General features: G+C 34.4%; 1 protein-coding gene and 3 pseudogenes across 3 annotated transcripts; 2 read left to right on the plus strand and 2 right to left on the minus strand.

Moving 5' to 3' along the window:
* Positions 1-5: 5 nt before the first annotated feature.
* Positions 6-1,111, minus strand: LOC143632869 (patatin-like protein 6 pseudogene; annotated as a pseudogene).
* Positions 1,112-15,387: 14,276 nt separating this feature from the next.
* LOC143632744 (uncharacterized) lies at positions 15,388-18,841 on the plus strand (annotated as a pseudogene). The gene is made up of 7 exons (XR_013153568.1): positions 15,388-15,717; positions 16,666-17,058; positions 17,574-17,711; positions 17,880-18,039; positions 18,112-18,262; positions 18,340-18,471; positions 18,540-18,841. The product of XR_013153568.1 is annotated as an uncharacterized LOC143632744 (transcript).
* Positions 18,842-27,086: 8,245 nt separating this feature from the next.
* On the minus strand, positions 27,087-32,590 carry LOC143632815 (protein disulfide isomerase-like 1-4). The gene is made up of 13 exons (XM_077101236.1): positions 32,215-32,590; positions 30,989-31,213; positions 29,914-30,043; positions 29,562-29,727; positions 29,362-29,480; positions 29,180-29,260; positions 29,010-29,096; positions 28,852-28,926; positions 28,686-28,754; positions 28,320-28,400; positions 28,087-28,221; positions 27,955-28,011; positions 27,087-27,872 (listed from the first exon to the last, which is right to left on the minus strand). Exons 1-13 carry the CDS (start codon positions 32,529-32,531, stop codon positions 27,702-27,704), a joined length of 1,713 nt encoding a protein of 570 aa, XP_076957351.1. The 5' UTR covers positions 32,532-32,590; the 3' UTR covers positions 27,087-27,701.
* A 2,964-nt stretch (positions 32,591-35,554) lies between these two features.
* On the plus strand, positions 35,555-40,804 carry LOC143632816 (DNA-directed RNA polymerases IV and V subunit 2-like; annotated as a pseudogene). Its single transcript, XR_013153578.1, has 7 exons — positions 35,555-35,696; positions 36,928-37,320; positions 37,402-38,456; positions 38,536-38,827; positions 38,906-39,850; positions 39,945-40,216; positions 40,304-40,804. The product of XR_013153578.1 is annotated as a DNA-directed RNA polymerases IV and V subunit 2-like (transcript).
* The last annotated feature ends 11,214 nt before the right edge of the window (positions 40,805-52,018 follow it).

Here is a 52,018-nt window from a genome sequence, read left to right on the forward strand (position 1 = left end):
GACTTCATTGAAACCGGCTCGAATAACCCGGGAGAAGCTGACGTGGCGCGGCAAACCTCCCAGAGGTTAAAATCGAAGCTGTCGGTTTCCAAAGCGTCGGCTCGGGAAAATAAAAACGGAGCCGAGCTGGTTAAGTCATAACACGGGATTAATATCGGCTTTAGTGTGTTTTTTAAAGTCAAACTTCGCCCGTTGGCTGAGAACACTTCTTTCATTGCGTTTTCAAAACCGGCGGTAGTCTGACTCACGCCGCCGCCGCCAGAGAATATTCTTTTCAAAAAACCGCCGCCGGTTTTTGATTTTTGATTATAAAGCCGATGACCGTGTTCGGCTAAAAACCGCCAAGTGTCATCTGCTTTAAAAATAGGACGCTTTTGGTTGCTGCTACTACTACTGCTACCAAACAGCATGGCGGTGAAAACACCGCCTATGCCTGTACCAGCGGCTACATCAAAATAATCGGCAATCCGAGCGTTTGGATTACCGGATTTTACTCGTAAGGCTTTTTCGAGATACGCTAAAGCTTTACCAGCTAAAATGTTTCTCATGCCTCCACCGTCTATTGAGAGGACGCATATTTTGCCTCTCTGGTTCTTTATGGACTGAAACCCGTCGTTGTCCACAACCACGTTGTTGGGGTGGGTATTGGGATTAGCAACGTGGTTGTGGACAACGGCGTCGGGCGAGACACAAACTTCTGGGCAAACCTGTTTAGGTTTAAGAAGTTTGTGATCGTCGTAACCGAATAAAAAGTTGGTTTCGAGGATTGAGAAGATCTCGTAGCTGAGTTTATCGGTGTCGATGCTTGGCTCTTCCATTAGATAATAAGATTAAGAACTAGTCGTTTTTGTTTAAGAAATGTTTAGATAATTATTAAAATAAAGTCTTCTTCGAGTGCAAGAAAAGTGGGAGGTAAATGGAAGACGTGAGAAGGCAAAATAAGACGTTGATTGCAGAGGAGTTCTGCTTTTATAACCTTTTTAAATTAAATTCATCTAAAGGCCGTTTATTCCTTACTTTGATTATTATTTTCTTTAATATTTATTATTATTATTATTATTGTTAGGCTTCGGGCTAAAAGATTTTATTATTGTTGTTATTATTATTAATAGAATATATATTGTTAGCTCATATAGCCGTTTGAGACTCGATTACGACAACCTTAAAGCATTCGGCTAATTTGTTTTTCCACTTGTGTTAATTTACGAGTATTTATGTGTTGTTCGATTGTTTCCAATACCGCTTAACTGTTCAACAAAAAGCTATAATTCTCAACCGCATACATGTCAATGTTGGTCTTGGGATGATTAAGTTAAACAAAATAATTGTACACCTTCTTGAATGTTTTGTGTAAAGGCTTTGGGTGCACGATGCTCTAATTTTTTGATTTGTCAAAAATAAAAATCTCTGGTATCACCCGAGGTTCTTGTAAGAATGAGGAAGAGCGGTCAAACATCAACCGGAAATGAATGTTTGTTGTTGTATAAAGAACATTTAATGCTATCATAAATTCATAATGAGAGGAGATTTTTTTTTCTTTTTACCGAACTCCAACATAAAAGCAAATAATACAATTTTTGAAGAAAGTGTTCGCAAGTGATCCTCTTTGTAACAATTTTGCCCACACGAGTCGTGTTCAAATTAATCACTTTCCAACATAATCCGTATTAAATATCATTAAAACATAATAACATATATCAAGTATATGCGCATCACCATTTCACTTAATTCTAAATTGACATAAAAAGTATATACTTTCTATAATCTTATCACACGTCTTAACCCAAAAATTTGCAAAAGTATGGAATAAATAAACAAATTGAAACATTTAATGTAGCAAGGGATGGAATAAAATCCTACAAAATTGGTAGCGGAGTGGGGGCCACGGGTGTAAATTGCAAAGGTGTACGTGTGGAGCTAAATTAACCTATAGGGACAAAATGAGTGACCGTCCGCCGGCCGTCGGTGGACAAACGGAGGGCCGCTAAGTTAGATGGATTGATCATGGGGCCCCTTTAATATGTTTTATTCTATTTAGTAGTTACGTGCCTACCTTTATTACATTATCAAATGTCTACTCGTGTACCACTAAACAGTAAACGCCCTAAGACCTTTAGCCATGTTATTTGTATGTGATATATAGTATAATGGACAGGTTAACGCAACAGAGGCTTAAATCTTAATGTGCAAAGCTTAGGTACGAAGGTCTTTCACGTAATAATAATAATTTACACATGTCGTAAATTCGTTACAAACTAAGTAACTACGCACACAAAAATAACTAGTTACGCACAGGGTTGGCTCCACGAATGTAGAGGCCTAAACAGAAACAAGATTTTGTGGCCTTTTCATGGCAATTGTTAAGGGAAAAAAAATTAACTTATTACAAAATTTAAACTGATAACCTATATAAATTAACAACCAAGCCCACCCCACACCAATACATTATTTTAAATTTACTTTTCCCATTTATAATATATCTATATATAATGTTTTTTTTGGACTTGAAAGCCTTAATTAGTTAATTAGGTGTGAGCCTAAAACCCTAACTTATTTTCGTTGTTTCACGAGCACCCCTGGTTTACACATAAAATTAAATAAATATGCATAACGATTACACAATCTGTATTTAGTCCTTTGAACATTTTGCAATACAATTATTTTTATTTAAACCTTCACCATAATATATATATATATATATATATATATATATATATATATAAGGGTTCAAATAAGAATAAGGATTTTCCTAGGAATGGTAAGAACCAACAACTTTTGACATTTGGCATTACAAATGATGATGAAAGAGTAATTCTAGGAAACTATGTCGGTTATTGGTGATTTTAAATCTCAACCATTGATTAACAAGATCCAATGGCAATGATTTATTCTTAGTCTTCCTAGGAAACTATCTCTTTTTATTTTAACCTACCCCTATATATATATGTATGTATATATATATATACTAGTTTGATCATCCCGTGTTACGGGAGTTTATTTAAAGTTTTGTTTTTAATCGGTATCGGAAGTTAACCGATGATGGAAATGATAGACCATCAACGGAGAACATGTAAAGTAGATAAATTAAATTAAGGTTTGATGATAAAAGTGTTTATCAATAAGTGAGATCTTATAACCCATTTGATAGCTATTAGAGTTTGGTAAGACCCACAACCCATGAAAATTATTCTTTGATGATTAAAGAGTTATTTTACAAATAAATGAGATGTTATAAGTTATAACCCGTTTAAGGGTTATCCGGGTTTGGTGAGACCCATGACCTGTGAAAATTATTGTTTGATTATGAAATAGTTTTACAAATAAATGAGATGTTATAACTCATTTAAAGATTATTCGGGTTTGGTGAGACCCATACCCACGAATTCGGGTCAAATACATGAGAAGCCTCCATTTATAAATCAAGCAATCTGGTAGCTCTAGAGAATGGTGGGAACAATCTGAGAGCGACACCTAGGATTTTATGGTAGACAATTATATAGATAGTTAGATATATATAAGGACAAGATTTGATACAACTGAATTTTAATGCGTAAAGTATGAGAAACTTGAGTTAGAAAATTATTATTATTATTACTATTACTACTATTATTATTATTAAGCAGGATATTTAACTTTAGTTCATTATGTTATTGAGCGATAATTGTTTATATTTATATGAATGGGAAACTATAACGAATGATTATTTATATTTATAGTTATGCAGTGCATGCATGACACACCCCATCAATTCTCAAAAAAAAGTTCTCTCTTACTATTCACTTTAAATTGTGCATGAAACCTTATACATTATAGTCATTATATTGTACTTTATTTTATGCATGAATCCTTATACATTATACTCATTATGTTGAACTTTAGTTTGCGTACTATAAGTTATACATGGTGCAATCCTTTTTTTTCTTTGTTAACACTTTGTTTTTTCTCTATACATGTATTAAAAAATATTAGCTTGGGTGATTGGACCGAGTGCCACTCAAATTACATAAACTATTTCATTACTTTAGTTACCACTTACCAATACTTTTACAAGTACAAATATTTTGAAGTTCACTAGAGTTATTGATCGATCGAGCAACCTTCTTTATAAACAAATCCATTGTCTTTTTCTTCATGTAAAAAATAAATACTTTTCATTAGTTTATTAACCAAACCAACCGGATAAAAGTTTTGTTTTTCTTTAAGAAAAAACAAAGTAATTAACAATCTAATGGAGAATTTTTTATATTTCATACGAGAGATACTTTGCTTAACACGTATAAGTGGTTTAACGTTTCAAAGGTTACTTTTGGTGCAGTTTAATGTCTACGGTAAAACTTTTCTTACCGATAGCCAACCTTTAGTAATGTTAAAAAAAACTGCATATATAAGAACGTAACACGTAAGGCTTGTGTCAAAATATATTTGAATGTTGATTAATCTAACGAATGGGGCGTTACGTCGCTAAAACTAGATTGCTTTTTCTTTATCTATCAAAATGATTTATTTTTCATAATTTACCCCGCCGCAACACGGGGGCCACGTTACTAGTGCTAGTAGTGCATAAACAATACATAACTTAAGAAATTATATTTAGTAATAAGCCCATCTACTGAATTTGAATGAATTCGTTTCGGTTAAAGAAATTTGAATTCGGATATGTTCGGTTTTTTGTATTCGTGAAAAAACATTTCAAATCCGAACAAGCCGATCCAAACAACCCGAATAACTGATATCCGATCCGATGAACACTCCTAGCCTTGTACAATCAAAATTATTATAAAAAAACACCCTAAAATGAAACTCACATTAGGTGGGACACAACTATGAATGAGTAAATGGTACCATGTATTGGTACCGAACTGGCATTGTATTGAGTATTTCGGTATCGTTACTCATTTTTGAAGATTTTCGGCATCTGTGTTTTCGATACCATTACCTTTTAGCTCTTGTCAAGAATTTTTTAAGACGATGCTATATTAACAACACGAACTAGCAACTAACTAATCCGCAAACTTACAAGGATACTTGTTACATCGAATTTACGCCAATTTTAACAATCGCCCCCCCCCCCCCCCCCTATTTTTTTCGATCTTGATTCCACCCACAAATGGCTTAAGATTTTAATTATGTGCTCCACAATTTGAGTCACGTGTGTTAATTTTGTTAAAAATCTTGTCATTCCTTGATATGAACTGACTTGTGACCCAAAAGATTGCTTGGATTATCTTTGACCTTTTTTATCATGTTCCTACACCGCTTTGATAGCTAGCTCCACACATCATTTATCTAAAAGACAAAGAACGGTGGTGAAAAGATTACCCTCGTAATGGGCCAGCACAGAAACTAGAGAGGCAGATCCAATAACATGGGGTGGCCCAAAGGGTCTGTAATTGGGCCTCCGGGACAAGAAAAGGGGGTTAGGCCCGACAATAGCCCAGTCAAAGGTGGCCCACAAGCAAGCATATGATAAATAAGATTAAAATAGACCCGACAAAGGCCCAAAGAAGCCCAAGTGAGTAACGAAGATAAGAATGAGGAAAACAGGTTAACAAGGAGGAGTGAAGGAGGGGAAAAAAATTCATGGGTACTCCTCCTTTGAGCTAGGTGAAAGGCTCAAGGTGGGTGTGTTCCCTAGCACAAGCTGATACCTGGAGGATAAAAGACTGAATGACGAATGAGCTAGAGGATGATAACTAGTATGTGAATCTTTCATGTAATAACAAGCCCCTAACTCCCTATATATATGGGAAATGGATTACTTGGATTCTCATGTTCACTACGGCAAGACCCAAACTTAATAATATTCATTATGATTCTCCTTGAAGCGTGTTCTTGAGTCCCCCAAATCACAACACACACTTCGCTTATATTAACTTCATAGTTCATACTACTCTTTGTAACACTTGAACTTCGGTCATTCAATAGAGCAAACCTCGAACTCATATCGATATTATTGTCGATTCAACTAGGATTCCAACAGGTGGTAATCTGCACCATCGCGCTATGTGTTGCCAAACTTTGTCCGTCTTCAAATAATACAACAACACATGCTCTACTATTTCGCCACTCTTCAAACAAAACAAACGCGACACGGTATTGATATTCATTTCCTCCTCATCAGAGTGGTTCTTATGACAATTCTTCTCAGTTGAGCTTACTATTTCCGGCCCATTTATTCCTATCGTGTGAATAAATTTTATTTACTGAAGACAGGTTTTCTAACATTTTCCTCACCGATTTGACCGAAAGCATCTCGTCGGTAATCTATCAAGGAAAAGCCTTAGACATATGGTTGAAGCGGGCTCGACTTTCTATCCCATGTAAAAGCGCTCAAATTTCAATGATAAAGTTACTATTTATAGGGTGCAAATGGTCATATATATATATATATTTATATATATATATAAGATGAGTATCATTACAGAACTGTTAAATTATTTAAGAACTTGAAAGAACCCTTGAAAACTAACGTTTTTTATAAAAAATTTTGTATGTTAATGTTAGTTGAGTGTAGCTTTATCATTGTTTATATCTATATTTACGATTACAATTTTGAAAATTAGTTTTTATACATACCTATGTTTTGTTTTACACCTATGTAAATTTGTTAGTACATAAATTTTACACATATGTAAACTTGTTATTTATATATGTAATAAAAAAGTTTTTATATAAAATATGATAAAACTACTCTTAAATAATGTTAATATATAAAAAAATTAAAAAAAATATTTGGTTGTGTAGAGTTCCTAAGAGTTCTTAACTTTTTTAGAGTCCTTAGATGATACTAACCCTATATAAATATATATATATATATATATATAAAATTTTTGGTGTTTGAATTGTTATTATGCTATATGTGAAATATTAAGATAAAAAAATTAAAAAGTGTAAACTAAATAGTTTAATGAAATTCGATGGGGGCGGTAGGTAAATAACAATAACAAAACTTGAATTAGACTTGAGATAGGAAACCTACCCCTAGGATCCCCTACCCCTATATATATATTGAAGAAAAAAATAAGAAGCAGTCGTTTATATATTATTGATAGAAAAATATCGAAGTAGGGTTCGGCCTTTGAGGTATGAAATATATCTTAAATTGTATAATCCTTTGGGTAAATTAGTAAGGATTTGAGTTTTATATTTTTATACAGTTAATCTTTCTTTGTGCTCTTGAAACAAAATTGAAGATTTTAGATGAATCCAAAGTATCCTTGGTTGGTTGTTCAGAACCTGGACGTCGATGACGATGACAAAGGAGACCAGATTTTCTACCCCATACATGACCCGTTGTCTCGATATCAGCTTCAAATCCCTGAGTTGTCGGGGAGACGTATCCGGGGGTGTTTTCATGGCTGGGTCATTCTTTCAAATCACACTCAACCACATGTTGTCTATTTGGAACCCGATGACAACTAAGGTCATGCATCTCCCTCCCTTGATTGGAGATTTTGAAACGATCTTAGAATGTTGTTTGTCGTTTCCTCCCGAAGATCCCAGATCACTTCTCCTGTTAATTGGATATGAAAAATCTACCATTGTTTTGTGTAGACTCGATAGATTACAATGGACTGAAACGTCATATGCTAAACAGTTAAGGTGTGTAATGGGCAACATACCCGGTGATAATTTCTTGTGTTACCTAACTTGTTGCAATGGTAAAGTATATGCCATGAGTTCCTGGACACTCGTACATGTTAGTATTGTGGTTAAGGATGAAGAAGTTGTGATAAATATATTGCCATTTCCGGTGGAACCACCGTTTCCTAATTACCATCGTTATAATTCCTCCCTTACTCCATTTCTAAAAGGAAGTTGTGCAGAACTGTTTTACATTCTATTAGCTTTTGATGAGGTAGCAAAGAAACAAGTTGGTGGTGTGTGTATATATAAGCTGGACATGACTAGTATGATATGGGAAGAATTAGAAGACCTTAAAGATGCTATATTTTTCATGGATCTTGCTCATGACTACTCGGTATTTTACCTCCCTGAAGTTTCCCCGGAGTTAGGGGGTTATATACACGTGCTTGACGAAAATGGCCAAGCTATGCACTCCCTACACGTTAAAGATAAGAGCGTCTCGCTCTATTCTATGCCTTGTCTAGCGTCATCAAGCAGCTTGTCATTATGGGAATGCAGGTATTGTTTTTTTTCTTTGAATGATAATTATGATATATGCTCAGTGGCAGACCGCAAAAATTTTGTTCAATGGGGTCCCACTTTTTCATTGTTCAATTTTTTGGTCGGGTCGAGGCGAGGAACATAATAAGAAAACAATATCATAATAAAGTCGGGTTTGTGATGTTTTGGGAATGGCTAAAGCACACGTTGCTCACAATGAAGTTTCGATTTTAATCTATTAGTCTATCTTGATTGAATTTCAATGTGTTTGTTTCAATTTTGATTTCTGATATGACGAGTTTCGATTCTCATTGAGATTTTTGGAGTAGGATGCATGGGTTTTCAAAAAAGTTGGTTTTTATTTTATGGATTTATTGAATGGAATCAATCATGTGAGTTCTTATTTCTGGTTTATTTTAGTTCATGTTCTATGCATATTCATCTTCTTTCTAGTAATAGTAGAATTTCATTATGGTCTACTAAACAATTGAATGTTTAATTTCACTTGCGATAGTTTATGAAACCATATTTGTGTTTGATTTGCTTTCTGGAATAAAAGGAGACCTATGGTAGTTTGGTCTTTTTGATAGAATTCCATTGAATTTAAACATTCCTTGATCAATCAGTGGAAGGATTGTTCCCCTACGTGTTATTGAGTTGAATAATACTTAAAAAAACGGGAAAACATGGCTTAGTGAGGCTTGAAAACACGACCTCTTAATAGTAATACAAAGAAGTTACCACCACATCAAAGTTTACATTGTTAGTACAGGTTCCATGATCTATTAAATATTACGGGGTCCATGAAATATTTAATATATCGCCTCTAAAAACCTTTTAAAAAATATTGGGGTCCCGGGACACCCCGATCCTCAATGTGTATGTGCTTATAATTGTGAAAATTCATGGCAATAGTGCGCGCTGTGTAGGTTACCAGGTGATCTTGGAGAAGTCATGTTTAGAGTTGATTCTAAACCAGCAGAGGGTAATGATGATATCATGATGGTTGATATTAATAGCATGGAGAATGAAGATAATAATGAGTCACGTCTTCTCAATATTCCGTTTAATGTTTTAGAGATGATTATGGAGTTTTGTGTTGGTGTTGAATACCTTAACTTCCGTGCTACATGCAAGACGAGTCAATTAGGAGCGCCTATTATTCGATGGAGTAAAGGAACAATGCTAAACACATTGCAGACACCATGGCTGGTGGTGGTAGACGATCATCAAGGCCTAATCACTTTTGTAGACCCGGTGTTTGGTGACAAGTACTTTATAAAAACACCACAAGAACTGAATGGTGCTGATATGCGGATATAAAGTTCTAGGTATGGTTGGTTGTTGATGTTGATCCGACTTAGAAATCCCGTGGACAAGAATGAAATTGGAAACCCCCGGCTGGTGTTCTTTAATCCCTTCACACGTGATATCCATGAGCTTCCAAGACCTCCTTGTAACTAGTAACATGTTTTGTTTCTCGGCGCCTCCTACTTCCCCCGATTGCATGGTTGTTGGATTTGGTAAATCACCAAAATATTGGCCTGTTTACGTCCACTTTGTAGGTCGGGGACCACAGTGGCATCTGATTTTTGGGGATATGTTTAGTGCGCATCTACATTATCATCGTTTTCCAACATTTCATGGCTCAGATCTTTAAGCCTTGTGTAACGATGATGAACTTGCTATTAAAAAAGATATACATGATGTGGATGATAACTCTTGGTGGGAAGTTGTAGCCAAAGCCCCGAGAAGTGGTTGCGGGTCTACAGCACAGTATTTTCTAGTGAAAGGTGATAAATTTCTTTTACTGGTCAAGTTAGGCGAGTTTGGAGACTCCATTGAAGTATTCAAGTTGAATACTTTTACAAAAGAATGGGAGAAAATAGATGGTTTAGGAAGGAGCGTGATTTATATTTGTGACATGGAAGCTAAAACACAAGATATGGAGAACAAGATTTTTTTCCCATGGCTGCATTCGAAGAATGGAAAGATAGTGTTCTATTCATTTAAAACGGGCACATATCAAATGTCTAACGGCGAAAACAATGAAGAAAATTTCTTCGGAACTAAACACTATACATGTACTCATACTTGGATTGAACCAAGTTGGTCCTGGCTAGCGAACTTCATTGATCGATCACTCTTATTGCGTGTTACAAAGCACCTAAAACCTCTTATTTTTTATTTACTTAGTCTTGCAATTCATCACTAATTTATCGCTAAGCAACGCCTATTAGATGTAGCTTTTGTTCTTTCTTAACATCCTCATCAATTAAGACCTTGGTGATAGACGTACACTACACTTAGTTACTAAAAAAGATTTTTTTTTTTAATTCTAAAATGAGCTAAATATGACAAGAGGTAATAAGAAGTTAAATGTTTGATTGTTAATGTAAATAAAACCTCACGCTTTTATCCATGTTGTCAACTGCCTGGAAGGGTTGATGTCTGCGGTGATCCTATCTATTATACGGAGTAATAATTAAATATTTAATATATATTTATTTTAATTTTATTTTTGTAAATAAGTTAATAATATACTTAAGGTTTTATGGTGAAAGGATTTCATAAACAAATGAGAAATTATAACCTGTTTAAAAGTTATATGATGAGACCCATGACCAGTGGCGGATCCGGCAAAATTTTTCCAGTGGGTTCACCGTTCGAGTCGGTTCAACAGTTCAATGTTTGAGTCGGTTCGACAGTTCAGATCGGTTAAGGTTTCACATTATAAAAATACGATGCAATAACAAAAACAAACATCTTCCTTAGAAACTAAAAAACATATAATATAAATACGATAGTCTTCTCGAATTAAAAGAAAATACTTTATACAGGTTTTCAACTTTTGAATAGGCATTACATCTTTGACCGAAACATATCGAATGCACTTGCTTTCAATGTCACAAATGATAAAAACATTCAAAGTATACATCACTCATGGTAGGAAGGCGGTGCCCTCTGTTACAACTAAAGCAATCATAACTTTTTCAAGTTACGCAATCGAAATTCAAAATGTTTTTTAACTATATTATAAGTGTACTAATTTAGTAATTTGGTTACTTTTATATCTCCTTACACAAACTTATTTTTGTTAGTATTCAAATTTTATTTTAGCTTAGTTATAAGTGTACTAATTTTAGCAAGTTGGTTACTCTCAGTATCTCCTTGCATAAACTTACTTAACATTCAGATTTTATGTTAGTTTAGTTTTGTATGATATACGATAGTTATATTGGATTTTTAATCGACTTATTTTAATAATAATAAAGTAAAAATGTTGGGAGACACGTGCCAATAGGAAAGCCATTTGGAGGATTATTTTGGCGCTCAAACATTTTTCCCTTAATAATAGGCGGATCTATTTGATCCAAATACGACCCATAAAATTCATTCTCACAAACCCCACTGATGCAAAAAACCCTATCTGCATGTCTGCCAATTTAAAACGAGATGGTCAAGGTGTGTACATCGATCTCATCTTTTCAAACATCGTTCTTGTTTAACATCTATTTCAATACAATTTACTAAAATTTTATTTTTAACAATTATGGGCCTCTCAAAAGAGTGGGCTTGGGTCTGTCGCCCTCCTCACCCTCCCCTTGGGCCAGGTCTGGATATAGTAGGTAACAGGTCATTAACACCCTTATGGCCTTATACAACATCGTCGCAAAACGCGGGTTGGATGTATACAATGACTTCCGGGTGATGTTATGTTTTCCTATTTTCTCGTATGTTTCTAGACATGTTAAAGTAACATTTTTCAATCATTTTTGATATGTTGGTGCTAATCACAATTATCTGCTTAATTGACCATTGTAAATTACTGTCAATTGTATTAGCAAAATTATATTATACTAGCAATTCTCATTCTCACTATACACGTGAAACCCGCCGCATAACGTGGGGGGTATTTACCTAGTTTTGTTTTTGTTTCTCACTATTTTCCTATTTGATTTTTGATATCATTATTTTGTATTTGTTTTTTATGCATTTTTATTATTCTATTAGTTATAAATATTTTAATTTGAAGAATTTATTATTTGGGTTTATATCCGAAACTATAATAAACAAATCCTATACCAGCTCAAATTCATATCGACTCATCGTTATAATGACCGGATTTTAACGATCGAGTAACCACTATTTTAAATATTTATCTATATCATAAGCTACATCGTAACCAAGTTCGTATCATTTTGGTAATAAATCGTACATGTGCCGATACAATTTTGGACAACTATTATTTTTTTCGATTTAGTGACGGTGCCGTAATGAATTTAACCAATAACAACTGAATTCGTGTTACTGCAGAGCCGCATCACGACAGCATGGTTCCCAAGTTTTAATTAATATGATAAGTGAAACTATTACACATCATGGTAGATAATTAGATAAAGCTCACATGCCAACATGGCAAAGACGTGGCAGACTGACAAAGGTATTTTTACTTTTAAGAGAAATGATTATGGATGTCCTAAAGTAAAAATAAAAATAATTTTTTAATTATGGATATTAACCGAATCCAAATTTTCAATTCGGTCTTCAGATCAATTTTCAAATCTTGAAAGTTTTGAATTTGGATAATCGAATAAACCAAAACTAGGTTATGTGGTTTTTTTCTTATTTATATAAGTTTTATATTATGAGTCAAGTAGTCAACTTCATCAAGCCCGGACTATTCAGATCATAAAGTACCTCTTTCAAAAACTCTAAATCTAAAGTGTAGAGAAATCAAATTACCCATTCAAAATTCCAAATTTATCTCCACGATTCCACTTCAAGCCTTTAGGGCACACACACATCCACCTTCACGGCTCGATTCCACTTTTCATCGGGTATGCTTCTCAATAACTCAATCCCAAATAATCCTTATGAGTTGTACAATACATATTCAGAGTCTTATTGATTAGACAAGACTTACAAGAAAACACCATAAAAAGTGCGATGCTTGTCACTTTTATCTTTTAGTCCTTAAAAAACATGCTAAATTAATACATTGTCATACGAATGGGTTATTTAGCCTCCTATAAAAGGTAATTTAGATTTTGAGCAACCCTCTAATTTTTATTTTTTATACTGAGATCTAGATGGATCATTTAGCCTCCTCAAGTTAGGAAAGCATGTTATTATTAATGTTTTAAAACCATACCCAACCATATGTTCTACCATCTTACTAGTAAGATCGTTTGTAATTTTGGCACACCTGTCAAAATTAGAAATTCCTTTATAATTGGGGCCTAATATCTTGTAAGGTTGGAGGCCCATTGACAATGACAAAACTTTAAAACACTAATGGTATGTTTGGTTAAAAGGAATGGAATGAATGTGGAATGGAATGGGAGAATGAATGGAATAGACAAAGAAATGAAACGAATCATTACCATTCATTTGTCTTGTTTGGTTAACATATGGGAATGAAATGAATAATTAATTTATGTTGTTTGGTATCCGAAATTTTTTTTAGGAATGAAATAAACATAATAAAAATATTCCTATCCCAAAATATATATTTTTACAAAAAAAAAACTGAAATGGTGACGGTGGTGGTAGCTCTGGAGATGAAAATGGTGGTGGCGGTGGCGACGGTGGTGGTGGTGACGGTCAGGCCACGGGGGTGGTGGTTGTGGTGGTGGTGGTCAAGCGATGGTAGCAATAGTAGTGATGTCGGTGGTAGGGTGGTGATGACAGTGGTGGTGGCCAGGCAGTGATAGTGATGGTGGCGGTTATGGTCGGGTGGCGACGATGACAATGGTTGCTGTGGTTATGGCGACGATGGTGGTGGTGGTAGCTTTGGTGGTAAGGTGGCAGTGGTGGAGGTGGTGATGGCGACGGTGGCGGTCAGGTGGTGGTGGCGGCGACGGTGGTGGCGACGGAGGTGGTAGTGGTGACGGTGGCGGTGGTGGTCAGATGATGGTGGTGGCTATGGTGGTGGTGGCGGTGGTTGTTAGATGATGGTGTTGTTGAGAAAGTAGGTTGAAGGAGGAATGAAATGAAAAGAAAGAAGGGGGGTGGGAAGGAATGGTTTTGATGGAATGGGATTCCATGTGTAATGGATGATTCCATTCCATTGTGCAACCAAACACCTCGTATTTCATTCCCACGTAATAAATCATTTCATTCCGCCTGTCATTACTGCATAACAAACGCTACCTAAGGGGACGGGAGGTGAATTCAAGTATCTCAAATTTTAATATAAACTAGGTAACAACCGCCGCGTTGTGGCGGTGCAGCGACACGAATTTGGTCTGTATCGATAGGTTGTAACGGATTATGTCACAAAAACTATATTCCAACGCGTCATGGAGGCATGAACCGGCACGAATTTGATCAATGTCGATGGTGTTGACACAAAATGGTACACATAAATTAGCAAGCTCACAAAAACTATCTCCAACGCGTCACGAAGGCACGAACCGACACGAATTTGATCAATGTCGATGGTGTTGACACAAATGGTACATATAAATTAGTAAACACAAAAAAATCAACATGAAAGAAATATGTAAAAAAAGAAAGAAAGAAAAAAGAAACTCATAAAAATTGGCTGAAAGAAATATGTAAAAAAAGAAAAAAAGAAAAAAGAAAAAAGAAAAAAGAAAACTGACTTGGCACTTAAGCAACTCATAAAAATTACAGAGTAAATTTAACCAAAAAAATAGGTTGCAAAGGAGGGTTGACCTTGCACAATGCATACCTACAAAGTTTTTAGCAAACCATCCCACCACATGGGAACATTGTTAAATCTATGAAATAGTTTACCTAAATGCTTAAAATATATTTCATAAAAAGACCTTGTGACACCAAAATTTGATATTAATCTATAGTTATAGTTCGTTGTTTGCAAAAATATAAAGGGGTCTAATGTAATGCTTTATTAATTCAAAAGTTTTTAAGAAAAATAATTACTCTTGAGAATACGTTCTTTGTGTTCATTTAATCCGTCTTGCGTCACATCCTTCACCTTGCTTGAGCCGCCATAAAAACACCTATAGCGGATGGACCAGATCTGAAACGAAAAACTGTTAGCCTTAACAATTGGAGCGCTATATTTAACCAAAATGAAGAATCAATGGGAGTGATTAAAATGATAAAGCGACAATATTGTTATAAGCTACAAAACTATAAAAATCAAGCTACATGTTAGTGTTTCGAAATATCTATCATGGACCCACCCACCGTGTTACTATACTAACGTCACGTGTTTCACAGTAAACGCATAAAAATATCATCATCGTATGAAATTCAACTCTGTGTATTATGAAGATTCTGTATATTCCTTCCTCTTCCTCGTTCCATCAAATTAAACCTATAATCAATGGATTTCATCAAACACGAAACTCAACACCAGTTTACCGCCACAGATCCGACAGTTACTGTTGTTATGCATATACTACTACTACATGTCAATTGCAAGGGGAAAATTCTATATTGAGAAAAACTTTAAAGAAACAGAGTAAAGTGGCTGCTGATGACATTGTAAATTCCGGTAGCAAAAAGGGTACCGTCGCCGGTGCGGTGGCTCTTATTGTCGGCACAAGTATTGGGACCGGGATACTTGCTCTACCACAGAAAACTTCTCCTGCGGTAATGGGTGTGTTACTTTATTATTATTATTATTATTATTATTATTATTATTATTATCCTGAGCTCACCCGGGTTTTCGTTACACTGTGTGTTACTCCAAGGGTTCTGCTATTGTGGTGACACAACGACTGTCAAGTGACAGACGATGGTGTAGTTTCCCGGGGAATGCCCAAGCCAAACTCTAAAGCCATCGTAGTCTAGCCGGAGTGGGGCAACGGGAATCTCCAAATTGGAGAGTGTGGTGACCTAAATACAAAAAAATGAAGCTGCCGTTTTAAAAGAAAGGCCATAGCCAATTTAACCATTGTTGTAAAGTTCTCTAGGAGCTAGGCAAACGGTAAATAATGTGGTATTGACTAGCTATTGATCGGGATTAGTCAGACTGGAATTCTATATACGATTTTTCAAAATTTTATATATAACTTTTCAAACTTATTAATCGAATTGGATTACTAAAAATAGTTTTTTATATACTTCTAAGATTTTGACTAATTATGACTGCCTTTGACCAAATACCATTTTAGGGGCAAATTAGTTGAAATCACACCGGCAGCCTAGCAACTAGCGATTAACAAGTTTGAAAAGTTATATATAAAATTTTAAACTTTCGCTTTTACGCTCAAATACAAATGAAATTTGTACTCAAATACTAGGATGCATCTCTTATGCTAGGTTTATTGATGAAGGTTACCTATTATTTAAATCTCTATTTTTGATATAAAGTAAAAAAGATACTCTTGTGCAATCTAAACAAGACAAACTTTGGAACTGATATTTACCTGAACATTTAATCAATGGTTCGGTTAAGTCATAACCGATTAATCGAAATATGTGGTTCGGTTTTGGTTATGATGTTTGACATAACCGATATAACCGAACCAATTAGCATTCAAAAGTTCTAAGAATATTAATCAAACCTTTTGCATGGTTTTAATTTTTTTTGAACAGGGGCTGCTTCCAAGTTCAATATCATTGACTTTATGTTGGGGGTTCTTGTTAATAGAAGCATTGCTATTGGTTGAAATAAATGTGGGATTTCTTGAAAAGAAGAAAAATAAAGTGGACAATGGTGATGAGCTGGAAGTGTTTCCATTAGAACCATGGCTCAAGAGACATTAGGTGAAGTTGGTGGAACCTTAGCCACTTTGACCTATGTGTTCTTGGGGTACACATCAATAATTGCTTATGCTGCAAAATCTGGTGAACTTCTTTGCCATTTAGTTAATATTCCGGAGTCGGTTTCGGGGGTTTTCTTCACCATGGTCTTTGCGGTTCTTATATCCATTGGAGGAACACGCACCACGGATCAAGTGAATCAAGTTCTTACAGTCTCCATGATAGGTATTGATAGCGCAAATAAACAAACAAGCGTGCTCAGTAAGATCCCACTTTTAGCAGGGTCTTGGGAGGGTGAGAATTCAAGGCTGCACCCATGAGACCACCGGTTAAAAGAAGGGAAAATTACCAAAATGAACGTCTTGACTAATGAGCTTGATAAAATAGTTTTTTTTTTTAAATAAATCGATCAACCGGTGTTTGACAAGTGTCCATGCAACAGATTTTAATATTGACGCAGTAGATCCATTCTATTGCACCAGATAGAATCTGTTGCGCCAACGCAACATGGTGTGCCATGTGAAAGCTTTTGGTTTGGCTAAAACAACTTTTTAGCTAAAAGCAAGAAAAATCATATGACATTTCGGTAAAAAAAAAAAGTTAAGATTATTTGTCAAACTCACCGGTCAAAATGGTCATTTTGGTGATTTTCCCTTTACAAAAAAGAAAAAAAAAATTGATGAATTTTTACTTCCAAAAGGTCAATTTTTTGAAGCTAGTCCTCATATGATCTGCAACAGGGTTGTTAGTAGGAATTGAGGTTCTGGCAATAGTACTTGGAGGGTGGTCAGGGTTTGAAGGCAATGGCGATTGGACAAAAGTTCCGGCGAGTATACCGGTGATGATATTTTCTTTGGTTTATCATGATCTAGCTCCAGGTAAATATCTAAAGTCAACTCTACATGCTTTGACCTTAAATTCAGTCATTATAATGCAATTTTCATGAATACTTAAATTTTCTTAAATGTCAACTCTACAAGTATCAAAGTAGTCAACCAACGTAATTTTTTTCACTTCAAACTTGGTCAAACTATGAATATTTTCAGTTCTTTGCGCGTATTTGGGAGGTGATATTCGACGTATAAGGACTTCGGTTATTGTTGGCAGTGTTGTACCTTTGATAGGACTCTTGGTATGGAACTCTATAGCTCTTGGTCTCTCGAGTCAAGCCGAATCACTCATTGACCCTGTCGAGTTGCTTATGAGGTAATGATAAAACATTTGACTTTATTTGACTTTACTTCGTTTATATGATCTCGAGACTGTAAAATCAATCAGGCAAAGATGGGATGGAGTTGAAATTATGGTAGAAGCATTTTCGCTACTAGCAGTCGGAACATCACTAATAGGGACTCTCTTAGGCTTCTATCAATTCTTTAAAGAGCAAATGGTCAACAATTTGACTTGGGATTCTTCTGTTTCGTCACAGGCAAATTTAACTCTTTCCGATTAACCGAAAGTATTCATTTTTTACTATCAAGTTGAAATCTTGATTTCTCTATGCAGAAATCAAGAATGGTGGAAAATTGGTGGATGAGAAATAGAACAAGTTTTACTGCCATTGCTATGGTCATTGTTCCTTCGCTTTTCGTGTCTACTACTGTTCAAGACGCGTTCTCTGCTGCTACCGACATCGCCGTAAGCTCGTGTGTGTGCGCTTTTGGATATGTACTAGTGTGTTTTTTTTATTGGATGTTTTGAAACAGGGAGGGTATTGCATGACAATGTTGTATGGAGTACTACCACCTGCAATGGCATGGGCTATGCATATTGGAAAGGAAAACGGTGATATAAACGGGATATCAAGAGCGAAACCAGTTTTAATCGGGATCGGATTATTCGCTTGTGGGATTATTATGGATCAGTTGTTTCTTGATATCTCAATCTTTCACTCTTAAACAAGAATTTGGTAATTACTAATTAGCATAGTATTGGCTTTGTATATAGTCATTATTATTTACACTTCATGATACATTTATATGTTATTAACTTATTATGCTAGTATTTGTTGGCCATTTGACTGGCCTCTGGTAACCTGAATGATATTATGAAATACAACAATTGCAAATCAAAGACCGATCTTCGAATCAAATGAGACATCCCGACCCTTATAACACCCTTGAAAAAAAAATTTCATAGATCCGCTACTGTTCTAGAATAAGAAGCAAAATTTATTGAACTGTCTTAAATGTATTTCATAAATGCAGTATATATTTCTCAACCACAAATAATCAGAAAATGAATTTATAATTATGTTACAAAACTTTTTCATGATATCCACCATTACATTTTTATTCTTCCTCATGAAGACAAAAACTTGAACTTAAAAGACAAATAAATTTGGCAAATAATAGTATTAAATCAGAGTTAAGATCTTCTAGCTAATTCAATAAAGCGTGATCTTCGAATATTGCTTCGACGTTTCATGTACACCATTGTAGCAAATCCAATCAAACCCGCACCAGCCAGTACTCCAATCACTATCCCCGCCTTCTGTCCCCCGCTCAGTCTAGATGACCCACCACCGCCTTTCTGTGACGCCACATTCCCACCATCACCACCACTTCCACCAGTTGGAGGTGGCTGCGATGGTGGGAATGGGAAAGGCGCTGGCGCTGGCGGTGGTGCAGGTGCCGGTGCGGGTGGCAGATGTGGTGGGAATGGGAATGGGTAAGGCGTTGGTGCTGGAGTTGGTGCGGGTGGGAATGGGAATGGGTAAGGCGTTGGTGCTGGAGCTGGAGGTGGGACACTCGGGCCTGGTGAAGGTGCGGGGGCTATAGCCTGGAGCGCTCTTCGGTAACCATGTAAGGCGGGGAGTAATGCCGCAACCAAAACCACAAGGAAAAATGGTTGGAAGTGTTTTTTCATGATTGCAGTGCTGCAAAATTAGTTGAAAACATGGTTTTTATATATAAAAAAGGTGATGGAAACAATGATTTCAATGATAAAAAGATAAAAGAAGAGTCTTTTTAACATATGTAACTCCGGAAATATGCAAACTTTGTGTGAAATATTGGAGAATTAGTCAGGATAAAAACATGAGAACAAAACAGATTAGCTGGAAGGAAAGATTAATAAATGAAGTTATAAAATAAAATAAATATCCCTACATGTCTTCTCTTATTGCTTTGCTATTAGGTTTGTTTAACAACTGTTGCAAAATTTTCCTAAATATTTTTAACTCAAGAATCAAGTGACAAGTAATAATCTATGTAAAAAACCAACACTCAATTCAATTCAAAAAACAATATAAGTATTCAAACAAGGAGCTAACAATAACAAAGCATCAAATAATAATCAATTCACTTCAAAAAACAATTGGTTTATTCAAAGTTTCAAACTATGCGTGGAGCAGCAAAGATTTTATAAATAATAATCAATACTCAGTCAGGCTTGTTGTTAGGTTTATAGGTTATGCCGGTTACAATGTATTTGTGGAAATTGGTCTTCTTTTATATGAAGTACTAGTTTGAGGCCTGAGTTATTGATGAAAATTTTGTAGTTTAACCATTAAGTGATATATAGTTAACAAAATAATCATATGTTTTATACGGTTACAATTCACATTAAAATTACAGAAATCACATAACTAAGATTACACAAATATGTTACAAATAAGTAAAACAATCATTGTATACTACATTTGTGATTGTATTGGTTAGTATACATTGTTTATCACAAATCAAAATATTTAATTCATGTCTGCTTGTAACTCTTGATAAGATAACATATATGTATGCTTATAACTCTTGATATAGCCACGTATAATTGTCCGTGTGATAAATAAGATTCTTCAAGTACATACCAACCATAGATAAATGATAATATATCTATGAAACTAACAAAAAAATATTCACACACATAAAATATCGTACATTAATCAATTAATATATATAATGTCATTTGAGATCATGTCCTCATGTTTATCCTAAAAACATGATTATCCAAAAAACCAAATTAGCTTAACTTTATGATATAGTTATTCTTATAATTTTTAGAAATTAAATTGATTAATCATGATAAATTTGGTGTCATTAATATTCTGTGGATGACATATTTTTACTTGTTTTTATATTTTACAATTAACAATTGTATAATCAAACAACATATAAAACCGGTAATTAAAATATAACAAAATAACTTTTTCTTTTCATATTAATGGAAAATGACAAAGACATACTAATTATTCTGAGTTAGCAGAATAATATAAGATTAAAAGTTGTAGAAAGTGAAGTTAGTGATTCTTATTTATAATAGTTGAAAGTATTGGATAAGGAATGTTTAAATTTTGAATACTAATTCCGTATTATTGGTTAATATTATGGGAGTTATTGAAATATCTAATTTATTGATATATATATTTTAAAAACTTATAGAAAAAAAAGCCAAGGTTTCGGATTTGTTGGAAGCACGGTAAATGATTTTAACCGGATTAACTATTTTTTTAAATTAATGTGAAAATATATGTTCTGAAGCATTTTGGTCTGAATTTTAAAATAAAATATTGAAAACTAAATATTGATTTTCTTATTGTTAAAACTGTTTATACTACACAAAAAAAATCATATAATAAATGACATATATTTTATATAGTAAATCGGTATACATATAGATTATAATTACAATATTCAACTTCAATAATTTAATGCTAAACACCATGATATATATATATATATAATATGTATTCTCTATGCAAAACGTTTGGAGAAAATTAAGAAAATACATATTTTTCCGAGTTCAAATGCATATGAGAAGATTTTAAATTCAAATTTGAAACCAATCTTATATAAAAAATTATGCGGTGTTGCTCGAATCCCAGTTTTAAAATAAATTTGTAGTTTACCATACAAATCCAAATTCTTCGACAATGATAAACATTTATTTACTTTAATTTGTAATTACCTGTGACTTTAAAATTATATTCTAATAAATCTGCAACGTCAACTTTAATATTTCATTATTTTCTTATTTCACCATTAATGTTAATGAATGAATCGATTAGGATTTACATATAATAAAAACAAACTTGAATTCATATATTGACATGACTTAAAATATAAGGATCTTATATTGAAATAAGTGAAAAAGTGTGAGGAAGGCTATGAGATTGACAAGTGACAAAAATATGTAATCTTTTATTAGAATAAATAGATTTGGGCTATTGGCCTATCGGGTCCTATCCTTTTAATTCTTAAACCCAAACTAGTAAATGATCATGTGTGACGGAAACATTGATACATATTAGTCTACGTGTCGCAATGAGGAAGTTGATAAAACATAAAGTTAATAATGTTTGCCCACACTTACAGTGACTCAATTTAAATAAACTTTTTTACATCGAAACACATGAAGAAATAAGGTTGTCTTTGTAAAAACTAAACTTTACTGGGGAGAACAAAAGTATATTATATTTGACACATGTTTTGGTCATGCATTGGATGAGTTCGGTATTAAATCAAATTTATATTGAAGCGCATGTAGAAACATTATCGTTTGTATTCAAATTTAGAGTAACATTAAGTTACGAAAAAAAATTAAAAGATATATAATAATGAATTATATCGGTTATGAACAAAACTTGTGTTGTAATGTAAGTAAAAATAAGCTTTCACGAAATGTTGGTATATCGCGTATTGAAGTTATCATTAGGTTTACTAGCCATAACGGCAACTGTTAAGAGGTGTTTTTTTGTAATGGTGATGAATATTTGAACAATAGTTGTATTTTTTATATCGAAAAAGAATTTATTAGAAATATGTCATGGATATGCAATAAATTGTATTTAGAAGATGAAACCCACACAAAATAATTGTACGACATTGTATTTCTATTATATTTCTATATCATGCATCTTCTTCTATTTGTTAGATTTAGTATCAAAGTTTTATTATGCAATTCGACCTAAAATTGAATAAAAAAAATCCATAATCGAGTGATAGACATCCAAACGCCTAATAAATACACATTCGAACAAAGAAATAAAAAAAAATTCTTGTCCCGCAACTGTTCCAGACAATGAAACAAGACTTGTTGAACCGACAAAAATATATTTCTCAGCCATAAGGAAACATTAAATCAATTCAAAAATGTTAAAATCTAATGGAAATTAGTAACTTTGATTTACTTACAATTTTTTTCAGAACAACACATACACCCAACTAATTTACTTTTTAGTTCACAACACAACTCGAACCCTCACCTCAAACCACTAAGATATAGTCATCATTTAATACACCAAGATATTATTGGGCAAAATGCCCTATGATACTTATATACATATAGAAACTACAAGATGGCGCAAACCAATAGCTTTATGTAAAATCCTGATTTTCTTTGGGAAAACATAATGGAATTATGTTTCATATAAAAGCCATAACTTTCTATTTCTCATCACGTACATAAACAAATGTCTCCACCATGCATTTATTTTTCCTCATGCAGACAAACACTTGAACTCAAATGATATATAGTTGCCCATCAGAATTGAGAACTTCTAGCTAATTCAATAAAGCGTGATCGTCGAATATTGCTTCGACGTTTCATGCTGGTGGGAACGGGAATGGGAAAGGGAATGGCGATGGTGCTGGTGTTGGTGTTGGTGTTGGTGGGAACGGGAACGGGAATGGGAAAGGGAATGGCGATGGTGCTGGAGTTGCGTTCGTGTATAGCGAAGGGGCATGGGGTATAGTCCGGAGTGCCCTCCGGTAACCGTGTAATGCGGTGAGTGATGTCACAACCAAAACCACAAGGAAAAATAGTTGGCATTGTTTTTTCATTATTGCAACTTGCAAGTGTTACAAAAAAATAATTGGTAGAAAACATGGTTTTTATATCAAAGAAGAGGTGATGAAAACAATGATTTTAATGACAAAAAGATAATAGTTGGTCTTTTAGGCTTTTAGCATATGTAACTCCGGCAATAACCACAATTAGATAGGCGGAAAGATTTATATATATAGATTAGATATAAGATAAATATCATACATAATAAAAATAACACTTCAACCTCTTAGTTTTGACTGCCCATTTTTTAAACTAAAACGGAAGATATGAATAAAAGAAATACAATATACCCATGGTTGCTCTAATGCTCTTTGTGGGTTTTCATTTTTCTAAATATTTTTAACTCAAGAGTAGACTAACAAGTAATAAAATGTGTAAAAATCAATACTCGATATAATTCAAAAAGCAACATTAAACAATGTTTAATGATTTACAGTTTAGTACTAATCAAACAAGAAAACTATTGTATTTGGATTCATTCGATATCAATTCAAATATTGAAATAAAAAAATAACTATTCAAACAAGAAGCAAACGATAACAAAGCATCAAAGAATATTCAATTCAAAAAACCACTATTTTATGCATTCGATGTTTGAAGCAGTGAAGAATTTATAAATAATAATCAATAGGCGATTTCAGAATTCAAAATAATAATCAATACTCTGAGTAGAACTAAAAACTGGCAGGCAACTACCGAGAAGGGAAGAATGGTGTTGTCAGAATGTTCATGCCGCAGTTGAAAAAAAAATCCACATAAAATCATCATAACCTTAAACTTGCAAGCATTTAAATTCATCACCTCACATTTAAAATGACAAGCATCGTACCACTAGACCATTAAGTTATGAGTTATGGGTGGTTGCAATTCTTTTTGTTTTGTGTATTTGTTAAATTTTGTGAATTGGGCTTCTTTTTGTTTGGATTATTTGGGCCATATCTTGTTTAACTTTTTAAACCTGAGTAAACTAAAGTAAACTAATTTTCGTTTTAGCGTTTGTGTATTGACAGTGGTGATTAACTTGAGTATAAATAGCCGCTATTTATAATCCTCTTTAACACTTAACCTATACAATAATACAAATTCTTTTGATACTCAAACTAAGAGAAAGCAACTAAAAAAATCCTTAGGTTTATAAGTATGGGAATAACCCCGTACTTACACAAGATTACACTAACAATATATTTTTTTAAAATTTTAAATACTAAATCGATTTTATTTAGGTCAGTGACTTGATGTAAAATTTCTTTGGGGTCGTTGTCAAAATTTAACACAGTCAGAATTTCTTATGATGCGATCAGAAATCTAATATAAATGTACTAAAAGAATATTAATGGGGTGCGGGCCGGGCGACCCCATGCCCCTAGGGATATGGCAACCAAAATGGCATGAACTCAGCTACATTAAACAAATAAAAAATTATTAAGTTGATGATGGATGCAAAGAAACATCTAGGGTTAATGTTTTTATGTTGGTGTGCTGCTTATTGAAGTTACCTTTACTTTACGGGTCACAACGACAAGTTTCTACAACGGAAACAAAGAAATATATTTGCTTCATGTGATTTATATGTTGTTTGAGTTGTTAGGTATAATCCAGTTTTTTTAGTGTTTTCATGTAATTTGATGTTTGTAATGGATTATCATTTGAAAGCTCTTATAGCAGCACATTTCGAACCGGTTATCTCACATTAAGGGTCTGTCTGGTATGGATTAATGGAATTGACGAAGAAATTGAATGAACAAGGTTAGTTCTTACATGAAATGGTTTGGTTATTATAGGTTAGTTTGGTTCTTGAGCAACACAAACCCGAACCAATATTTTGGTTTTTAATAAAGGAAAAACCAAACCATTGGTCCCATTGGATTCGGTTATTTCGGTTTTGTGCACATCAGAATATCAAATTCTAATTATCTTACAAGACTCTTTTCATGATATGCAAATAATAACTTTCCTCATGACATTTTTATTAGCTTGAACTTAAAATGACAGATATATATGGCAAATAATAGTTTTCCATCAGGATTGAGATCTTCTAGCTAATGCACCATAACCTGCTCGCCGGACACTACTGCGTTTCATGTACGCCGTTGTTCCATACCAAATCAAACCCGCACCAGCCAATACTCCAATCACGATCCCCATCTTCTGCCACCCGTTATATTCAGAAGACTCGCCAGCTATGCTGCCCCAGTCACCACTGCCAGTTAAAGTTGGCAGCAGTGATGGGGATGGTGAAGGCACTTTCGTTGGTGGCGGCGATGGTCCTGGACCACCTCCTGGTCCTGGTGCTAGTGCTGGTGGAGCTGCGTTCGCGATTGGTGCAGGTGGGGACGTTGACTCGAGTATTCTTTGGTAACCTTGTAAGTTGGGGAGTGATGACACAACAAGAACTACTAGGAGAAAGGGTTGGGAGTATTTTTTCATGATTGCAGTGTTGTGAAAATCGTCGAAAACACGGTTTTTATATAAAAGAAAAAGGTGATGAAAACAATGGTCTTAATGACAAAAGGATAAACAGCAAATACATGAGAACAAAACATATTAGCTGGGCGGAAAGATATGTGAATAATGTTCTAAAATATAATAATTATCCTACAATTCTTAAGTAAAGCTTTGACTTTTATATTATTTAAACAAGCTGGGAAGTAACATATGGAACCTCATAATTCATTCTTCAGTCGACTCGGTTTCTGTGTGACTCGGGCTTCTGAGTTGACTCATACCAAGTCACCGGTTAAACAAAAGCTGAATTTGTACCGGCTTTCGTTTTGTTCGGTATATTTACAATAGTTTCTCATTAAAGGTTCTATGCTTGGTTGGATAAGAACTCGTTTCACAAATGAACATTTCGTGAACAAATTCTTCATTGTCATGATCAAACAGAAGTTCTTCCTCACAGCAGTAGTCTTCGTATTCTCCAAGACCGACAAGCTTATTGATCTGTCCCAGAGGAAAGCCTCTCAACTTGTCTGGGTTCAAAGAGCATCTTGTACACCATTGTTGAAACTGGATAATTTTACGAGTATGGAAAGAAAGGAGCTGAAACGGAACATGCCTCAGCTCTGATGTTGTACACCCCGAGTAAGGTAACGGATAGAAACATAATTTAAATAGAAAACACAAATTCACCACTTAATTCAATTCTAGATTCCAAAGGACACCATTAACTTGAATTAGCATTGGAAAACAAATTTATTCAAAATAAAGAAAACTTAATTTTTCATCACAAAACTCACTCTCATCTTAATTGAGTAAGAACAATTACATAGGAGAAAAATAACAAAATAGGAACTACTTCTAAACATGGGCAACCAACTGGTGCCACCACTTATTAAACGCAGAAAATTAAACGTTGCAGAAAACAAACAAAATACACAATGATAACAAAATGCGGAAAATAGTTGGCGCCAACTTGCAGAGCCATTACTGTCACCGCCTCCACTAGTTGTAGGCGGCATCGTTGGCGGGAATGGAAATGGGAATGGTGATGCTGGTGCAGGTGCTAGTGGCGGGAATGGAAATGGGAATGGTTGGTGCTGGTGCTAGTGGCGGGAATGGAAATGGAAATGGTGATGTTGGTGCTGGTGGCAGCTGCGGCGGGAATGGAAATGGGAATGGTGGTGCTGGCGATACTGCTGAACCATCATCTGCGTTCGTGTCTGGCAAAGGTCTACCCTGGAAGGCGGGGAGTGATGCGACAACCAGAACCAGAAAGAAATATGGTAGAAGGTGCTTCTTCATGATTGCAGTGTTACTAACATGACTGTAAACAGGGTTTTTATATTAAAACAAAGGTGATGGAAACAATGATGCCAATGATAAAAAGATAAAAAGACGGTATTTTATATGTAAATCTGGAAATTAACGATCTTTATGTGAAAGATTGGAGAATTAGAGACATGATAAATACATGAGAACAAAACAGAATTAGCTGGTGACAGATTTATAAATATACTTATAGAATAAAATCAATATCCTACATTTCTTATGTAAAGCTCACTTTTACATTATAAAATAAAATCTCAGACTTTCTAGTTTTGACCGCCTTACATTATTTAAATTATTACAGAAGATATGGAACCTCATAATTCATCCTTCAGATCTTGATTGCTGCTATCCTGAGTCGACTCGCTTTTAATTGTTGACTCGGGTTTCTGAGTTGACTCCGGTTTTTGGAGCTTAAAAGGGATTGCAGCATGCTGCTTGATGAACCTATAGAAAGCTTTCACTGTCCTGTCTGTGTCTACTGTTATCTGCAAAACCCGATTTTAAAAAGGTTCATAAACACATAAGTTAAGAGATGATAATTTCATGTGCTTTTTAATGGGCACTAACCGGGTCAAAGCTTTTATTGCCAGCAGGAAAGAAAAGAAGTGTCGGGTACCCATCTGACTGTAAAAAGATGAAAACTTTAGATATCAAGATAGCAAATCTTAAGATAATAAACAATTCAATCATGTAAAATACCTTAGCTCGAGGGTGTTCGTTTGTGGTTCCATCCATTTTGGCAATAACTAGAGAATCAATGCCACGAAGATGTTTTGCAAGTTTATTGTAAGTTGGTTCAAGTGCTTGGCAATGGCCACACCATGAAGCGTATATCTGATATAAAATTTACATAATTTTATCACATTCAACTGATAGGAACACAACTATAACGGTTTGATAAAGAAAAATGATCACTAAAATAAAAGGTGTACCTCTAGAAGAACATCCTTTGATTCGTCCAAAACTATTTCATCAAAGTTATTACCAACAACTATTTTCACATCCCCGTCATTCTGAAACAAATAACAAGCACAATGAACATTACAACCAAGACTTATAAGATGAAGCTGTCTAAATGTGGTTTTTTAAAAGTGATTATGCAACATTAAATAATCAAAATTAAATGATTAGTTGTAATAAAATGCGTAGGAAATGGTGTTTGGATGTGCTTTTGCTGCTTGAAACTGTAATAGATTTGGTAGTCAGTTGTTTTGAGTGTTTTGACACATTCTAAAAACTGATTCAGACAGTCAGTTAGATAACACATCCAAACACCATTAATACATTCTACAGCTTACCGTCTCCGGGATTGGATCAGACTTGTAGAAGGGCTTGAGGTTGTCTTGTAGAAAATCTTCGCCAAACGACTATTTAGCAAAAGAAAGAAATTAAGTCATGTCAGTTCATCATGTTTTAAGATTTCTAATATAAAAAGTAAATAATAACGTCTTCAAACGCGCGAACCTTGATGCTGTTCAAAGTCAATTCACCATCCAAAAAGAACTTTCTAGAATCCTCGTTCCCAGTGAAGGCAATAACCTGCATGAAAAATGTCAACATATGATAATCATGTTTTACAGAAATCAGTGTCATGAATGCATAACTAAGATATGAATACTCACTCTCGGGGCATCTCCATCAATTCCAAAGTATTCTGCCACTGGTTTACCAGCATCTTCTTCATCCATTGGAACATACACAAAAAGAGCCTGCGTAACACTCAGAGAATGTAAACTTTCAAACTTGAATAAAAGATGCAACAGGTTCAAGTTCATGTGATGAATATACAAACCTTTCCCATAAAATCTTTTGATGCCTCTTGGAACATAGGAAGATACTTCTCGGTATCGTTCAAAGTAGTAAAAAGAATCACCTGTCAAAGAACAAGAGGTAAAACAACTATTATAGCTCATGAATTTAAAAACAAAAAATTTAGACAAAAACCAATTTTAACAAAAAAAAAAAACACCCTGCCTGATTCTTGATTGGGTTCTCAAATACTTGTGAAGCACTTGCACGAGTGAAGTAAATCACCAAAGGAAGCTTGTTTTCAGAGACAAACTCTGTGATTTCTGATCTTGTGAACTGACCACCTGTAGATAAACGTTGGTTAAGATATCACACAAAATCTCTAGTGACTAGGATTAGGAAAAGAGTGCCTCAAGAGAACGAACCAAAGTGGCTAACTTTTTCGTCTTCCTTTTTTAACACGACCACAGCTGGACGTTTGCTTTGTGGATTGATGTGGAAAACCTTTGCCACATCAGCATTGGATGTTTGGTAGAAGCTTACTTCATCTTCCTGTTTTGAAGCCGCAGCAAGTTCTTCACTATCGCGACCCTACACATGATAAAATCAAAACAAAACAAATGGATTAATATCTTAAAGTCACGGTTTATACAAGACATTTCAATGGTATTAGTTGATGGATTGGCATATCTATTCCACAGGATAAACAATTTTAAGTTAAAATGAATTAAAATCAAGACTAGAATCTCAAGTGTAAGTGTGTAACAAAAATTATACCACAAGATTTTCAACAAAGCCCACAACTATAGGTGACTCGCTGGCCAATATTTGTTCAGCTTCCTCAACCGTTGTTACATTGTGTAGAGCAGGACCAGTCTTCTTCTTCACCCAACTCACAATCGCATCCCTATGTAGAAAATAAACCAGCAAAGGAGAAATTAAAAATTAGCAATCTTTTTGGCTCTTTGACTCATCACAAAGTTAATAGTCCTTTTGACTTTACAAACTTCTTTAACAATATTCCCCAATCCCATGGCAAGTAGTGCATTAACAATAATAAACTTATAATTATTTTAAGTCACAATTAGTTCTGATTTTTTTGACAAAACTGAAATTATTCTCGTTGAAAATAATAATATTAGAGAAAAAATGATCATCCCAGATAAATGCATAATTATTAAACTATTTATAACTTAAAGCACCAGATGATGTGATAACTAATTCTCATTCTCCAGGTCTCAACAGTCACATTGAAATCGAATACCCCCAAATCTAGAGGTGTGCATGAAACCGGAAAAACTAATCCGAAACCAAAACAAAAACCGACGTTTGGTTTCTATATTTTTGTAAAAACCAAACTCAAGCTTCGGTTTTGATTTTGCATGTAATAAATATACAAATTTAAAAAAACGTACCGAATCAAATTTCTAGATTTTCAATTTTAATTTCTTATTAGAAGTAATTTACAAGAATTTAAGAAATATGTAACTCGGTTATTTATTAACAAAATGAATTAGGCCTGAACACATTATTTTGGGCCATTTTTTTGGCCCAAAAATTTTAAGCTCAAACCACAAATCCGAAACCAAAACCAAACGATTTTCAAAAATCTAAAAATTAGAAGTTTCAGTTTTGGTTCAGTTTTAGCCCAAAACCAAACCGTGCACATCCCTACAAATCCAGATACCAATTGCATTTTCTAAAGGTACTAAATTAAGCATTATTCTACCCCTCTCTTAACTTTTAAGTTACCAAATTTTGCAGAAATTGACGTTCTTCAAAGCAAAATCAAACATAATTACAACAACTTATCAGCAAATTTAAATCAATTAACTGAGAAAGAGAGACTAACTTGTTCCTGGCACCATTATACGGCTTATGGACACCATCAACAAACAGGAACAAAGTCGGATACCCTTCCACATTATACTTTTGAGCCAAATCTGTCTCCTCACCGGCATCCACCTTTGCCAGCACCACCTCATCCGCCTTTAACTCTGTCGCCGCCGCTGCATACTCCGGCTTCAACGCCTGACAATGTCCACACCACGTGGCGTAAAACTCCACCATCACATACCTATTAGAAAATATATTAGCATTATACTATTACGATAATTAGGAGATAAACCAGAAAAACCAAACCGAATTAGAAACCGGAGGTTCGGTTTTGAACTTTAGTGACAACTAAAGTATTGTATTGGTTTGGTTCTGTGTTTTGTGAAGGACCGAAAAACTGAAACCGAACAGAAATAACCAAAAACCCGAGAACTGTAATAACCGAACTTAACAATGACCAGATGTTATTGAATTAATGACATTTATCTTTATTTTTGAATGTAGGTATCTTTTATTAGTTGCTAATTTTCAATACTCTATTAACCATTAACTATTTCCTTTTTTTTTAAATATCAATCCCAATATCACTATCTTGGGTCAATTTTTTTTCCCAATTGGCAAAACCGAATGCATAACCAAATCGAACCCGAAAACCAAAAATCTGAAACCGAATAGTTTAAAAAAAATCAAAAACCATCACATACTTATTAGAGAATATATTAGCTTTATACTGTTACAATATTTAGAAGTTATTATTAATAATTAATAATAATAACAATAATACATATTAGAAAATATGGTTTAAGTTATTGTACAATAATCGCTTAGCGTACAATAGGTACGCGAATCACGCTCAAGCCCATTTACAAAGGTTCAAAGCCAAAAACAAAAACGCTCAAATGTTAAAATCCAATACGCTCAAATGCAGATCAGTTTTTAATACCATAATAAGCTCAGAAAACGTTTTTCGTAAGAACAGTAGATAATTAACGATCCAAATATGTTATTTTCGGTGAACCGATGATTAATTGGATATATATTGACGATTTTGAGATCATTTGATGTGATTTCATAGATCAATTTCATGAATATAAGTATGTTTGCACCTATTACCTAATGTATGCTTAAGCAATTATTGTATATCTTTTATCTGGAAAAAATATATTACTAGAGTTTGAGCATTATACTGTATAGTTTGATTATTAACAATAACAATAATAATCATAATAATAATAATAATACCTATTTTTGTCAAGAAAATCAGTGAAATTAGCCGCAGTCAAGACCACCACATCACTCTCATCGACCTCACCTTCCGGATTGGACTCCAAATCACCATACTCGCCTCCTTCTCCGTCCGCAAAGTCCTCCAGATCATCGTAGTTATCGAAATCATGCTCGTCGTAACCGTGACTGTACGATTCGGCGTCGTTTTGGTCGTCGTCTTCGAGGAAACTGAGATCTTCGTCTTCGAGATCGTGAGGCTGTGTTGAGAGAGCTGTGGAGGCGAGTAACAGGAGAATTGATAGAGATAATAATAATGGTTTGAGAACTGCCATTGAAACCGTTGAAATTGATTGAAATGAAAACACGCTGAATGCCGGAGAAGACGGTGGTGATTTATTATTATGCGTAAGTTGAGTTCAGATTGTGTGCAGTGCAGATCTAGTCCTTCCAGAAGCTTTACTTAGTTTTGTTTCAGTCCTTCTGGTTTAGGGAGTTTCACGTTGACGGCTTAACTTTATGTTCTTTTTTGGGAAAGTGAATGTCGTTTTTCCAAGCTTAAACTTGAGTTTAGCTCGTTTTTATTATTTATCAATTAGTTTGTATAATTTTTATATAGTTTTAGAAAAGCTTAACAAGCCTAAGCTCGGCTCAAACTTGTGTATAATACCTTAAACGAGCAAAAACTTGGCTTCACATAGAAGTCCAAAAGAATTAAAACTCAAAACAACAATAGGTTTGTTAAGACTCGACGAACCTAAACAATATTCTCATTCAAAGCTCAGGCCCAATAAGGAGCGTTTCATTTCAAACTTCTTACTGATTTGATTTTGAGTAGCTCGCGAGTTACTTAGCTTATCTGCACTCATAATGATTGATCATAATAGTAGATATATATATATATATATATGGTCGTATTTTAAATTTAAATGAAAATGAAGCTCTTCGTACATTTTTTATACTTGATTTTTGTCACTCCTCAATTGAATCATCGATGATAAGTCATAACAATAATTATTAGTGAGATATATTTGTGACTAAACAATATTTTTATAGTTGGACACCGTTGATGTGAACTCGTACGTATTTATTTCAAGTGCCATTTTACAAGTAAATGAATATAAAATGATCAAATTTTAAAATATCTCTAAACTAAATTGAAGTTGGAAAATGATTTAAAGGCGTTTGGATGAATATTGTAATGTCCAATATTGAATACATTTTTGGCATGAAAGAAAATAACGTGTGATATAACATATATTATGTGGCTATAGCATTTTAAAACATATATATATCGTGCTACAAATGCCAAGGACTAAAACTAGCACATATATAAAACACAAGGGAAAATGTTGAGATTAATGTGCCATTGCAATTGAGGCGAGAAAGTCGGTTGCATTCGCACTTCTTTGCTAACGGCCTTTGGACGTTACTGTTACCAATTTCCACTGTCCGACGTGGCACCTAAGATTTGATTCTAGTTGTCCAGTATATGCCCACTAGAAAGAATGAACGAATAAGAGTAGGACACGTGGTAGTAATGAGTCACGTTTGTCCATGAAAAATGTTGCCTTTTGACTTTTGGGGGGAGATCTTGGATGTTAACCTGCTTTTAGGTTACGTTCCCGTTAACTCATTGTCAACTTGTTTAACGGTTTGACTTTGACTGTATGTTTAAATGAATTAACATACTTGGGCCTGGGCTTATCTAAACACCCACTGGCCCAATAATATAAAATGTTCATAGCCTATGGGTCCAAAACACAAAACTACAAAAAGTACCACTATTAAGGTTCCGTTTGTTTTTACTTAAAAGAACTGCAGTGAACTTATGTCTACGGGTGAGTAGACATAAACTTCTGAAAACGGTTCATTTTTTTATTTAAAAAAACCTGAAAAATACTTTTATTGTTTTAAAAAATAAGCTAATATCCAACTTCTTCACAATTTTTCACAATCTACCAAACCACCACCACCACCCACCGTTGGCCACCACCGTCCATCACCACCGTCTGCCACCACCACCGTCCATCACCACCACCCACCGTCCTACACCACCATCGTTCACCGCCTACCACCATCGTCTACCACCAATCGTCCGCCACTACCCACTTTCACAGTTCGTACACCACCACCAATTATTTTAGTTGTATAAAAACGTTAAAAAACAAACAATATTCTTCTTGTATACTATAGATGTTTGGTCCACATCTTCTTCTACAGATATCTGCAGACGTACTCCACAAACTACAGACATTTTACCTCTTAAAAACAAACAGCACCCTTTAAAGTCGGTGAGACTTTCTTGATACTGAGAATTTGAAATGATGAGATTAATAAACACTTATGTCTTGTTAATATCAATTCAATTAACGTTTTGGCATGCTTGTTTTATGTCCCCACTTGCCAATAGAATCTTAGATTCATCAATACATACAAACTTATAAAAAATAATTAATTATATTAAACACAATGAAAACCATCTCATTTTGTAATTTGATATAATTCCTACAAAACGCGATGATGGCACAAACTTTGAGGGTTTGTGAGAGAGAGAGAGAGGGGAAGGAGAGAGAAGCGTTTTGAGGTTATTTTTCCCACTGCACACATTTTTTGCAAAATGTTCAAAAGCTGACTAGGCGTCACATTACGTAAAATGCCCCTGAGTGTATAGTTTTAACAACGAATGGTCTAATAACAAGGCACAAACTTGCCTTGATAACATAAACAACCATTTGAAACATAAATCAAACACTTGTAAACACCATAACTACCTTTAATCTTTTAACCTACATGTATACAAAGATGTTAAAAATTGAGAAACAAAAATGTAAATGACGTGTAATTAATGTGCACTGTTCATTTGCACGTGTTTAAGGTTTGAGGATTTAGAGTTGCTTGATGGGTTCGTAACTAAAAATATATGGTAACATATGATCTCTTATGCAAAGAAATAATATTTGTTTTGCCTAACAAAATATCACGGGTTTGTTTTCATTTAACAGGGTGAAGACTACTCACGAGGTCATCCATCCTCCGATCACCCACATGAAAAAACTAAAACAAACTATCCAGACGAATTTAACAATTTTTGCGAATCAGATTATAACAATAAGAGGGAGACGTTATACAGTTGCATTTATTTTCATTTTCTTTATATTGACAACATATTTAACGTTTATAGAAATCAATAAATCTCCGCTCGGATCGCCTTTCTTTTAACAACAATCACGTCACACGTAGATGTGTACGAATCTTAAGAAGATCCCGAACCTCAAATGTAAACATCAAAATTAATAACCAATTCAACTAACCGAAATAAAGCGAAAAATATTACAACCCGGTCCCCGTACTTTAGCAAATCGAAGAATCGAATACATGATGCATTGATGTCCCGCTGTAAAACCAACCCTAGATATGCTCACGAATATCGATACAGAGTTAGTAAAAGCTTCAACGATTAATCGGAAAAAGCTACACACATTGTCCGATTAATCGAGGTATACTTAGTCTCTTTATCTTTCGATCATCGACTGTTGTATTTAATTAGTATTATTATTACAATATAGTTTTGTAACGGTGTTCATCGCGTGGTTATTAAGCTACTTGTGTGTATGTAAATCGCTTTAGGTTTCATGCTTATTCGTATCAGTCTGTGTTTTAGCATGATCCGATGCTTACATGCAAATCATTCTGAATTGATGATGTGTGGTATCATTGACTGAATCGCTACAATTGAAAAACTGGTTGTTGATTTGAATGTAGATAAGGTATTTGAGCCTGTTTGTTGTCTGCATAATTTGTCGTGTTCGTGTACTGTTCGGCGGGGAGTTCGTTTATGTTTGTTCGATTAACTAAATGAATGAACGCGAACAGAGGATATATTTATTCAATTGTGTCCGTGAACGTTCGATAATGTGTTCGTTTACGTCCGATTATATTCGTTAACGCTCGTTAGTGTTTGTTTATGTTTGTTCGTTAAAGGTTAAATACTTTTTAATGACTTTTCTAATCTTATCATATAGATTTAAGCAAAATTTTGGTTGTTGATTTAAGTATAGATAAGGTATTCGAGCCAGTTTGTTTTCTGCATAACTTGGGCTGTAAACGAGCCAAACGTTGTTTATGCGTGTCTCTTTAATAAATGAACAAACCTGAACAAGGAATTTTGTTCGATTAACTAAATGAACGAACACAAACTGAGGCCATGTCACCATGTTCGTTCAATTGTGTTCGCAACGTTCGATAATGTGTCCGTTTATGTTCGTTAATGTTTGTTCATCAAAGTTTTTAATACGGGTATATTTTAATGACTTCTGTAATCTTATCATATAAGTTTAAGCAAAATTTTGGTTGCTGATTTAAGTATAGATAAGGTATTTGAGCCTGTTTGTTTTGCTGCAGAACTTGTATCAGATATTGTTAATGCACATGAAGTTAGTAGTAATAATACTTACAATAAGATTTCTGATACAAGTACTCTATACTCTTGAATGTCTGTTGTTCAACAGATTATTTTATAACATCAGAGTAGGCTTAAAATCTTCAAATGTTTGAGATGATTTGTTTAGTAAACTAGAGTCTTGTAAAATTGAGTATGTGATGTAATATTTAAACTGTTAGTTCAAGATGTGAGTGACAATATTATGCTGTATTCACAATATTAGCATTCATAAGCAACGGCATAAAGTAAAACTCATAGTTATAAATCATGGATTCGTCACTATGCAGATGGACACACATTGCAACAGTAATGGTCCCTTGGATTCAAAGCTAACGGTGGACCTGAGTGAAGAAAGTTTAGAGGATTTCTGTAAGAAAGCATCAGCATCTTTTTTCAGACAGCATGGTGTTATAAGCCACCAGATTAACTCATACAATGATTTCATTAAAAACGGTATTCAAAATGTTTTTGATTCTTTGGGTGAAATCAATGTTGAGCCTGCAATTGACCCATCTGGAGAAGAAACGGTAAGGAGATGTGCCACAGTCAAACTTGGAAAAGTCAACCTTGAGAGACCAAGGTTTTGGGCTGGTACAGAGTACCTTGTCCTCTTGCCCAAACATGCCCGCCTTCAAAATATTACCTATTCGTCCAGAATGAGTGTTCAAGTTCAATATCAGGTTAGTAAGCCATTATGTTACATTTCAAATTATATATACTTTTTGATGTATCACACGTTTCTTGATATTGTGATCATGTAGGTATATACTCCAGAATCAGATGATGTTTCAAAAATGATTTTATTGGAAGATAATAGAGAGATCACAATTGGCAGGTTACCTGTGATGGTCAAATCTGATTTATGCTGGATGAGTGATATGACAAAAGGTGATTGTGATTTTGACTATGGAGGTTATTTCTTAATCAAGGGGGCTGAAAAGACTTTTATAGCCCAGGAGAAAACTTGCTTGAAAAGACTTTGGTTGGTCAACAATCCAATCTGGACGGTCAAGTACCGGTCAATGCTTGGAAAAGAAAGGGTCTATGTTAAACTAATGGACACTCATATTAGAGGTGGAGGTAAAGTAATTACAGTGTTTTTGTTCAGCTCGGTTGAGATTCCTACATGGTTGTTATTCTTTGCTCTCGGTGTAACATCAGATAAACAAGTGATTGATTTGAATGATGCTGATTGTAAAGATAATACAGTAGTCAACACACTTCTTGCATCAATATATGATGCTGACCAAAAGTCAAAAGACTTTAGAAAAGAAGGAAAGGCGTTTAATATTCTTGCAGACACACTTAAAGAAAAATGGACTTATGCACCTAAACAGGCCTTCAAAGAGTGTATAGAAGAAATGTTATTCCCCAACCTACACGGGTTTAACCGAAAAGCTCGGTTTTTGGGTTATATGGTTAAATGTCTGTTAGAAGCTTATACGGGACGTAGGAGAGTCGATGATAGAGATAGTTTTAGAAGTAAGAGAGTCGAATTAGCAGGCGAGTTACTTGAAAGAGAAGTTAGGGTTCACTTGAAACATGCTGTAAGGCGAATGACAAAAGCCTTGCAAAGAGATCTTTATGGAGATCGCCCTGTGCACCCGATTGAGCATTATTTAGATGCTTCTGTTGTTACTAACGGGCTTTCACGGGCATTTTCCACTGGTGCGTTGGTGCATCCTTATAAACGCATGGAAAGAATCTTGGGTGTGGTGGCCCAAGTTAGACGGGCTAATCCTTTGCAGATGATGGCTGATATGAGAACACGTCAGCAGGTTCAGTATACGGGCCGAGTTGGTGATGCTAGATACCCGTAAGTAGTTCATTTTTTTTCACAACTTTACTGTCATCTTATTTGCCACTTTTAATAATAAATGTCGGATGCATTGCAGGCATCCTTCACACTGGGGAAGAGTCTGTTATATGACCACCCCAGATGGAGAAAACTGTGGGTTGGTTAAGAATTTTGCAAGTACTGGTATTGTGAGTGGAAACGTTCAAGTAAATCTGCTTGATATATTAATAAAATCTGGAATGGAATTACTTGTTGATGACAATTCATTATCACTTGGTAAAAAACACAAAGTTTTTGTTAATGGGGACTGGGTTGGAGTATGTAATAATGCTGCTTCACTTGTCGATGATTTCAGAAGCAAAAGGCGTAAAAAGGAAGTGCATTATCAGGTTGTCACTCTTTCTAAATCTTGTTAGTATGTGGCCCGTGTAGCATGGAATAAACTGACCATTGTTTTCTTTTCGTAGGTTGAGATTAAGTTAGATGATAAGAATGGAGAAGTGCGTATATTCTCTGATGCTGGTAGGATTATGCGCCCTCTGTTATTAGTTGAGAGTTTGAAAAGCGTTAAGTTACTTGAGTCGGGAGATTATTCTTTTCAAAGTTTGATAGATAAAGGAATAATTGAACTCATTGGAAGCGAAGAGGAAGAAGATTTTTACACTGCATGGGGAATTAAGCATCTTTTTCACAATACCGAAACAAATTCACCTAAATACACGCATTGTGAGCTTGACATGTCATTTCTCCTAAGTTTAAGCTGTGGATTGATCCCTTTTGCAAATCATGACCATGCAAAACGAGTCTTGTTCCAAGCTCAAAAACACTCTCAACAAGCCATTGGATATGCAAGCACAAATCCAAACATTAGAGTCGATACCCTCACTCATAACCTATTTTATCCCCAAAAACCACTTTTTAAAACGGTTCTTTGTGATAGTCTTGGAACACCCAAATATAGTAACGGTCAAGGATTGCAGTCAAGAGATGAGTATTACAACGGTCAATGTGCTATTGTTGCTGTTAATGTTCACCTTGGTTACAACCAAGAGGATTCATTGGTAATGAACCGTGCTTCATTGGAACGTGGTATGTTTAGATCAGAACATGTTAGAAGCTACAAAGCAGAGGTTTTTAACACGGAATCATTTGGGAAAAAGGGAAAGGTGGAAGATAATATTATTTTTGGGAAAGTTCAAAGTAAAATTGGGCGTGTTGATAATCTAGACGAAGATGGATTTCCATATGTCGGTGCTCGCTTACAAAGTGGTGATATTGTTATAGGAAAACATGTGGAATCGGGGGGTGATCATAGTATTAAATTGAAACATGGTGAAAAAGGATCGGTTCAGAAAGTTGTATTGTCTGCTAATGATGATGGTAAAAACTTTGCTACTGTATCTTTGAGGCAGGTAAATGTCTAAAATGCCCTTAAGGATCTGTATAGTCAAATCTATTTTTAGACTGTGATTTAAGGATAAATAAGTAATTTCTCGATTGTTGTAGGTACGATCACCAAATCTGGGAGATAAGTTTTCAAGCATGCATGGACAAAAGGGCGTTTTGGGGTATTTGGAGTCTCAGGAGAACTTTCCTTTCACTATACAAGGAATAGTACCCGATGTGGTAATAAACCCGCACGCGTTTCCATCTAGACAAACGCCAGGTCAGCTTCTGGAAGCTGCATTGGGTAAGGGGATTGCGTTAGGTGGCTCACTAAAATACGCCACCCCTTTCTCAACTCCCTCTGTTGAGGACATTACCAACCAACTTCACAGGTATAAAATTACCAATCTACCCTTGGTTCATAAAAATCCAGAGAGGAATGAAATGCTTAGTAATAGTTAGTATCATATCATTTGCAGGTGTGGATTTTCAAGATGGGGAAATGAGAGAGTTTACAACGGGCGAACGGGTGAAATGGTCGAGTCACTAGTGTTCATGGGCCCCACATTTTACCAGAAGCTGGTCCACATGTCTGAGGACAAGGTCAAGTTTCGTAATATTGGGCCCATTCATCCTCTCACACGACAACCGGTGGCTGACCGCAAGCGGTTCGGTGGGTCAAGTTTGGGGAGATGGAGCGGGACTGCATCATAGCTTTTGGTGCAACCGCCAACCTGTATGAACGCCTTTACACACTTTGTGATGCTTCACATATGCATATATGCAGGAAATGTAACAACATGGCGAGTGTGATTCAGAGGTCGGTCCCACGTGGACCCAAGATTCGCGGGCCCTACTGTCGGTTTTGTGAGTCTGTTGAAGACGTTGTGAAGGTGAATGTGCCATATGGGGCGAAGCTAATATGTCAGGAGCTTTTTAGCATGGGAATTGCTATCGAGTTTGAATCGGAGCTTTGCTGAAGGTTGTCATAATGTTAAAATAAAACTTGTATTATCAGAAACTGTGTAACATGTCTAGTTGTACTGGTTAATATCATCTTGTTGGTTTGGGGTGACCGAGGATCGGTCCCAACCCGTCTTTTTTCACTTATGGTTAATGGTTCTTGAGTTGTTAGCTTAGAGTTAAATGCCGCTCACTTGATGCCGATGGTGGTTTCGTTTATTATATAGAGATTGTAAGTTAACTTAAATATCACACATAAGAGAGACAAAAGATAATTTGAACCAAACAAAGACACATACCATCACCTACACAAACAACCTTAACTAAACAGATACATTAACGACGTCGTAAAGCTAACATCTCATCACGCAAAACAAATATCTTAGCTGGAATCAAGATGTTTCTACAGTATATGAAGGGTTTGTGGAAGCAAACTGAATGTAGATGTTACCATGAGCAGTAAAAGTAATATGCAAAGGGTGTTGACAAGCAAAGTGATAGAATGAAGAAGCCAAGGAGGTGATGATGAACAGGACGTTGGTGATTGGTGTCATTTTGAACAACTAATGTGTCTGTGTCTGTCTGTTTGTGTTTGTGTTTGTGTTTGATCCTTGAGTTTGGTTATAAGCAAATGGGATAAGATTAGTGGGTCTGCTTAGAACTTAAGAATTTGTCCCCAAAGTTAAGGGAACATGTAAGTCGTTTTCCAACTTCAACAATAATTGTTGATACTGATATAGACGTTACTGGTGCATAAATCACATTAAAGACACGTGTCTTCAAACTCAATAATATGACAAGTGTAATGATCCAGGTACTGTATTGCAAATCAAGAAATAATGGTTGACTTAATGACTTCTACTTGAAGGCGTATAGGGTCCTTTTTAATCTATTTAATGTATAAAAAATAATAAATTTGATCTCTACTGATTTATGTTTTTATTATATGGTTATAGGGTTAGTATTAATTAGTCTTGATGAAATTTTTTTAACAAAATACGTCCTTGTGGTTTTCTTTCATCGTTTATCTTCTTCGTCATCTTCACCTTTTTAACCTAGATTATATTTTTTTAAAAAGCCGATCGATACCTAAAGATGATGATAGCTAAATGCAACCCAAAATGACAATTTTATTAGTTGATCATATTGACTAAATAGTTTAGTTTTGAATGATGAATTATACTTTCTTGATTGTTTTTTAACTTGAAATTTGATATGAAAGGGGAATCAAAGTATTACATAATTCAAAGTCACTTATACCCTTAACCAAACACAATTTACCAACTGAAAATACAAGTCCAGAAAATTTCAGCATTTATACATTCATTGAAAGTCAAGTGCATGATTAAAGTTACTTTAACTTTCACTATAGAGAATAACTAGTAGACTTGCGTACACTAATAATATATATGAAATATGTTTTGTTGAAAAGTTGTGTCCAAGAGAACCTGCTAATCACCATATCCTTAATCAAACACAATCTGCAAACACAAGCTTACATATGTCAGATCACATGATCCGGATCAAAACGAAGTTTGGGTCAAACTGGGTCGAGTCAAAACACGTCGTCTAAATATCATGAGACTGTTTATCTAACTGTTAGAAATTGTCTTCATCCATTCACCTACCAAAAACAAAAATAAAAATAAAAATAAAAAAGTTAACCATGAAAACTTATTAGGCGATGTTTTTTTAAGACTTTTAATTCTCTGAATAGCCCTTAGATTTTTGAATATTAAGTACCAAACGATTACAATAAAGTGTCAGGCAAAAGGACAACAAGCTGCGCCGCAATCCCATTTTGAATAGAAAAGTCAATCCTACTAAAAATGAAGTGAAAAACTTATTAGACGATGTTTTTTTAGACTTTTAGTGTGGTGAAAAGCAAAAAAAAATGATGTGATGTAAAAGTCGCGTGTGAATAAGTGGTTTTATCTTTCAACCAGGTGTGCTATGGTAGTATGAAATGTGATGGAATGATTAATAAAAATTTGAAAAAACATGACAAGGTTGTGTTAAATGATTGGTTTGTATATAAATTAATAATAAAAAAGAAATACACAACCATACCCCCACGAGTCACGACCATGTCTTCCTCACCTTTATGCCCACGCCTCGTTATGTGTCCCACAACATATGGTCTTACCATAAAACTTACGGAACCATGTCAAATATTGTCAATATTCTGCTAACCAATGACATCAGGTAAACTGTAACATGCATTTGACATGTAGCCTTTGGTAGCTTGTGATATGAAACGAATAATATCACTTGTTCAAACGAAATGCTTTAGATTCGGGATACCCACGACAACAAACTTTTACAAATCGTCACATCAGTGTCACATCATATTTCAAACTTTTCTCAAAAACCTCATTTCCTTCCAAACATCCACAAACGGTCACATCATCATCTATTTCTACAATTAATTTAAATTTAACTACTTTTCATAATATATATACTTTTAGATTTCATTATGTTTAAATATAATATACTTCTAATAAATATTATTCTAATGACTAAATAATTAAAATGTTAACATAACTATAAAATACAACAACGTAGCATAAAAAAAATTACATAATTACAAAATATTGTTGGTATAATTTTGAAATTAGTCAAGAGTACGTATTCATAGGGTTTTTTTTAATATTGTATTAACTTTTTTAATCGTTGAGTTGTTTTTTACTTTTTGTTTATTAATTCTTTTTTTATTCTTTTACAAAATGACCATTGCAAGATGGTTGTGATTTGTGGTTTATTTTATTGTTACTATTATTTTTTTAATAAAGTGACCGATGACACATTTATTCAATATTTCTTTATTGTTTACTTCAAAAGGCTTTTGATGGAGGGACCCGTAATTTGGTCCGTTACAGGGCTGCAGTGGCAAACTTATTTTTTTTACAAATGCATCCACATCGGTTCACTTTGCTGCATCATACGTGTGCCCATTGCCAAATGTGTTCGGACCTTGGACTTTGGAGCCCAATGTAGATGCTCTAATATCAAAAGTAAAAACTAATTACGGTGCAAGCCTCAGGCAGCTTATTTAGGTGAAACATGTTGTTGGCAGTGGAATCAGTGAAAGGAGACAAATGATACCGTAAATTGCTTCACTCAATAATTTTGCCGAATATGTGGTTCATTTGGAAAACTAGAAACGAGAAAATCTCCAAAGACAAGACACAGAAACCGGAATCGGTAATTGAAGGCATTAAGGCGTGAATGCAATAAAAGAGGGTTAAAGGGTTGCCTAAAGTGAGATAGAAGACTAAAACAATGCTAACTTAAAATCTTCATTTCATGTCAATTAAACAAGACACGTAACAACATCTACACAAAACAACCTTAACTAAACAGATACTTTAACAACATTGCAAATATGCAAATCTGGTTGCGGATCTCTGAATAAAGATGATCATCACTGCATGTAGAATGAAAAACTCGGTTCGAATGAGAATGTTTCTGCAGTAAGATAATGTTTTCTTATTAGGAAGGGTTTGTGTAACCAAAATAAAAATAGATATTACCATGATTAGTATAAGCAACTAGATGCAACGGGTGTTGGCGAGCAAAGTCATAGAACGTTGACACTAAGGAGATGACGAAGAATATGAAGTTGGTGATTGGTGTCATTCTGAACAAGTAATGTGTTTGTCTGTCTATCTGTACGTATGTGTGTTTGATTCTTGAAATTAGTTATATATAAACAAATAGGGTTAGAACTAGTGAGGTCTATGTGTTTCGAAATCAAGAATTCGTCACCAAAGTTTCGATAAAGCGTACCTACTTCCAAGTTCCAACTTCCAACAATAAAATTAATTAATATCGATATAGACATTACTGGCCTAGAAATTACATTGTGTCTGGTACAATACGAGTGTCGTAAATCTGAACAAGTTTCCATGTCCCATACTTTGAATCCGACGTTGCATTTAATAGAAAAGGCTTTTATTCCCTTCCAAATCAAGAAATAATGTGTGACTTCTACTTGATAGTGTACATGGTCCATGTATATGTTTTTAAAATTTATGGGCATACACTGATTGGTGATGATTCATTAAATGCATATGCTTATTGTTGATGACTCGTTATTTCTATTATGTGGTTACAGATTTAGTCGATGGTCTCAATCACATAACTCCAGTCGTATCATGTACACGACCAAATAAATGCCTATAGTTGATATAGAACAACAAGAGTTTAACTGGACATGTAACTGTACGATAACACAAAATTGAGTTGACTTTTAGGTGGTCAACTATGAGTACATAAAGCTTTCTATTTTAGGGACTTATGCTAGCATTATATGTGCCTATCATAAGTACATGTAATTACTTGAAGCAAGTGTGGCAATATAACTTGTAACTTTTACACTTAGTTTATAAAAAGATGTTTACAATTGGAATATGAAAACCAATAAACTGTAATGTACAATTAAAACTACTAGGTTCATTAAATTTGGAAATCTGTTTGTCGAAAGCTGAGTCCATGAGCAGCTGCTAATCACCAGTTCGCCATATCGCTAATCAATACAAGCTGCAAACAAAAGCTTACATGTGTCAGATCACAATATTATAGCTCAATTCCTTCACTAATTAAGCTAAACACACATGGTTCATAGGTACATACAAAACTAAGCCTGGGGAAACGGGGTCGAAACAAGTTCCAGTCAAACTAGGTTCATGTAAAAACTGGTCGTTTTAAAAGGGCATCGATGCGACGATGTCTGGTAAATGGGTTTTGGCCAAAATGGGTTGTTTTAGTAAACATGACACTAGGCTCAACCTCGGCTCGTTTTGATTTATGGAAACACATATATGAGCTCGAACTTGGCTCAGGAGTTTTTTCTCAAGCTCGGATCGGGCTTGGCTTGTTTGTTATCTATTAATTTATATACAGCTTTAATCACTTTTCTATATATTGAGAAAAACCTTAAACGAGCCTAAGCTTGGCTTGAGCTCATGTTCAGTACTCTAAACGAGCCAAAGTTTAGCTCAAGCTCAACGGTGTAGTATGAAATTCATACATAAAGTAAAATATAGTTAAAACCTAAAAATACACAAGGCTCGTTAAGGCCCGACAAGCCTAGACGATTTTCCCATACAAAGCTCGAGCTTAGGCTTGATAACTAAACGAGCTCAGCTCGTTTCAAGCTTTTTATCGATCTAATCTCACTCGTTTGTTTTAGAATTAATACCATTAACGGTTTCCCTCCAAAGACATGATTCAATTTTAAATTCTTGTAACTGATGGTTATATTTAGATAGTTTTTATAGTCTTTATTATTGCTGATATGTAGCGATAGTCTTCTAGATTATTAGCTTTAGTCTTCCTGTTAATTTGCTGCTATGTATGTATATATAGGATGCCATGACAGAATGGGCCTTTTGAGCCATATTAAACCTCTAGAATGTGAGCATGCTTATGTGATTACTTATAATCTTAACAGATACAAACGATCACCAAACGGTTATCGACTCATGGAATAAACAAATTATGCATCTGGTAGTCCCGTAAATCGCCAATTAACTGAACAATCATGTAACCACTGTATAATTATATGTATTGAAAATCATAACAATTTTAGTTTTTGTAAATTAGATAATAAAAAACTGCAATCAGTATAATCAATGGAGTGGTCCCTTTACTTAAATCATACACACACATAGAACCCTGAAATCCCTATCTACTTTCAATCTATTTGCTCTAAATCAATAATTCAAAAACCATCATAAATATGACAGTAACTATGTCACACAACAACATTAAACTACACTTAATTTATTTATTTTGTTTAAAAAGATTACCTCCACAGCTGAAACAACATGAGAAAATCAAACAAAGATCTCTTAAAACAGTGCCCACACAACCGCATAATCGATTCTTGTTATTACAATCTTGATTATCAGTATCATCATCACCCAATAATTTCTCCTCGTTACTGCTTCCAGCAGATTGGTTCTTCTTGTTTTTGGCACTTTTCATCCTCCTTAAATTCCATTCAAGATTGTTCAAGTACTGTAGTTTGAATGAATCCCTTAATCTCTCTGATGGCCATAGATGCATCTTTCAATCTTAGTAACAACACACGACAAGATAACTGAACTACAGAACATGTTCGTTCTGTACTTGTATTGATTGGGTTGAAAGATCTGACTTGTTACATGTTTGGTCCCTTCATTTTGTGATATTGTTAGTTTTGGTTGGTTATGTATGATTATTTTTGTTTCTTATAATTATTTGTTGGCCTCCAGTTAAAACAAAATATTATGGTCATAGTGGGTCAACAGGGCTCTCCATATTGAAGAGCACAATAGTCTAACACACAAAAAAGTCGTCATTCTAAAAAAAGTGATAAGAGATGATTTATAGAGAATCGGGGGAGAGAGTGTTGGACGTAGTTCCTTTTCGAACACAAGAGGGTGTCGGGTTGGGTTGGAGTGGGCGTGTTTCGAGTTCTGGAATCAGGTTAATTAATTAAATTAATTAGCAATAAATTATACCAATAGTGTTTAGCTTGTAATGGTTAATTAGATTAGTAGATAAACATGTGGGGTTTTATTTATTGTCTAGTTAGGAGTTCGAATCTATATCTAACTGTACCAAGTCATGGTTTATATAACCTGATCAAAGTTGTGATTATGATTATTGGTCTGTAATCATTTTTAAAGTTATATTTTTCTGGTTAATAAGATGGGAGTTATTCAAGCCAAATTTATAGTGTGTTATTCGGTTTAATTGTCAATTGAGACTTGAAAAAGATGATGAATGTTTGAGTGGTGTTGGTTTTGAGGCGGAAAAGGTTAGCAATGGCGTCGTGATTTTGGGTGGGAGGGTAGCTACAAAAACAAATGTCATTAAATTGGTCGTCAAAATCACGAAGTTCGATTAAGATTTGAGAAGACATGTTATCTTGTTGGTTGGCCCTTAGGCTTTTGCCATTGATTTTTCTTAGTTAATTTAGTTTTTTTAGTGTATATTAGTAAGTCTACCATAAAATATATATAATAACAATAATAAAGAAAGATAACGCCGGTTATTATCAATGGTTGTCATTTGACTTGTGTTTTTGCAAACTCTTAAACTAAAGTTGTAATTGATGAAACTTTAGACTAAAATTAAAATATAACTAGCCACTTTACTATCCAATATCCATGTATTTAATTCTAAAATTATTTTAGGCAAACACATATGTCAACTTAACGTTACTTTTAAATTTACATAATTGTTCACGATGACTATAGAAGAGAGGAAATGGCATCTTTAGTTCTAGAAACCACATTTTTGTATAAATGGTATCATGAAGATTGAAGAATCTTTTTTAGGGTGCAGCGTGACAGGGTCGTCATAATGTATTTAAAATTGTGACAAAGGCCAAAGTTTGTTTGGTTTTTTATAAGAAAACCGTGACTTACTTGTGTGTTAGGTTACCACTCTTTAAATTTGGAGAGACACGGTTGCTCTACTCTGGTCAGTCAGGTCCACGCTAACTTTAGAGTTTGACTTGGGCGTGTTCCCGAGAAACCATAACGTCGGCTGCCGCTTGAAAGCCGTTGTGCAACCACAAGAGCAAGACTCTCTGGCGTAAAACACTGCGGGACGAAAACTTGGGTCGGCTCTCAATTCGAACTTACAATCTTACACAAGGCCTAACTAAAATCCGCCGTTGCTATAATTCACTAAAAATGACACAAGTGGGGATCAAACATGAATAAGCCTCTTACTAGTAGGTCACAAGTGATGATTTAAAAGGCCATAGTTTTGAAGGTGGATTTTTTAATTTTTTTTAATAAATCAACATAATCAAATATGGTATTCTAGGTTAAGTGTTACAACAAGGCATTACACTACTGTACAAATTTCAAGACCGACCAAACTGATGATCCCAACTAGATTCGGCTTGAGACAGCATTACACAGTCTGGTTTATAAATTCCAAGACCGGTCCAAAACCAAAGCTGATAGTAGGAGATGCCAGTTTTATTTGCAAATCATACATGAGAACAACTCTTATGTTGAACCAAATGAATCGTGTGAAATTAAAGTGCATAATTTAGACAAATCAAATTAAAGATATGAGGCATGACTAACATTTTTTCCGTTGAGTAGCCAAAATGATAAGACGTGAAATAGAAAACAAACAAACAGAAAAGAAGAATTCATAGTTCATGATCATAAAAGTACAAAACGAAGTACAAAACGCTAACGCTAGCTAGTTTGCAACATCCGCCTTAGGGTGTTACATGGTACAAATATTTATAATCATAAAACCCAAACAAGATTAAGAATATGTATATGTTACATAGTTACATTTTATACAAAAACTATATTATGAACCTGGGATTTGAAGATCAACCCAAACTCAGGTTCTCAATCACACATGATCAAGGTCAAGATATATCAAGTTAAAAAAACAATGGTTCAAGATCTTTCTCCTATAAAGCAATCTCAAAAATAGTGTATACCACCAAGATGAATATAGAAATTTCCAGGAGGATTATACGCGATATCTAAAGGGAGTTGGCGAGCAAGTTGATGGATCGAAGAAATTGCGGTGATGATGAAGAACAAGATGGTGGTAAGTGGTGCCATTGTTGAAAGGTTGATGATCAAGTGTGTACGTGATTGATTATGATTTATTGGAGGTTTTAAATTTGAATTGGATGGGTCTACTAACTTAAACAATAGAGGGAAAATAATAAGTGGGGTTTGCTTAGAATTTGGTATTGTGGAGATGTTGACATTAAAGTTTTTATGGTTGGACAGTCGATTCCACTATATCAAAATGACGACACGTACTATTATCTTTTTTCCTAAAATATAATATTAGGATTATTTTTTAGACCATTTTTTATTGGGCTCTTCATCTATCTGCCTTTACTTATTCTTTAATCTATATAATGGTCCTGTCCATCCTATAATTTAACATGTGAAAATTCCTAAAATAAACGTTTATGAAAACGTTTTTTAGGTTTTAGGTGTTATTTGTAAGAAATTCCCAAAATAGGTATTATAAACTAGTCGTGACGAGTAGTTTATGATTACATACGAATAGTTTGTAGAACCAGTTAAAACTTGTCATGTGTCTTTAAACTAACTGTAACGAGCAGGTTGACTAATCAATTACCCGTCACGACTAAATAAGTTCCATGTGTCGTTATCAATGCCCACGAGTAATTCATAAGTCCTTTAGTCGCGACGACTAGTTTACCTGGTTTACATTCCCTACACGAGTAGTTTATTAGTAGATAAGTCGCCGCGACTAGTTTAACATTACAATCTACTCGTCGCGACTAAAGAACTTATGAATTACTCGTGGGCGTTGATTACGAGACATAAAACTTATTTAGTTGTGACGAGTAAATGGTTAGTAAATCTGCTTGTTACGGTTAGTTTAAAGACACGTGTCAAGTTTTAATTGGTTATACAACCTATTCGTCACGACTATATTATAATACCTATTTGGGAATATCTTACAAATGACACCTAAAACCTGAAAAACGTTTTCATAAACGTTTATTTTGGAAATTTTCCCATTTAACATACAATCCGATAAATAAAACAGAACATTTTTATCACATGTTACTATAACTTTATAAAAAATTACAATCAAAACGGAAAATCTATAAAATTTTTGGATTCTAGAGAGAGCAACTATAAAAAAAGATATAGAAACATTATCTAGTTTGCTTTACAGTTCTTGTTCTTTAACTAAATGGCCGTCGTCAAATTTTTCAAAAACTCAAATAACATAGATAACTGGGGTAAGAAGGGCATTGTATTCACGAAAAGTGTGCGCTTAGTATTACACGTTCGGTTGGATATCCAAAGTAAATCTTAAATATGTGATTGGTTTGAATTAAACTGATATTAACCTACATTGCAATTAACTAAGAAACATTAATCACAAATACACAAAGATACAAGAAACGGAACAACCAATCACATCGAGCTTCAAGTTCGATCGCAAAATGTAAAACTCAACTTGATTAGCTACAGTAGTAAGCTATGTAGACGTAGCCTTGTTTAACATACTTGAATGATGGATAACCAACGAGCGTTAAGTAAAACAATAACTCCCCTAACAATTCAAGACCAAATAGTTTATATTGTATGATGATTATATACTAGTCATCAATTCACTATTCGACGTTGTCACTCAAAACACCTTCTTCTCTAATGATAAAGACCGTATAGCAGAAAAAACGATGTAATGGTGTGTTCAAAATAGCAAATCGTTCAAGAAACATACATGATAAACACACAGATATATAAAAATCATTCACTAGTAAAAATAACAAGAGCATAGTCATGTCTAGCAAAGTTCACAAATTAAATTGAATACATACAATATAAGAATTCACGTGGGCTGGTAAATTAGTTGCATTGTTGCAAGTTGCAACCCGGCCAATTTGGCCCATGTCTCAATTATAGCAATCTATTTACGAAGCCATCTCCACAAATAATTGTTAGCCCATGACTTTTTATTTGTAGCCCATTTGATTATTTGTTAAGTCCAATACTGATTTACCGACACCAACAAAACAAATACTAAAAATTATACCATTTATCTATTTAATGCCACTTGATAATATTAATGTGAGTTCAGTAAAATGATGTATAAAGTGACATGAGATTTGGTCCATTTATGATTTATATTGTAAACACTAACATTTTTATATTTTTTAATACTAATTATAAGGTTGGAAACCCATGTATTACATTTATTAAAACAATTATCTATCTGGTCAAATTTTTTTTAAGTTTTACCCAATTTTGGTTAAAGGATCTCAAAACGAGAATGTTTAAGATGGACAGCTAGGATAACATGTCAAACGGTTTGATTGCATTGAGTTGACTCGCAAATTACTTTTTCTTCATTATTTTAATCACTGAAAAATAATTAAATCTTTTTGACACCTATATTTATGTGTGTTGTGTGTGTAATATTATTATGCAAATTACTTAATCTTATTTGATTGCCTAGTCTAGCCATTTTAATAAACATGTTGTGTTCAGATTAACATGTCTAACCCATTTAATAGACATATCTTATTTATCTTCACATCCCCGACATGTTTAAAAATGGGTCGTGTTCATATTGTACTTAAAACAAGTTGATTCGTCAACCCGTTGCAAATTAGATTAAAAAACTATAATTTAATAGCTCACCCCACTAAGCCATTTACTACTTTATTCATTTAATTTTCACAATCTATCAGCCGT

This window comes from Bidens hawaiensis, unplaced genomic scaffold (assembly GCF_021521415.1).
Source record: "Bidens hawaiensis isolate Kalapana, Puna unplaced genomic scaffold, B.hawaiensis_p1.1 tig00006534_1, whole genome shotgun sequence".
Taxonomy (NCBI): Eukaryota; Viridiplantae; Streptophyta; class Magnoliopsida; order Asterales; family Asteraceae; genus Bidens; species Bidens hawaiensis.

Coding starts and splice junctions, on each gene's coding strand:
- LOC143632815 (XM_077101236.1), bottom strand. CDS start 32,531: ATGGCAGTTCTCAAACCATTATTATTATCTCTATCAATTCTCCTGTTA. Junction 28,222..28,319: donor CAAAGGATGTTCTTCTAGAG/GTACACCTTTTA, acceptor ATTTTATATCAG/ATATACGCTTCATGGTGTGG. Junction 28,012..28,086: donor ACGAACACCCTCGAGCTAAG/GTATTTTACATG, acceptor ATCTTTTTACAG/TCAGATGGGTACCCGACACT.